This window comes from Pelodiscus sinensis, chromosome 20 (assembly GCF_049634645.1).
Source record: "Pelodiscus sinensis isolate JC-2024 chromosome 20, ASM4963464v1, whole genome shotgun sequence".
Lineage (NCBI taxonomy): Eukaryota > Metazoa > Chordata > Testudines > Trionychidae > Pelodiscus > Pelodiscus sinensis.
Genome location: NC_134730.1, coordinates 17,825,487 through 17,897,575, shown reverse-complemented (window position 1 = coordinate 17,897,575; position 72,089 = coordinate 17,825,487). Strand labels below are relative to the sequence as shown.

The 72,089-nt window shown below is 44.8% G+C and overlaps 1 protein-coding gene across 2 annotated transcripts; it reads right to left on the bottom strand.

Moving 5' to 3' along the window:
* Positions 1-24,581: 24,581 nt before the first annotated feature.
* On the bottom strand, positions 24,582-71,883 carry HLF (HLF transcription factor, PAR bZIP family member). 2 transcript variants are annotated; one of them, XM_006125142.4, is made up of 4 exons: positions 71,538-71,883; positions 69,656-69,991; positions 32,124-32,344; positions 24,582-28,712 (listed from the first exon to the last, which is right to left on the bottom strand). In XM_006125142.4, exons 1-4 carry the CDS (start codon positions 71,641-71,643, stop codon positions 28,494-28,496), a joined length of 882 nt encoding a protein of 293 aa, XP_006125204.1. In that variant the 5' UTR covers positions 71,644-71,883; the 3' UTR covers positions 24,582-28,493. The 2 variants fall into 2 exon arrangements, with proteins under 2 accessions (XP_006125204.1, XP_006125205.1); XM_006125143.4 differs by having other exon boundaries at positions 24,582-28,709; positions 71,538-71,882.
* Between the last annotated feature and the right edge of the window lie 206 nt (positions 71,884-72,089).

Here is a 72,089-nt window from a genome sequence, read left to right as displayed (position 1 = left end):
AAAATAGGCCCAGAGGACATGGCAACGAACACGCTGCTCTACTGCATGGGTCCAAATCACCTCTATCTGTGTGTCCCTTCGACCGTTTCAGAAAGAATCAGTGGACTCAGGTGGCTAAAAGTTACTGTCCAATCGGTTTAATAGAAATATAGTCAGAAAATTGTGGCTATTACTTTGTGTAGTATATGGTATGGTCTCCAGGGCAAAAATAGAAAGGATGCTGTTACCTAGTTCCTAGATGTGTTGCTTTTCCCTGGCAGCAACTTAAAGGACCTTTGAATTGCCAGTCCTGGGAATAACTGTCCTAGGCTGTGTCCAGACTCAGGGTTTTTTTCGGGAAAAGTAGCCTTTTCCCGAAAAAACTTCCCCTGCGTCCAGACTCAAGCCGCGTTCTTTCGAAATAATTTCGAAAGAACGCGGCTTTTCTTTCGATGGCGGTAAACCTCGTTTCACGAGGAAGAACGCCTTCTTTCGAAAGTTCCTCTTTCGAAAGAAGGCGTTCTTCAATGTAAATAGGGCTTCCTCGAAAGAGAGCATCCAGACTCACTGGGTGCTCTCTTTCGAAAAAGCGGATTGCTCTTTCAAAAGATCCGCCTGCAGTCTAGACGCGATCTTTCGAAAGAGGCTCTTTCTAAAGATGCTTTCGAAAGAGCCTCTTTCGAAAGAAGCCTGCAGTCTAGACATAGCCCTATTTACTTCCCTCCCTTTCTGCATGTCTATGGGGATGTAAATCTTACTGCAGCTCTAGGGTTGCCAGATGGTTGAACCAAAAACTTTCCCCTCTCCCCCAAAAGAAAACACCAGGGGACAAAATTCTGTGAGGGGAAATAAAAGTGGGGAGACCAAAGTTGTTGAGCAATAAATAAATAAATAATAAACCAGCATTAAAACAGCATGGTGCCTTTCAGAGTGAGTGCAGAGTTAGAACAGGGATAGGAACAGAGGAGATGTTGAGCACTAAGACCCAGGGAAGGCTTCCCCTTGGTCTTTAAGTTTTTTGCCGGCAGCCATTTTGTTTTCTTGTTCAAGCCACAACTTAGCTTCCCTGCGGAACCAGGTAAGCATGGAGTCCAGGGGCAGGGAGATGGAGGTGTTGGGGGCTGGGAAGTGGAGGCCAGGGACTGGGCCTGGGCACTAGGGTTGCCAGGTGTCCGGTATTTTCGCCTCCTGGCCAGGTAAAAATCAGAAAATACTGGATATTTTAGGTGTCTGGTATTTTCTGAATTTTTTTACCGGACAGGAGGCGAAAATACCAGACTGTCCAGGTCAATACCAGACACCTGGCAACCCTATGCACCTCTGTGAAGTATTGCTAATCTCATTTCATGAATGTGGGGCAGAGGCACAAAGCGTCTGGACCACGGTCCCACACGGAGCCTCATAATGCAGCAGGGAACTGAATACGTCTCCTGAGTTCTAAACTAGCACCTCAGTTCCTAGGCAATCTTTCCTGCCTCATCCTTGGCCTTCAGGAGAGTGATACGTCTTGAATAAATATTTTGTGGTCATAAAAAACAACAACCCTAGAATGGCTTGACTGAAGAAATGAAAACCCAAGATACTCCGGGAGTCCCAGAGACACTGTATGAATAATTAGGCCTGCCCCAGTTAAAATGGGATGTATGGTCACTGTAGGAGAACTGCCTCCCAGCTCATTAATCCTCCTTCCCTACCCTACCATACTCAAGGGGCACCCTACCCTGCCCTACCCGAGGGGTTGTGAGTGGACCCAACAGCCTGTTATGCTATAGGAGCAAGGCATAAAAGAAAAGTCAAGGGGAAATAGCCCCCAAAGATAACCTCGTGGAAATTTTCTTCACCTTTATTCCCTTCAGCTGCAAGCCCATTGATACATGTGATACACACTAAAACAGCAACAGAGCCACTATTTGCCACAAGAGGGCACCAACTACCAGGAATGTTAGAACACAAGCAAAGAAACATCTTTATTCAAGTATCTTCATCTAGGGCAGGGGAGTCCAAACTTTTTTCAAAGAGGGCCAGATTTGATGAAGTGAACATGTGTGAGGGCCGACCATTTTGCCTGACATTCTTTGAACCATTAAAATTAAATGCAAATTAACTATTTTATGCAAAGTTTATTGCAAACGGCATACTTTTCATTTCGTCACATGGATGACAAATCTAAACAGGTGTTAAATCACTCTGCCTTTCATATCTGAAGTCCAAATGAAAAAAAAAAATCCAGGAAGCTGAAATATATGTCAGGAACATTGTAAAGTACATTACATATTATTGGTAATAAAGGTTGTCTGTCAACTTTTAAGTTCAAAAAATATGAACAGGAACATAACACCAAGTATATATGTTGTGTCCAAATATATTTATAACTGATTTAGACCAACTGACATTAACTGAGATTTTACAATGTATTCATCTCAATACATATGGATTTGTTGGGGGCCTTAAAAGATAGATATGGCCAAATTACCTGTGGGGCCGTATTAAACCGGAACACGGGCCGCAATTGGCCCGCGGGCCGGACTTTGGACATGCCTGATCTAGGGCCAAGGCCTCGGGCACCTACACCCCCTTTCCTCCTTCCATACTGAGGTAAATGACTCCTGCCTGCAACAGAAGTGTGTGTATGGGCAGAGTTCGCTATTTGGCCCAGGGCCAGAAGGGAAGGGGTAGTGAGCCCTGTCTATTGTGGCCATGGAGCTTGGGAGTTCTGTGAGCAGTAGCCAGAGGGGATTTTCATAATGAGCATATGGCTGTTGCCAGGGATGCCCTTAGCATTTATGGGGCCCTATACAGTCCTATTAAGCAGGTGCCCCTCTGCCCAATGACAAACTGGAGTGGGGGAGCTGACAATTTTTGAGAGATGTGATTTTATAATCTTCAACAACACACTAATGAAATATTGTCAAAGCCAATTGAAACTCAGGTCCTGTCGACTAACACTGTAAGTTCAGAAACTGACAGTATAGACCTGGGGTTGGCAAATACGTGTTAAATGGCTTCATTGCCGCTTAAATGGCTCTTTCCCAGGTTCAGTGCTCAGCTGAAAGCTCTGGCAGGCTTAAATTAACCAGATCCTCTCTGGAAAAAGCGGAACCATAGAACAGGGATAGGAAGAGGCAGATGGGTGTGCATTAAGACCCTAAATTTTGGGGTGCCCTACACAGCTGCATATTCTACATATGGGTAAGGATAGCTCTGGCTATTGTGACATCATGACACTACACTGCACTCAGATTAGCTCTGGGCTATTAACTAGCTTGTCAAAGTGCAACTTACAGACTGTCCATGTGCAATTCCTGGAGCCTGAAGCTCTGGAGTGGGAAGTTCACTCGCTATTGACTCCTGTTGGTGAACAGAGAAAAAAGGGTCCCAGATTGGAGTAAGAACTTCAGATGGACAGGAGGGTCCAGAGAGGAGAGAGCCCTAAGGTGGCACCTATTGGCATGAGTGAATGGGCCAGGCCTCATTTGCATTTCTGTGATGTGGGAAGTTGGATCGTTTTTGGTTACAAGACAGGTAAGTTTTGAGTTTGTGGATAATAAAGTGCTGTTATGCCTGTTTGGAAATGACAGGATGCGAGATTAACACCTCATGTGACAAGGATGAGGGGTCTCCCCAACTGAGATGGCATCAGGCACAGTGGCATGGTGGATAAGGGGGCCTGGACAAGGTTAATGCAGGGAAAATTTTTATTCTTTGTGGCTGTGTGTGGGGAGTGTGTTTCTGGGGATAAGGACTCTAAGGCCTTGTCTATATTTACCCAGAGATCAATGCTCCAGAAATTGATCTTCTGGGATTCAATTTAGCAGGTCTACCAAGGACCCACTAAATCAAACACTGATCGTGCTCCATCAACCCTGGTACTTCATAGGGGCACAAGATGTTGACAGGAGAGTTTCTCCCATAGACCTCTGCTGCAGAACTTGGATTTAAGGTACGTTGACTCCAGCTACGCAATTCTTGTTGTGAATCATGAGTTGAATTTCTTCCCCAGTGTAGACCTGGCCTACAAAAGACCTGACTTCTAACAGACCCAGATCCTCAGTGGATCAGGTATGGAGGGGGCCTGGACCACACCCTCACTGCTGTGTTACATTGGTGAGACTGAAGTCTGTTAGCAGTGCCTCACCCACATTCCACTAGGAATCAAGCTGAACATATTGAGAGCCACCTGGTTAAAGTGCTCGTATATCAACCACGGTGTTGGTCCTATGCTCTTAGCAGTAGGGATCCCTGTCTTTCTCTGTGTCTCCATTCACCACACCTTTGTCCTTTTGTGGCCAGCTTGTGTGGCTGACTTGCATTGGCTTCAGAGGGCTGGCATAACGGATAACAGGAAAGGTGTGGTGGTAGGTGCAAGCTCTTTGAGTTCAAAGATGCTACTGGAGTCCAAAATATTACTATGACTAGGCGTAATTTGTGTCTCGGCGGAGTTGTGCTTTCTTCTCCTTTGGTATCACTGAAGGTGCATTTCAGTTTCTAAAATCTTATTAATCCAGCAAAGAATGAGCAAAGAAGCAGGTAAAGTTGTCACCGGCAGCATCTCCGGATTTAGAGTAGCCTAGATATTGCCAGTCTGCAGCCACGCCGCCCCTTCGTAAACTACAAGGATAACTCATTGGCTGAACCATGATCTGCTTCCTATGAAGTTCCCCAGGGACAAGTGTTTGGATCCTTTCATGACTGTTATCTGTGTAGTCACTGTGTAACATGACTGATTACGGAGGATTATGAATGTGCATATTACTCAGACACATGCCTGTCTCTTCTGTCTCTTTGCACATAATAAAAGCTTGATGGATTGTGAACAGATGGCTACACAGAGTGCCAAAGTTTGTAAGAATGGGCTCTCTCTATAGCAGTGGTGGAGAATCTATGGCCCATGGGCTGCACGTGGCTCACTGAGGTCCTACGTGTGGCCCACAAGACATTGTGTTTACCGTTGCCCACACACAGAGTCACCAGATTCCGCTGCTTTCCATACACGTGGGGGTTTTTTTGCTCCTGGTATTACTGAAGTGACACGTGGAGTGAGACGCGGGGAGACGCGGAGCAAAGCCACAGAGGACGCGGGCGGCGGGACCGCGGTGCCTCTCGGTGGTCCCGCCGCCCATGTCTCCCTAGTCTGCTGGGAGGGGGGGCGCAGCTAGTACGCCTCCCCCAGCAGACCAGGCTTTTCTCGCCGCGGAGGACGCAGGCAGTCCCGCCGCCCCTGTCCTCCGCGGCGAGAAAAGCCGCTCCGCATCTCCCTGGTCTGCTGTGGGGGGCCCAGCAGACCAGGGAGACGCAGAGCAAAGCCACGGAGGATGCAGGCGGTGGGGCCAGTCCCACTGCCCGTGTCCTCTGCGGCTTTGCTCTGCGTCTCCGGGGTCTGCTGGGGGGCCCCACCCAGCAGACCAGAGAGACGCGGAGCGGCTTTTCTCACCGCGGAGGACAGGGGCGGCGGGACCGCCCGCGTCCTCCGCGGCGAGAAAAGCGTGGTCTGCTGGGGGGGGCGTACTAGCTGCGCCCCCCCCTCCCAGCAGACTAGGGAGACATGGGCGGCGGCACCACCGAGAGGCGCCGCGGTCCTGCCGCCCGCGTCCTCTGTGGCTTTGCTCCGCGTCTCCCTGGTCTGCTGGAGGGGGGGGCGCAGCTAGTGCGCCCCCCCCCCCAGCAGACCAGGCTTTTCTCGCCTGGGGTAGAGCAGCTGGAGCGCTGCCGGGTTGGTCCTGCGCTCCTCGGCGCTACTGGACCAACCCGGCAGCACCCCAGCTGCTCTGCCTCGGGCTTCCTGTAGTCAGCCACTGGACAGTTTCAGCAGTGGCTGACTTGGGAACACGTGGGGTAGAGCAGCTGGGGTGCTGCCGGGTTGGTCCCCGCAGCGCCGAGGTGTGGCGCTGGGGGGACCTACCCGGCAGCGCCCCAGCTGCTCTGTCCCAGGCGTCCAGATTCAGCCGCTGTTGAAACTGATCAGCGGCTGATTCCAAGAAGCCTGGGGCAGAGTAGCTCTGCCTCGGGCTTCCTGTAGTCAGCTGCTGGTCAGTTTCAACAGAGGCTGAATCTAGACACCAGTTCCGACTTACATACAAATTCAACTTAAGAACAAACCTACAGTCCCTATCTTGTACGTAACCCGGGGACTGCCTGTAAACCATTGTTTAAATGACAGGAATGACAAGAAGGCCCAGTGTGCTGTAGGGTTGCCAGGTGTCCGGTTTTCTACCTGACAATTCGGTATTTGTGCCCTCTGTCTGGTAGAAAAATTCAGAAAATACCAGAAATGTTCAATATCTGGTATTTTCTGAATTTCAGGCTGGGCGCTGGATGGAAGCCTGGCGGGGATGGAGAAACGACTGGGAGGAGGGGCCGCGATTGGCACTGGGTGCGCTGTGGTCACGTGCAAAAGCCGGGTGGGACAGGGTGGGGGCTGGGATGCCCAGCCACTCCTCGTGCTTGGCTTTTGCATACAACCAGAGGCTCCCATTGCCAATCGTAGCCCCGTCTCCCAGCTGGCACCCTCTGGTTGTGTGCCTCTGGGAGCCTCCCAGCAGTCCCTCCCCCTCCTGCCCACAATCAAGTGTGTCCAGTATTTTGGGGGGGTCTACCTGGTAACCCTATCTGCATGTACATATAGTAAGAGACAAACCCTCCCCAATGAGCTTACAGCCATTAACAAGACAGGGAAAGGAAGGGTTCTTTTCCCATTGTACTGATATGGAACTGAAGAACAGAGAGCAGAGTGATTTGTCTGAACTCTCATAGGGTATGTCTACAGTACAGCACTAATTCAAACTAACTTAGTTTGAATTAGTTAATTCGAACTAAGCTAATTCGAACTAGTGCATCTAGACTTAAAAATTAGTTCGAATTAGCGTTTTGCTAATTCGAACTAGCATATCCACACTGAGTGGACCCTGAACTGAGGTTAAGGATGGCCAGAAGCAATGCTGGCACATCACAGCACTCGGCCATCAGCCCGGCTGCACTTGCTGCAGGCTGCCATCCGGAGGGGGGGGGGGGGGGTCAATCAAGGGGCTTCAGAAGAGCTTCCACCCCGAGAAGCCCACAGAGCCACCCCAGTCCTCCCCATCGGGGGCTCGTACCCCATTCCTCCCTCACCTCCTTCCACTTACCCCTCCCTAACCCCCCTTCCTGATGTACAAAATAAAGGACACATGTGTTCAAAAATAGAAACTCTCTTTATTGAACAAAACTCGGGGAGACTGGGAAAAGGAGGTGGGAGAGGGGAAGAGAGAGGGTGGGAGAGGGGAGGGCAACTAAAATGATCAGGGGTTTGGAACAGGTCCCATATGAAGAGAGGCTAAAGAGACTGTGACTTCTCAGCTTAGAAAAGAGGAGACTGAGGGGGGATATGATAGAGGTCTATAAAAGCATGAGTGGTGTGGAGAGGGTGCATAAAGAAAAGTTCTTCATTAGTTCCCATAATAGGAGGACTAGAGGACACCAATTGAAATGAATGGGTAGCAGGCTTCAAACTAATAACAGAAAGTTCTTCTTCACAAAGCAAATAGTCAACCTGTGGAACTCCTTGCTGCATGAGGCTGTGAAGGCTAGAAATAAAACAGAGTTTAAAGAGAAGTTAGAACAAGTCATGGAGGTTGGGTCCATGGAGTGGTATTAGCCAGAGGGTAGAAATGGTGTTCCTGGCCTCTGTTTGTGGAAGGCTGGAGATGGATGGCAAGAGACAAATGGCTCAGTCATTGTTTCAGTCCATCCCCTCCAGGGTCCCTAGTGTTGGCCGCTGTCGGCAGACAGGCTACTGGGCTAGATGGACCTTTGGTCTGATCCAGTACGGCCATTCTAACCTCAGGGCTCAGGGTCTGGAGTCTCAGTGGATCACCTTGATTTTCATGCCAACCTGCTCCTGGGTGGCCAGGCTGGCAGCTATCCTGCCCTAGACGGCCACTTTCCTGTGCCTAGTGCGGAGGTCGTGGATGAGGTCCACGATCTCCGCACTAGACCAGGCAGGCGCCCGCCTCTTGCGGACCCGGGCAGGCTCCCGGGAGCCGCTAGCCTGGTCCCGGGAAGAGGTCGAGGGCTGGGTGGCAGCGGGTGGCTGGCTCAAGCCGTGCCAGGTGCAGGGTCTGCTGGCTGGGTGCTGGCAGGCTTGCACCTGGCACGGGCACCGTAGCCAGCCTGTGCCCCTTTAAGGGCTCCGGGGCCGGGATGGGGGCAGACGAGATTCCCTGGTGGTGCCCAGAGTGGCCACCAGGGAAAGCTGGGGAGGGCTAGCCTCCCACTAGTTCAAATTAAGTGGCTACACGGCCCTTAATTCGAACTAGCTAATTCGAACTAGGCATTAGTCCTCGTAAAATGAGGTTTACCTAGTTCGAATTAAGCGCTCTCCTAGTTCGAATTAAGTTCGAACTAGCGGAGCGCTAGTGTAGCGCCTATCAAAGTTAATTTGAACTAATGTCTGTTAGAACTAGGGGACTTCTCGTGTTCGCTGTCTACATGCCTTGGAGGAGCATAAAGCAATTTGCAGCTATTTTCCTTTATAAACCAACCCCATTAAAAACTTTGGCTCAAATCTTCTCTTGAGTTCTCACTCAATCCTCAACCTACTCATGCCAGTGAAAGCAATAAAATATAATGGAAGAACTACCAATGTTCTAATAAAAACATATCCCATGAGGGCTTTGCCACAGAGGTGTTTCAAACACCAGTGGCAAAAACGCATCCAATAAAACAAAATCCACCTTTCCATCTCTCTTCCCCACCCTGAAACAGAAAAATAAAGCACGAGGCGGGAGATGTTAATAAAACTCACGATATTTTGGGACTGCAGCTGCTTTGCATAGTTAGGAAGCAACGTGCTGATTTTAAAGCTCTGGGTTTACAAACCAAGAAACTGAGTGTAAAGAACTATTGATCAACTTAAAAAATCAACACGGAAAGATTGGCTAGAAGCCAGCATTGACAGGACGCCTGAGCTGTGTTGACAGGCTGGGAACCTGCTGCTGATTTCCAGGAAAGCATCTGGCAAACATAATTGAAAATTATGTTCCTGCTCGCTGCATTACAGGGTGGCCTTGGTAACCAATTTAACTTGGAGCTGCTGCCTGAGGTGGATTAGTGGTGTTTAGATAGAAAATACGTTTTTGACTCGTTGATACAAGAGCAAAGGGAAAAAGTAAAAGCTGTCGGCAGGGTGCACAGGGCATGTCCAAATTACAACTAAGGGCTGGTACAAAACAGTGCAAATTAACCTCTCCCAAAGCCAGCAGGTCTTCTATGGTCACCCTCTGTGTAATATCTCAGGACACCAGTCCTTAACGGACCTGTCCTCTCAGCACCCTGAGGTAGGGCAGTGCTAATAGCCTCATTTTACAGATGGGGACAGAGGCACAGAGAGACTAAGAATTAGCTTCTCAAAAGTATTTAGGTGCCTAATTCCCATTTGGCTTAGGGATGTTAAATATCGGTTACTTGAATAGTCAAGTAACCTCATAAATTCTTATTGGTTAGTCGACTAATCTATAGTTCCCGGGGGCGGGGCTGCCAGCCAGTGTACTCCAGCCCCACTCCTGAGGAGCCCCCTGCCACTGTATCAGAGGCAGCAGCACGGGGTGCCAGGTGGGAGCTGGTCCGTGAGGGGAGCCAGTTTAAAAACCAGCTCCCCTTGCAGACCGGCTGCCTGTCACCCTGTGTTGCTGCCTCTGATACAGAGGCAGCAGTGTGGGGTGTCAGCAGCCCCTGTCCAGGTGGGATCTGAGATCCTGGACCTGGCACAATCTGGAACTGAGCCGAGCTGCCTGCCCACCTGGCTCCTAATATACTTTAAATGCAAAGCCACAGCGGGGGTAGGTCCCAGACCCGGCGTGAGCCAGGACTGAGCCAGGCTGCTGGCCACCCTGCTAAAAAATTAACTGGTAGGAGGAAGGAGAGAAATGTGTGTAGTCTGTAGCATTAACCCTATACGCTTTTGCTCATCGGTTAATCGACTATATTGTTACATCCCTAACTGGGCTGAAGTTCACCCACTTTCCAGACTGCTCCGTCCGGCATGGCAAAATGGAGAAATGCAGGACTTAAGCTGTATGCAGCCCTGAGCGCAGATGTGCTTTCCACTAGAGCAAGGTGATTGGCATGAGTCCAGCTTGCCTTGGTTGGGAACAAAGGGAAGCTACACTGGAGAAAGCCAGGTTACGCTTGTCTTAATTGTGCCTGAACTTGGGGGTTGAATTAGTGCACGTACAACGGTGACAGAAATACCAGTGCAGACCTAGATACGATCAGACAACGGTACTAAACACAGTTAAGATTCAACTAAGTAACAGCAGTTTCAACTAGGGTCTCTTATTGCACCATCAGAGTTCAAATAGTGCATAGATCTGCTGTGACCAATTTCCCCCTGAGCATGTAAATTATTTCCATCATGGGTATATACATGTGACACACCAGGGTACAATCCAGACTAATCAGTAACTGTGACACCTCTGCCGTCTAACCTGGGGGCCCCTTTGTAATACTTTGCTTTTTCGTTGCCTCCAGACTGGATTGCCCCCAAACAGCCCCCAGTGTGCAAGTCATTCCCATCTATGTCTTTGATTGGGCTGCAACCAGTCAGCAACACCGTGTTTCTCATCAGCCTTGGTTAGACTTCAGGGTGACACCAGCACACTCCCAGTCTTGCATTCCCCCTCCCCTCCGAAATGTATGTCCTGTACTGCCCAGCCCCTCCTGGACAATGCAAGCTTCCACAAAGTCCATTCTTTCTTTAATAGAAAAAGTATGCACTCAACTTGCCATCCCAAACCATCCATTTAAACACATTGGATTAGATAAAATAGTAAAACAAGTTTATTAATGCCGAAGAGAGAGACTTTAAGTGACTGAAAAGAACGAGGCATAAAAGTCAGAAATAATGACCAGAAAATAAAGTTAAACTACTAATAGGACCTAATTTAACAAGCTCAGTTTTTCATCATGTGCTTTCAGCAGTCAGGCCTCCTTCTCCCAGAGTTAAACAAATGCTTCCTGTGTTGTTTGTAGGGCTGTGATTGGGATGCATAGGTAGGGGGGTATCTGGTGTTTACCTCTCCCCCCCCTTTTCATAGTTTCAGTTCTCCTTTTGAAAAACATTTCCAGATGGGCACCAGAAGACCAAAGGCCTATAGGGAAAGATGTTTCCCGCAGCTTTTTTTCACCTGTTTGAGCTTCCTTTGTCTCCCTTTCCTGCTCAATGACGTTTCCTGCTTACATGCAAATTAAGCAGAGCACACATTCCTTGGATGGAGACAGACCTGTTTGCCAATCACAGTTTGGAACATGTGTTAATAACACCTTACCGCGGGTTTTTATAATTTCACATATAGTGTTGCCACCCATATGTTATAAAGACAACAGTGACCAGCAAATTATAAGTTTTCAGATGACACCTTGCAAGATATATTGGTACAAAGATTATTACAATAGTGGTACAGGTGTGGACATAGGGGTCCATTTTGTCACAAAAGAGCACTCAGCCTTTGATGCAAGCCAAAAGGGATACACTTCAATTAAAGATTATGTCATTTTTCTGCTTTTGGTCATAAGAATGCACCCTGCTTTTCCCGCAGCAAACTAATGACTTTAATTGCCCCCTAAGATACATCTACATTCCTGGATAAAAATAACCTCCTTTTCCAAAGGGAGACGCGCAGGATTACTGCTCATCTGCATCACAGGCCTCTTTGATTATTTCTTTGTCTCCCTTCTCTCTCTCTTTTGGTCTGGGATTCCTTACTGTGGCATCGGACATTTTGGCGTTCTCCGCAACCTCACAAAAGCTCTGTGAGACCGTGGGAAAATCACATCCTCTCTCCGGGCTCCTGATTCCCTTGGTACCCTTTGTCTGTCTTTGTTCAGACTGAGCGGCTGTGTCTACACTGGGCCACTTATTCCGGAAAATCATCCACTTTTCCGGAATAAGCTGCGAGCTGTCTACACTGGCCCTTGAATTTCCGGAAAAGCAACGATGCTCTACTGTACAAAATCAGCCGCTATTCCGGAAAAACTATTCTGCTCCCGCTCGGGCATAAGTCCTTATTCCAGAACACTGTTCCGGAAAAGGGCCAGTGTAGACAGCCCAGTAGTGTTTTCCGGAAAAAAGCCCCGATCGCGAAAATGACGATCGGGGCTCTTTTCCGGAAAAGCGCGTCTACATTGGCCACAGATGCTTTTCTGGAAAAAGGGCTTTTCCAGAAAAGCAGCCTGCCAATGTAGACGCTCCTTTTACGGAAATACTTATAACAAAAACTATTCTGTTGTAAGCATTTCCGGAAATTCATGCCAGTGTAGACACAGCCACTGTGAACTGTCTCTTTGGGATAAGGCTTGTTTACATGGGGAACAGCTGCAGAATATTCTGGACTAACTCTCCATGTGGACATTCTTATACTGGATTAACCCACTGCTGCTACTCTTGTACTTTAAATTCACTGCCTACCTTATTCAGGTATAACTTTTCTATGTAGACACAATTTTACTCTATACGGTATCTAGCAAAAGGAAATTTCTGATGTTGGTTGGCACTGGTATTCCAGGGATCCTGTAGCAGAGTATAATTTACAAGACAATTTGTTTGTTAGTTCTGTTTATGAAGGCTTTGGTCCAATTTTTTACCCATGGGCAGGTACATCAGGGACTGAGCACTGCATTTGGACACTTGGGTGCATCTACACAGCACCCTAAACTTGAAATAAGATACGCAGTTTGCTCTACGCAAATTGTGTATCTAAGGCTATGGCTACACTGCCGCTTTTTTGCAGAAGAGGATAAACCCCCTCTTTCACAAAATCCTGTAAATCCTGATTTTTGAGAAATAAGGGATCTAGTGAAAGAGGGTTTTTTCCCGACAAATCAACCCGTCTACACGGGGCTTTTTATCGGCAAAACCTCTTTTGCAAAAAGAATCAGAAGAAGATATGCAAATGCGAGCGCAAAAAAAGGGCAGTGTAGCCATAGCCTTATTTTGAAACTATTTCAAAATAGCTTATTTTGAAATTTGGCTCATCTACACAGCGCCAAATTTCAAAATAACACGCTGTTTCAAGCCGTTCCTTATCCCTTGTGCAACGAGGTTTACCAGGATGGTAAATCAGTGCGCCCGTTATTTTGAAAAATATTTTGAAATAACGGGCAGCTTGTGTAGTCACGGGGTAGCTATTTTGGGCTATCTCCGGAATTCCGAAATAGCCGTGCAATGTAGATGTACCCTTAGGCACCCAGCCACCCATTTTAGACTGTCAGTCTTGGCATCCAGATCTCAGTAATCAATTTGCAGTGGTCTGGTTGTCTCACTGTGATACTGAGCTGTAAGAAATAGAGAGTCTCACACTGGGTAAAATGGGACCAATAAAATGGTCAAGACTAAGACAGCTGAAAGTGAAGGTCTTCTGAAAATGTTCTTAACTAGGCAGCCAACAGATGACTGCCTCTGTAGGTCCTCAGTCAAAAAGACCCTTTTACAATCCTGGTCATGACTGAATGTTGGAGCTGATGGATAAATCCAGTGTCAGCTTAAGGCAGTGGTTCTCAACGTTTTTGGCCCATGACCCACCCCACTCAATGCAGACCTTTCTGTGGACCACCAGCCAACCACCCATAATGACAAAATGGGTGCAAGAGGGGGTGAGGTTGCAGGATCTGGGAGAGAGTGTATAGAAGCAGGGTGGGGCTGCAGGGCCTGGGCATGAGGGGGATGGGGCGCTTACCTGGCTCCATGCTCCCCACCACTCTCAGGCACCGCCCTCTGCTGCTCTATTGGCCATGATTCCAGCCAATGGGAGCAGTGGGGAAAGCCTCCATGTGAATGGTTTTCTGCACTGCTGTTCCCCCAGCTGGGGAAAAGAAGGAGCGGCAGTACAGGAAGCCTCTTCGGCTGTGTCTAGACTACATGCCTCTGTCGTCAGAGTCATGTAGATTAGACACATAGGCAAAGGCAAATGAAGCCGCGATTTAAATGATCGTGGCTTCATTTACATTTACATGGCTGCCGTGCTGAGCCGACAAACAGCTGATCAGCTGTTTGTCCGCTCAGCGCGCTAGTCTGGACACTCCCCTGCCGACATCAAAGCCCTTTGTCGGCAGCCCCGTTATTCCTCGTGGGATGAGGTTTACCGGGACTGCCGACAAAGGGCTTTGATGTTGGCAGGGGAGTGTCCAGACTAGTGCGCTGAGCGGACAAACAGCTGATCAGCGCGGCAGCCATGTAAATGTAAATGAAGCCACGATCATTTAAATCGCGGCTTCATTTGCCTTTGCCAAAACAACAAATCTACATGGCTCTGTCGACGGAGCCATGTAGTTTAGACGTACCCTTCCTGTCCTCCCCGCCCCCTTTTGTAAGGCAAGGTGGATGTAGGAGTCTTTGGAGGACACGGTCCCGAACTTGCAACTACAGCTAGTCACTGCATGGCTAAGTGGAGAGTTTTCCTCCCCCCTCCTTCTACCTTTACCCACCTCAGGCCACTCACTGGGCCTGTCTGATCATAAGAGCAGATTCACAGCGGCTGGTCATATTGTAGGTCCGTCACTTTCACGCTAACATGCTCTTTTTGCTGCTTCGCTTTGTGTGACAAGCTGTCGTACTTATAACATAACTTACATGAAGTGTAGCCCCAGCTCGGGCTGCCACTGCATCTGGCCGACAAGCGTGATCTCAAAATCATGTGATGGCCAGTTAGCATGGATTTCACATGAGTCCCGCTGGGATTCAGTGTCTCTCGTGGGCTCCTCAGCCAGCACAGCAGATTGTTGCTTTAGGCAATTTTGGAAGCTCCTTTGCCTTCCAGAAATGGGAGAGAATAACTAAGAGGAAACCGTGGCATGTCATGGGATATCTCCATAGCCAAGACTTACAATTAGGCATTGAACAACTTTTGAGGGATGAGTGGCTGCTGAGCAAACATGTGACTGGGGGGTACTGAAAATAAGTATCGCTTGCAGGCAAATCTGTGTCGATTCTTCTTCTTAGCACATGGGGCTACACAATGTTTTCTTGTACTCCGCGTGCACGTAATACGCCCTACGTTTGGGGAAGGGGATGTGGGTTGGTGGCTGATACTGCCAAAGATGCCACTCGCTGAGCGAGCTGCAGAAGACAGTCCAGAGCCTCTTGATCTGAAGCATAAATAACCCGTGAGTCACCATGTAGCCACTAGAAGGGGACAACGAGCTATACCATATTAATGTGGGTTGCATCCAGGATCTTGAGCGAATAGAAAAGCTCGGGAGCTTGCAAATCTGATTAGACATTGCCATGTAATATTTCAGCAATAGAAATGATAAGTCTGCAGTGTGATGTGGCAGCAAAAATTTAGGGAGAGGCTTCTGGCCAGGAGAGACAGGGAGCTGCAGGGGAAACACAGATGTGTCCCCCTCTTCTTCCTTCCACTTTGCCTGATTTGCCCTGATGGGCTGCAGCACCTCATTGCACAGTTGGGCCTCTCCATCACGGACCCTCCACAGGCCATGCTGCAAAAGCAGGGACATCACACACCAAGCTGCACAAAGGGTTACATCGGTTTCTAAGCTTCAGGGTGTAGCCAAGTTACAGAAAAAAACAGCCATCAAAGGGTCTGGTAGCACTTTATAGACCAGGGGTCTCCAACCTTTTTAAGCACAAGATCACTTTCTGAATTTAAGTGCAATTCAAGCTCTACCTCAAACCCAAATACCCTCACCCTGCCTCCTTTGGGCCCCTTCTCCGAGGCCCCGCCCCTGCTCACTCTGTCCTCCCTCCTTCCCCCATCCTCTCTCACTTTCGTGAGGCTGGGGCAGAGGGTTAAGAGACCTGGTGTGTGAGAGGGGCTTGAGGTAGGCAGTTGGGAAGTAGGAGAGGGTTCTAGGTGCAGGCTCTGTGAGGGTGTTTGAATGCAGGGGTACTCGGGGCTGGGGCAGGAGCTTGGGGTGCAGGAGGGGGTTCAAGACTGGAGTAAGAGTTTGGGATGTGGGCTCCAGCTGAACATAAGAACATAAGAACGGCCGTACTGGGTGAGACCAAAGGTCCTTCTAGCCCAGTATCCTGTCTGCCGACAGTAGCCAGCACCAGGTGCCCCAGAGAGGATGGACCAAAGACAATGATCAAGCGATTTGTCTCCTGCCATCCTTCTCCAGCCTCTGACAAACAGAGGCCAAGGACACCATTTTATCCCCTGGCTAATAGCCTGTTATGGACCTAACCTCCATGAAATTATCTAGCTTCCCTTTAAACTCTATTATAGTCCTAGCCTTCACAGCCTCCTGCAGCAAGGAGTTCCACAGGTTGACTACACGCTGTGTGAAGAAGAACTTTCTTTTATTCGTTTTAAACCTGCTACCCATTAATTTCATTTGGTGTCCTCTAGTTCTTCTATTTAGGGAACTAATAAATGACTTTTCTTTATCGGCCCTCTCCATACCACTCATGATTTTATAGACCTCTATCATATCCCCCCACAGCTTCCCTCAGGTGGCTTCTGGGTGGTGGTGCAGTGGGGTTAAAGCAGGCTCACCCCTGTCCTGGCCCTGCACCACTCCCAAAAAGCAGCCAGCAAACTCTGTCCCAAGTCCTGTTCTACCCCCTTTCTTCTCTGTAGAGATAGGATACAAATTGGGAGAGGGGGCACCTTGACATCTGCACCCCTTCTCTCTCTCCCTGCCTTGCAAAGAAAGCAGGAGGCCTGTGGTGGAAGTAGGGGGTCAGCTCCACGGCAAAGCGCAGCAGTGTGGGAAGGGGCAGGTGAAGTGCCGGCACTTGATAGCCTGTTGGCCAAACCAGTCAGGATCACCTGTCAGAGTCTCCAAGATCTACCAGTAGATCCCGATTGGTGACCACTACATAATCTCACAGATCTGAAGGTGGCGATCTTGTCACAGGCCAGCTCCTCAAGCCAAATACACAGGGAAAACTTGGAATTACAATACATATGCAAATTCAATTCAATTACTATTGGACTGAATCAAGATACGGGGTGATGGACCCTTTATCACTGAAGGTGCTAACAGCTTTCTGAATGGTATCCTTCCTGCCTTAGCAATCTATCCACTGGCTTGATCTTTATCTACTCAGGTTTAGCACCCTTTCTCCTGATACTTTATGCATAGAGCTAGGGGGGTGGGCAGCAGAGCATATTTCTCCCCCCTCCCTTCTATTTATTTCGAGTTTTCTTATCCCCTAGACATAACTCTGGTCATCTGGAGAAGTGGTCTGTGCCCACAAAAGCTCATGATTCCAGCTACATGTTTTGTTCGTCTATAACACTGGTCACCAACCAGTAGATCAGGATTCTCTGGTAGATCTTGGAGCCTCTGACAGGGGATCCCAACTAGTTTGGCTGGGAGGTTATCAAGTGCCAGCACTTCAGCTGCCCCTTCCCCCCACTGCCCGGCTGCTCCTGCCCAGAGCCTCAGAGCTGCCTCCTGTTTGTTGTATAGGGTGGGGGAGACAGAGGCAGGGGGGCACTTATGTCACTCTGACCCCCTCTCCTGTACCCATTCTACAAAGAGTGAAGAGGGCGGGGCAGGGGTATTTGGGTTTGAGGTAGATCCTGGACTGACGTAAAGTCAAAAAGTGATCTTGTGCTTAAAAAGGTTGGAGACCCCTGGTCTATAAAGTGCTACCAGACCATTTGCTGGCTGTTTTTATTGGTTTCGAAGAGAGCCCAACCTCTCCAATGTGTGAACTCGCAGTTCCTGCCTGAAGGGAATCACAGCCAGTGGGTGGAGGACCAGCATACGACATAGGCACACATGTCTGTATGTTCCCCTGTGCTTAAGGGGAACCCGCATCCTCAGCAAGCCATGAGAGCAGCAAAATAGGCAGCTCAGGTAAGTCAGCATCTGAACCACCCTCTGCCTACTACATCACTTGTACACCTTTGCACTCCCAGTCACTGCTCTCTTCCAGCAAGTCCCGTTCCATCTGTCATGGCCAGTGACACGACATACACTGCAGTCCTCAACCACTCGCCAATGCAAAACCTTAACTCTGGCCTCATGAAATAGGCATCCGCAGGCCGGGGACTGGTGTGATGTTAACAGCCAGGCTGTTGCTAGCGGTAGTGTTCGGGCTCAGCCCATCCTTCTCCACTCTCTGCCCGTCTCCTGTTCTGACCGCTCCTATTTTCCCATCCACGCCTGAATCATGGTCTAAATAGCTCATTCAGGGACACAAGAAATTGTTTATTTCCCTGATCTGGCTTGTTGTCCAAGTGACACTCTAGCTCAGTGGTTCCCAGACTTTTTGGCATTATGCCCCCCTTTTTGATTTTTGAAAAAATCCTCACGCCCCCCCAAAATAGCAGCAAAACTTGTTGAGCAAAAAAAAAGGAAAAAAGGAACTGAACAGGGCAGCAAAACTTGATGGGGCGGGAGGCTGGGTCACCTCGCGCCTCCCCCCTGGAATTTCTTCATGCCCCCCCAGTGGCACACCCCCCAGTTTGGAAACCTATGCTCTAGCTGTATGTCCCATTTAAAAAGTCTGTGCTTCCATGTGCATTTTTAATCCCCCTCCACTTCCATTTTAACTCAGCCACTCTGATTATATTTGCAGCTGCAATGGTTCAAGAATGATAGCTTTTCTCTTCCTTGAAGGTAGCCGCTTCTGTCATTAATGTGATATTGGATTATTGTTGTTTTGTTGTGTTTTTTTGTTTGTTTTTGTGTTTTGCATGCTGGAAAGCGACGTCTTAATGCCTATTGAAAGAAACCTGCAAAAACATGTGATGCAGCAAGACGCCAGCCCTACTGCTTATCTGGGATAATCAGCTGAGAGGCAGGCTGCGGAGAGATGATTTTCTCTAGCTTGCAGGCAGAAAAGGAATGGTAACAGTTATGGATGAGAAAAGAACACCCTCCCCCCCCCCTCCAAGTTGCAGACATGTTATGTGCTGTACATTCAGAATTAGTTGCACATCAAAAGAAAAGGGCTGTTTTAGGCATGGTGGAAACCTCTCTTGGCCTTAATTTAGGAAGAAGCGTTTACCCTTTCTGGCATGCTTATCTGCAAAGACAACATTTTGACAGCAAATTGATTTTCTATCACCCTTAAGGGGCGATTTGATACCCAATGTTAATGTCACCATCACCTCTGTTGAAACTAACTAGTCCAAACAGGATTCCAGCTTTCAGCCTGAATGCGAGACCTCCTGAAAATTCAATGGCACAGACTGTAACAATTAACCTCTTCTGGGCACACCAGCTGCAAAGTTCCCTCTTAAATTGCAAAGCTCAAATAAATTAAGATACATATTGACGTAAATTTGAAAACAGTAATGATATTGGCCCACGGTATGTTGTTAAGCTCGAGTATCTGATCAAGGACATTGTATGAGCGAGTAAGAGTGTGAACCGATAAATGGAAGTCAAGGACATGCTAGTTGTTTAGACAGCAAGCAAGTCTTTGAAAGGCAAAGAGTTTTGATTGATGGGAGAAAAGTAATCACTGAATGCCAATTGTGTTTCTCTCACCAACAGAGGTGGGTCCAATAACAACTTAGTCCCTTGCCCATCTTGTCTCATTAAGTTGCTGTCAATATTTGCAGCAGGTTAAAGTGTTTATTGAAAGAAAAGGCTCGTTTACAATACATGTGAAATTGAATGAGAGAGCCAGGCAGCCACTGCTGGTTTTCCCACCCTTTGCCAAGTCATATCTTCCCCTAAGTTCACAGCTGGAGGCCAGGTCATCTAGATTCAGCCCTCCCGCTGATTCAGTATTGCCCTGCTCTTGTGTTCAAGTGACTTCAATGGAAAAAGCTCCCTTTGACTTCATTAAGTGTTGGCTGAAAACTTGGATGTGTCATTTATGCCTCAGTTTTTCCATCTGTGAAATAGACACAATACTTGGCTCACTGCTGAGCTGCAATTTAATACATTTGCAGGCCCAACCCTTAGTCATAAGTGTAGTGCACATGTGAGGAATGCCACGGCCTTCTTTGGTCTACCCTATATTTGGCCCGTTTGCGTATCATTGCACTCGAGCCTTTGCTAGAGTTTGGCGCAGCCTTTGCGTTTCTGAGACTCCCACAGCGCCTATTATCATAGCAACTCAAGGGGATTAATACAAAGTGGGTCCAGAAACCGCAACACATGCAGTTTCCATCCGTGCTTCATCCCTGGGAAAAATATGTTCCGTATCATTGTCAAATCCCCTTAACCCATGGAGCTGGGGCTGTGACCCAGTCTCACCACAGCGAGGCAATTGGGTTCTGAGGCGCTGCAGACTAAGGCACTGCTCAATGGGGCTATGTCTACACTGGCGGGGTCTTGTGCGAGAATAGCTGTTCTTGCGCCAGAATCTGCAGGACGTCCACACTGCCCGCCTGCTCCTGTGCAAGAAGATTTACAGTACGGCGTGGTGAGAGAGGGCTTCTTGAGCAAGAGCTACGCTTTTTTTTAACAGGTGTAAGCCTCTTGCGCAGGAGCTCTTGCTCAAGAAGGCAGTGTGGACGCTCGGCAGGGATTTCTTGCGCAAGAAAGCCCTGTGGCTAAAATGGCCATTGGAACTTTGAGCGTCCACACTGCCACGGGCACGCGTGCAGGCACATGGCAGTGTGGACGTGTTCTTGCACGAGAACCCTTGCGCAAGAAGCCGCCAGTGTAGGCATAGCCTGGGAGTTTAGGATGCTGACGCTGCTCCAGGTAGCGCACGCCCTTGCGTTTCTCGAGCAGTTGGTCTAGGGTAGTGGGTTTCAGCCTGTGGGCCACAGTCAGCAGATGACCTCTCAGCTTTCCAAAGGCATCTATGCCTCCATTTGAAATTTTGTTGTGGGGGAGGGGGTAAGAAAAGGCAGTAGGACCCAAACAGTGGGGCGCACTGCCCCAGGGGGGTGTGGAGAACTGTGTGTGATGGGGCCTTGGACAGCCCTCCCTTGAGGAGGAAGATCCACCCACACCTCTACTTTGTCCTCAGGTCTGCTGCAGCCCAGCTCTCCCTCCCTGCTCTCCCTTCCCCACCAGCCACATCCTTGATCCTGGCTGTGGCTCAGCCTCTGGTCCCCCCACCCCCACTCCCAGCTATGCTCTTGGCCCCATCTGCACTGTTCCCAACCTGGGAAGGGCGGGTATTCTAGTACTGGTAAGGCAGTGGCAAAAGAGGAAAAGTTTGGGGACCACTGTTGTAGGCCAAGGTAAGCTTCCTAGGATCCAAAACTGAAGGGCTCCACCAAACCTATTTGCTGGAGGTGCCCCACCCTCCCCCGTTTTGGGAAGACAAATAGCACGGTTCAGAAAACAACGCCAAGCGTGAGGCTGTGCCTGTTTTAGTGACGACTCAGCAAAACAGAGGCAGTTTCTATTAACGTCTCTGTCAGCCATGGTATGTCGAGCCGTGAGCAGTAAATGATGTGAGCGAAAACAGATGACCTGGAATTTAGATTTATGTCATACGCCATGGCTGAGTCATAATAATACAAGATTGTTTCCACACCCTAAGTCAGTGTTTTTGTTTTGCCTTGTTATGTAACACAACATGCGGCAGAAGCAGCTCACATTGTAGCTCAGCAGGACTCAATCGTAATTTCTTGCTCTCTGGTACAGGTTGGACCTCCCTGGTCTGGAACCCTCGGCATCTGGCCGGTCCTGCACAAGAGATTTTTTTCTGGCCCTTCTGTCCCACCCCCAACTTGGCCTGCCTTGGCGCTGGGCAGCTGCACGCCGCAGGTCTGGGCCCCACTGGGCGGCCGTGTGCCAGGTCTCCCAGCCCTGCTGGCAGCATTGCTGCTGGGTGCTGGGCGGCCCTACCAGCAGCTCGCTATGGGCAGCCCACTGCCCTGCCAGCTCTGCAGGGCTCCCCTGTCTGCTGGCTCGTCACCAGGACTTTCTGGTCCTGCGATATTTGTGCTGGACCACAGCGGTTGCTGGACCACAGTGTCCCAGTGTAGAGCGTTTCAAGCGATACGAAACAACAAATGGTCTGGTAGCACTTTAAAGACCAACAAATCATGTAGCTGGTATCATGAGCTTTCATGGGCACTGCCCACTTTTTCAGCTGACGCTCATAATCACCATGTTTTGTTGGTCTTTAAAGTGTTACCAGACCATTTGTTGTTTTTAAAGTTTACCCTGTACAGACTAACTCGGCTACCCCCTGAAGCTTTTCAACCTATACTGTTACTTAGAGCATGGTAGGACCCAGAGGATTCATTCAGGGCTAAGATGCATGGTGCTAGGCACTGTACACAGGACCTGCCACTGCCTGCCCCGAAGTGGGCACTGATTTCGTAATATTATCAGTCTTTGGATTATCAGTCCCAATACGATTCCATGGCGGTGTCCTCTCCAACTCTAATTTAGCTATAACATGGGGGCAGAGGGAACCAAATTCTTTCCAGCTGTCCTACGTGAATTTCAGAACACATGCAAGCCAGCAGTGTAATGCATGGTCTAAGGCACAGGTTGGCCCTCGCTGGTTCGGCACCCGTAAGACCTGGCTGGGCCTGAGCAAGGGGATTTTCCGGAACAGGGAAGGTCCCTCCCCTCGTGGCCATGCTACCACTGGGCTAGGGCACCAGCCTGCCCTTGGGGCTCTCCCCAGCCCTACTACTGCTGGGGCCAGAGTGCCACAGCCAGAGCTGCGCACTCGCCTGGCTCTGCAGCTGGGGCAGAACTCTGTAGCCACTGGGCTCTGTGGCTAGGCAGAGAGCTAGGGTTGGAGCTCCCTGGCCCGGGACAGAGCTTCCTGGATGCCTCTGGGGCTGGAGTTTCCCAGCCACTGGAGCCAGAATGCAGCCGGAGCGCCGCAGCCAAGGATGAAGCCAGAGTTCCCTGGCTGACCCTGGGGTTAGAGCTCCTTGGCCAGGTTTGAGCTTTCCAGCCACTGGGGCCAAGGAACTTCGCAGAGGCCAGAGCACCTCGCCATGCCATCCATCCTCTTTTGCCCCCTCCCACACACACTCTGGGCTCCCGGCTGAGTTGCCGGTGCCCCTTACAGCGCTCCTGCCCTGCCACCAGACTTCCTTTTTCCTGGGCTCTGTGTTCCAGGAACATCCGTGGTCCAGGGAATCCCAGTTAAAGAGGTACAAGTGTATGGAAATGAATTCACTAGAAATTATGATTTCACAACTTGTTCTGCATGGGGCTGAAACTGAGGCCTTTGCTGGCAAACCCAGAGAGAGAGAGAGAAACATTGTGGCCCGAAGCTTCGTGATTAGATCATTCACTTGGAATGCAGGAGACCAGGATCAATTTTTTGCTCTGAGTCAACCAGGTCACAAGTGAATTGTCTAATCACCAAGGTATTAGCTAGGCCGCTTGCTCACCCTCCATCCCCCGAGATTCCATCCGAGACCTCAAAAACCTGCCCAAAGGAAAGGCTTGGTAAAATGATGGGATTCCATTTAAAAAAAAAAAAAAGTGGTTGCCACAAATTGGCATGTTTGGTTGAAAATTTACCCAGCCACTGTAGGAAAAGTTCAGGGAAATGTACATGTAGTGTGTTGTGCGCTAATGTTCTCATGTCACCACCAGGCAAAGGTGGCATCAAAAACTATGAAGAAAAGTCTTCCAGTCACCACTGTTCCCTCTAAGCTGGGTGGCAGAATGGCTCTACAGCTGCTTAACGAGCCCCGCCCAGGGACTCAGGGCTGCTATGCATGGGGCTGCCTGGCTAGGGGAGAGGCACGTCTCCCTCAGCTACAATCGCTCCCTACAATAGCTGAGGGAGAAGTTTGTTTACAGCCACCAGTCCTAGCTCTTAGTGTTCAGTACTGTTATTTAGCTCTAATTTACCTCTAAACGTCTTCTAAGGGTATGTCTATGCTGCAAGGCTACCGCCGAGATAAGCGATACAACGCGATACAACTTGAGCTATGTCAATTGTGTAGCTTAAGTAGAAATAGCTTCTTTTGGCGCTGTCTACGCAGCAGGGAGTCTGAGAACGAGCACTCTTCCCCCGACTTCCCATACTCCTCCTACAATGAGGGTCACAGGAGTCAGCGTAAGAAGTCCTCCAGCTCGACGTTATTTCAACATTATGTCAAAATAACTGTAGTGTAGACATGGACTTTGTTATTCTGAAATAATGCTGCTGTGTAGACATAGCCTAAGAGACCAGTAAGCAGTGGACCTGTTGGTAATGCTGCTAGACAATATTGATCTCCCGTGGGTCAACAAATCCTCTGTTTCGGCATTGGTCAGATCCCAACGGTGCTAGACTAGAGCGGTTCAACCTGTACTGTAACTGTGGAAAGCCTAGGGATTCTTAAATAGCCCGCAGTCTGCCCTGCTTGCTTGTTTTTCCTGAGGGCAGCCAGAAGAGCCCTACTGAGGAACACAAAAAGCTTAGGAGGTGTATCAATTATATCAGCACATCCAGGAACTGATGGCTTTATTTAGTAACTTTTAGTCCCTTGTAAAAATTGGGTCTTTTGGAAAGTAACTTCATGTTCGAAGGTCGTCTGGCACTATACAACTGCTTGGCAAGTGTTTTGCAAAGGGGATATTTTTACATGCAATTTAATTGGTATATGGACCTAAGACTGACTGAAAAGAAGGCCCTTGGAGATGTGCCATGTTATGGGTTGTTTCTTCAGGACCAATGATAGCTAATAATAGACCTTCAAGTGTATGGGCTGAAGAAGAGACCATCCCAGTATCGGACAGATTAAAGCAAATATACTGCTGAGAGAAGAAAAATTTAAAAGTTTTATTAAACATTAAGAATAACAGACAAAAAGAATTGGGCTGAGCAGCATACAGGATGCAATCCATTTCCTGACATACATTTAATTTGATCTTATATGTTAAACTTGTATTTAAACAGATGCTATCTTGTGGTGTTGCCCAAAATACAATGGTTGATCACTTGTAATGTTTAAATATTTTTTCCAAGTTTTAAAAAACAAAAATGACCCACACCCCTCACTCACTAATAAATCACACACAATCATTTTTAAAGTGACATCAGTGGCCGATAAACCCACAAAGGCAAGAAGTTCATCCCATTTTGCAGGGGCCTCAATCCAGTGTCTGTGTTGTTACATAGCATAGTAATGCTTCAATAGATAGGCACAGCAGAATGAGTTAAGTGAAAGTGTCAGCCCAGAATGTTTTCCTTAGTTCTGAATTCCTTGCTTTTGTGGATTGAAGTCAGCAATTTCATTCAATTATCCTGTTTATTTTAGTGCCAACAGCATCAGAAGACAACTCCTCCCCCTTTAATTCCTAAGGTAATAGAAACTATATGAATAGAGTTGAAATTAAAACAATACCACTGTTTAAAAAATAAATCATTTTCAAAGTTGCAATAATTGACTGAAGGGCTAGCATCAAGCAAACTTATAGCCAATGCTTATTGTCTATTTATTAGATTTTAGTGGATTATCATGTAAAGATATGGTTTGATCCTTTTGAAATGCCATATAATTTGATAGACCTTTAAGAACTATTTTAGAGTTAATAAGGCCCAACAGAATCTTGAGTATGCGCGACACAGTGCTCTTATCAGTTGAAAACCAAGGTTAAAAAACGTTTTAAAAATTGTTAAGTCTTCTGGGAATGTATTCTAGGCTGAGAATTTATATTTGAAGGTTTATCACAGTTTTAAAAAAATGCATTAGATACCCAAATCCCGCTGTAAAAGAGGAGCCCCTGTCTCCTTTAGGTGCTTCAGACAATCCTAGTCAAAATGACAACGCCAATGGTGGCTTTAAATGTAAAGATTGACATGACTCTAGTGTTAGCAGTGCTTCTGGGTGTTGCTTTAATATCATTAGCTCTTGGACTTCCACAGCCCTTCTGGATTATTCTGAGTCTCTCCAAGTCAGAAAACATGGTTTGGTTTTGTTGTGCAAAATGCATTGTCAAACCTTCATGCCTTGACAAGAGTATGCACAACCTGTAGATATGTAAGGCACCTGAACAGACTCAGAAGTGTTTGAGATGGTAGATGAGGTAGCTGCTAGAAACCTCTACTGGCACACAGTGGAAAGCCTACCTTGTTCCCCTGTTCTCCCTCCCCCGCCCCAAAAAAGTCTGAGACACTTGTTTTTGTAGGGTGGCTACACAATACACACACTCCTAAAAAAAGACAGAAGTGCTCATTTATAAATTTACTCAGCTGCCTTTTTGTGTGGATGAATGATCATGTCAACCGTGGAAACTACCAATACTTTGTTATTTATGTCTCATCTGATTTCACAACCACAACTTCTGCTATTTCAAACTTCAGCTGCAGTGTACTGTTGCAAATTGCCACTTTGCTACAGTGTGTCCATATTAACAGCATCTTGTAGAACCCTGCCCACACTAAATAACTTCTTTTAAAAAAACCTGAAACTCTCAGTTTGTTTTCTGGTCAGTAGATATATTGACTTGTATACAACACGGTCAGGGCAAATATTCCAAACATCCCATCTGGTTCATACTGGACAATAATTGACTTTCTACTCTGACCATTCCTGAAACTCCTGGACATGCAATCCACAGAATTAGTGGTCCACAGGATACTACCAAGTATTAATAGATCCTGTGACTTTTGAGGAAGAAAAATGGAAAAATCCCATTAAAGAATGGATATGTTTAATGTAGAACAAAATGCTTAGTCCTTTGTAACAATCTCTGTAAGCAATGGTTTACTGGAATGAATAACCTTTTTTATTTGAAAAAAAAAAAAAGTGAAAAAACCCTAGAAAACTGTGAGCCAAACATGTAGCACCATATTTTCCTCACATGTAAATAAATGTATGCAATACATGAACTGCATAAATGAACAAGACTATTAAGAATTTCAGATGGAAACAAATTTTAGCAGCAGCAGCAGAATTGAAGTAAGCATGAGATTTTTTTGTTGTGTACTTTATTTTTCTGCCTCTACAAAATATTGCATCGTCCAATATATATTTGACTAAACTCCATGTTGTGCTTTTCTGTGTCAGACAGATTCTTTATATGTTTCTAATGGAAAACTATAAAGCCTCTTAATATTTCAGTAATACGAAGCACTCTGTCAAGCCATATTACTTTCAAAAAATTTAATTTAAAGCACAAAACATGCTGATGTGTCAGTGGTACATTTAAAATATTAACGACCTCTAAAACCCCAAAGCACTTCCTCTCTGTACAATATTAGTGAATATATATCTTTCCTATATATTTTAAACATGGAATAGCTCTTTCCTTTTCTTTGCTATATATAATATGTCTTTCAAAATACACTGTCAGTATTGGTATTTGAAAAATACTGTACAAAACACCCCATACTATAATTATTCTGTATAAACTTTATACATTTTATAATATCTATTCTTTTGGTCTATAGTAAACATTTACATTGATTGGATTAACCACAGTATATGACAACACCATTGCCTTCTGAAATTCACCAGTGTCTTTTACATTCATTTTCAGAAGTCCACTTTGTAACAGAGCATATGTTCAAGAGCAGATAGAGAAAACAGAATAAAGTTCAGAACCATCAGTTCAAGACATGCTCAAAATAATGTCGCTTGGAAAAGTGGGGTTTGCAAAACAGTGACTCTTCTAACTAAATAAAAATGCATTTAAAACAGCAAGATATAATCCTCAGAAAATATATTACAAAAAGTGGAAAAATGAATAGTTAATCACAAAATGGGACTCTGAACAATGCAGAAATGAAAACTAAACCAAAACCTCCTTTAATTTCAACATCAAATCTGATTTGAGCCTTTTAAATTTTGTTCTTGTATCAACTAATTGTCCTCTCTCTTTTTTTACACACACCAGGGATGCTTTCAGCATGCTCATATCAATGGGTCTTTTATTTATAAGACATTAAAACTCTTACTAGGTAGGGGACTCATCCTACGTCCACTAGGAACATCCAGGCAGCATGCGCTAGTGCACAATAGGATTATTGCTTTAGGTACAGACAGTGCAAAATACACACTCTGTATACTGTTAGTAGTTCTCCTATCTGGTGTTTGTGGAAATAAAAGGAAACTTAGTAGATATAGATAAGTCATAATGGGCTCTATAATGAGCAGAGCTAACTCAGTCTAATAGCACTTTAAATCTTAAGACAGCTATCACCAGAACTTAAAATACAACAAAAGCAATTTATAAATTAATATTTCTGTAGTGTTGCACTGAATTATTGTTTGTGCACTTCATTAGCACATTACTTTTTCTGATTAGACACAATTTAACAATAACTTGTTACTTTTGAAAACTGAGATTTATCTTTTATTATTTTTGTTTTTCTGGGATCTTTGTAAGTAAGTTGTGAGGCTGGAACTGTTTGGAACAACATAACAATCCTAATCAGAAGCAGCACCGGAAAAAAACAACAACAACAAAAAAACCTTACTATGGCAGTTCTCAATAGTCCAGGTAAAAATGTGTCACCCTTTGAAGAGGGTTTCATAAAAACGGGAAGTGCTGAGATGTGCACACACACGCATACACAAATGAAAAATAATGTAAGTCCATTTTGTTTCTACTTCTGGTAAAGTGCTGATGACAGACAGGTTGGTTTGGGTGTGGTGCTATCAAACAGGAAACACATTGTCCATCTATTAAAATGCCAACCCACAACAAAAAAGAAAGGAGAGGGGAACCGCCATTTACATGGGCCCATGCCGAGCTTCATACTTCGCCAGCACGTTCTTGCATTTGCCCAGCTCTTTCCGTAAGTCAGCCACCTCTTGGCGAAGGGCTGAGTTCTCTTTCTCCAGGAAAGAGGCGCGGATGGCGATCTGGTTTTCCTTCAGCCTCCGAGCATCTCTCGATCGCTTGGCAGCCATATTGTTCTTTCTACGTCTTGCCCAGTATTTGTCATCCTGCTCATTAAGTACATAAGAAAAAGAGAGAAGATATTAGATTTCGGTAAACTAACAACTTCTTGAGGCACGAGTTTCCACTGTTAACCACACTGCAATCTCTAGGCTCCAAAGTGACTTTACCATTGATATTTCACTGGCCACTGCTGTTTTCACTCGAACATCCCACTGACTGGTGACAATATCAGTAATTCCTGAGGCAAATACTAAATCTATGTGCAAGAGTCTCACAAACAGGCATACTTTTAGGCCTGCTTATTTACCTAAAGCCTAGTTCACACTACACCACCACCACTAGCGATCACTAACTAATTAAACAGGATGTTACATTCCTAGTCCAGTGTATCGAATTCTCCATTCACTTGTTCTTAGATGGGACACCTCCCCCCCATCTCCCTTTTTAAAAAAAGAAAGCAAAAAAAACCCATGACCCTAAATCTTGGGTTACAATTTCCTCTCATTCCTCTCCACAAAAATCAGCTTTAAGCAATTCATTATTGTGCCATCTCAGCCTCACCCATCTTTATTTTAACAATCTGCAATGGTAAATCCCTTAATCCAGCCTGAGCAGGGGTAGGCTGGAATTTCAGAATCACGTGTAGTCCAGAGACAACTGACTGGCCTAATCTGTTTACCTCTCCCCAGAGCTCAAAAGCCAGTTCTCATGCCAGGACAGAAACAGTTACCCTGTTAACAGCCAAGGACAACCAAATATGATTGTTTTAGGAACCAGCACCTGGCTTCTCCAGTCATCACATGCCGAAAACACAAAAACCTCCTTGCACGGAGGACCCTACATTTTCAGTTGCTGACATGAAATACTCCAAGGGCGCCTCTGATTGCAATTTTCTTTTCTTTCTGCATAAATCGTAAATATAACCTGGTGTAGAATGATTCTCAATGATAATTGACACAAGGGGTCAAATTCCCACTTTCCTTACACCTGGTAACCTTTCTGACTTAAGTGCCTTTACATAGACAGACCCTTCACAGCCCAAACAGGCGTGATCTCGATGGAGTTGTAAAGGTGTCGCTACAAGCAGAATTTGTCACAGTAATCACATGGTATCAGGAAATAGGTACAAAGCAAGGCTGGGGATACTCTGGACAAAGACGGTAACAAATTGTTTGGTTACAACTTGACATGTGAATTTTTTTTGACACTTTAACTATGATGACACCTGCTCCTGACAGCGCTTTCCTGAGGGACAAAAATAGCAAATGGTAACAGACCTTTTCTCTAATGCCATCAGTCTACTGTAAACACGTACCCATTCTCTGTCTACGTGGGGCCTGATCAAAGCCCACTGCAGTCCTTGGAAAGTTTCCCATTCACGTCAGTTGGCTAAAGATCTGTCTGGTGGGAAACCACAGCAGTTCAAGGCCATGCACTATGCTACGTCCTCACGGAAGCTGCATAATGCCAACAGTGTTTTCCATGTAAAAATAAAGTGGCCCAAGTCTTCAGTAAAGCATGTCCTTGAATCATTCAGTTGGGGTCCCTACAATTTGGTAATGTATTTGTGCCTTAGAGCTGAAAGCCAAATGGTGGGTGCAGAGCAGACCATGTTTGTTTGTTTATGTGTTTTTACGTAGCAATAGAAAACATTTCAAATTCACTTTTGAAACCCTGACCGAGGGCTACTGTCAAGTCCTATTTAAAGTTAGTTTTTTAATTTGCTCTCCTATAGTCTTAGAAGCTTGAAACGTTCTCTTTGCCTGTGACTTTCGGCAACCTCCAGAAAAAGGAGATGAAATTGTCGTGAGTGCTGATGCAAGCATGCTTGGAGAACAGGATTCTTAAACACTGCTGCAGTCGGCACAATAAGTACAAACACTGTGACAGTGTAGGTCCTACCTAAACAGCCAATTCTTTAAAAAAAAATCCACACCCCTGAAGTGTATTATATATTTTAAACTATACATTTAAATACATATATGTATTTGTGTGTGGGCGTGTGTTTGTCCTTAGCTACATTACAGACAACTTCAAGGAGGTCAAATTATGACCCTGAACTTTTTGATTCGGAGTCACTGCACTGGCTACGTCTAGACTGGCATGATTTTCTGCAAATGCTTTTAACGGAAAAGTTTTTCCGTTAAAAGCATTTGCAGAAAAGAGCGTCTAGATTGGCACGGACGCTTTTCCGTAAAAGCACTTTTTGTGGAAAAGCGTCCGTGCCAATCTAGACGCGCTTTTGCACAAGAAAGCCCCAATCGCCATTTTCGCCATCAGGGCTTTTTTGTGCAAAACAGTACTGTGTTATCTACACTGGCCCTCTTGCGCAAAAGCTTTTGTGCAAAAGAACTTTTGCCTGAACGGGAGCAGCATAGTATTTCCGCAAGAACACTGACGATCTTACATGAGATCGTCAGTGTTCTTGCGGAAATTCAAGCGGCCAGTGTAGACAGCTGGCAAGTTTTTCCGCAAAAGCACCTGCTTTTGTGGAAAAACTTGCCAGTCTAGACACAGCCACTGTGTTTTACGAGACTTAATTTAGCCCCTTCCACGTCCACTTAGGGAAAGTGATGTTTCAGCCCATTGTTTGTCCTTAGTCATAAAGAGAATTAAGGTAGCCTCAAGATTGGGGCACAGCAGAGAGAGCTTCGCTCATTGTTCATTGGACACAACTGTTCAATATCCATTCATTCTGGGTGAATTTCATCCACTTTCATACCCTACTTAAGGCATTAGTGCGGCATATTGTAGAGCTTACTGTCTCTGCCCTAGTGAGGATAAAGAATAACAAAGATCCCAAATAAGATGAAGGACCTCACTGGACTAATCACTGTACAGACTTAGGCCAGCTCTACACTCATCCTGAGAAGAATACTCTGGAGATCAATCTTCTGGGGTTTGATTTAGCAGGTCTAGTAAGGACTCACTAAATTCGACCATTGATGCTGCTCCTGTTGACCCTGGTACTCCATGGGGTCATGAGGAATAAGGAAGCCGATAGGAGAGTTTTTCCCATCAACCTCCCACAGTGAGGATGCCATGGAAATTCAACTTAAGGTAAGTTCACTCCAGCTACTATGCTATTCACATAGCTGGAATTGTATATCTTAGGTCGACTTTCTCCTGTAGTGTAGACCTGACCAGGGGTAGTGAGGCTGAGAGAGCTTAAGTGACTAGTGCAAGGTCACATAGGAAGTTTCTGGCAGATCTGGGGAAAGGTATCTTGATCTGCTACATTTCAGCCTGTTACCTTCACCATAAAGGCATCCTTCCCCTCAGGCCTGCTCTGATCACAATCTCACATCAATTTTTCATGTGCACATTTCCACTGGCTTTAAGGGAGTCACTCCTGATTTACATCAGCATATGAAAAGAGACTCATGCTCCAAATATTCATGGGGAAAATAGCGTTCACATTTTGTTCTCTAGCAGCCTGATCACCAGTTCCAATTTACCTTCAGATCTTCTGGAATGAAGACTTTACGGGCTTTCTTAATCATTGGCTGTGGCTTGAGCTCTTCCTCAGAGAACTTGCGTTTACGAGGGTCAAACATCTCCTGGCCAGGAATGCTGGAGAGAGCAAGATCTGCCGGGTCAGGTTCATAGCCCACAGGAACTTGGATTGTCTCAGGGTCTATGGGACTTGGCGTGTTACGATTTGTTGGCAAGATCTGACCTAGAGAAACAGAAGAAGAGTTTAAGAGGGGTTTAAAATAAAAAAAAATAAATGCATCTTTGCGTTTGCACTTTAGAGAGTCTCAAAATATAATACAAGCAATAACTCATTAAGCCCCAAATACACTCATGGAAACTCTGTTTATTAAAGTATAAGACTATCCATTTTATATAGAATAGTATGGTAGCACTTTATAGACTAACTAAAACATGTAGATGGTATCATGAGCTTTCATGGGCACAGCATAGTTAGTCTATAAAGTGCAACCAGACTATTTGTTGTTTTTTAAGTTTATCCTGTACAGACTAACTCGGCTCCCCCTCTGAAGCATTTTATATAGGGTTAGATAGCCCCAGTGAGGCATGAGACAATATTTTTCAGACATACCCACTAACTGTGGCTGCTTCCCTTTCTAGGTGCCCGGCATGGGACTCCTTACTACTCCAACTGGAGGGGCAGGTGCCCATCACTGCTGAAGTTCAAATGTTCAGCATCTCAAGTTGGGGACACACCATTTAAGGTTCCTAAAATGTTTGACCATTGAATATGCATGGCCTCAATTACCTAGCCAAGGTCAACTGACTGGTCTACACAATGACTGGTGCAAAAGCTAGTAGGGCTGTTAACCAGTTAAATGTTAGGTTGACCTAACATTAACCAACTAAGTGGGATCCAGGCTGGGGACTGCGCCAGCCTGGCTGGAGCAGTCCCAATCCATGGGACTCCCACCCAAGCCCTGCACTCGGGCTCAGTCTGTCACTGGCTGCTGGCTCCCCACCCCACTGGAGCAGCCCCTGCCTGCAGGGCACCTGGGCTCTCAGTGAACGGGGGCTGTCAGACAAGAGCAGCCCCTGTCTGTGGCGGGACCCTGCGGGGCTGGACCAAGGCTGGCCCGAGCCATTCGCGTGCCCCGGGCCCTGGCGCTGCCCCCGGGAGCGTGACGCATGCGTGGCCCCGCCCCCGGGCACCCAGCACATGCGCGGCCCCGCTCCTGGGCGCGCGGAGCATGTGCAGTGCCGCCCCCGCCCGACCTGGCATCCCTGCGCGGTGCCCACTACAATGGGGCGCCACGGGCGGTAGCCCGGTTAGCTCGTACCTTGGGCCAGTGGACCAGCCCCTGGCCTGCAGCAGGGAGGGAGCTGCTGCAGCCCCCACTGGATGCCAGTTAACTGGAACCAGTGAGCATTACCCATTTAGAGTGTTGCTTATTGGTCAATCAGATAACCAATTAACCCTTCACATCCCTAAAAGCTACCTCATTCATGAACGTGAACTATGGCTGTACAAAGTCTAGGTCCATCGTGAAATTTGATTAGTGAAAGGCACTGGAAGTATCTGGAAACATTAGGAACTATGGTGATGGCTTAAAAATAACCTGCTAAGGGGAGAGAACATGGGGGTATAATGTATGAGAAGGGCCACAAAATGTTTTAACTTCTTGTTTTTAATGTTTGTAACATGGGGGAGGGATAGCTCAGTGGTTTGAGCCTTGGCCTGCTAAACCCAGGGTTGTAAGCTCAATCCATTTAGGGATCTGGGGTAAATCTGTCAGGGATGGTACTTGCTCCTGATGTGAAGGCAGGGGGCTGGACTTGATGACCTTTCAAGGTCCCGTCCAGCTCTATGACATATACCCCTTTTTTATTCTCATCTTTCTGGGTTTTGCTGGCTACTGTGAGAACTAGATAACTGCTTTTTTGCCGAGGTGGGGAGAATGCATGACTCTTTAACTGAAAGAGTTTTTCCTCCTAAATGTTTTTTTATGGAGTTTATGAGGTATAAAAAAAGTTTTAAACAATCTGACTAAAAAAGTCTTTTCCCATTTCCTCTGCTCAGATTTCAATCTCTTCAGTCCTATTTACGTTAGGGAAATTTACAGCAGAGTAGCCACACCAGTGGAACGATACAGGTGTAAACCGCTAATATGATGCATTTTTATAGAATCGGGGTCTTCGAGGGATTGTCTATCCAGTCCCCTGAACTAGGCAGGACTAAATTTTATGTAGACCATTCCTGACAGATGTTTATCTAACCTGCTCTTACACATCTCCAATGACGGAAATTCCACAACCTCCCTAAACAATTTATTCCACTGCTTAACTACTCTGACATTATGTCCAACCAAAGCTGCCCTTGCTGCTATTTAAGTCCATTGCTTCGTGTCCTATCCTCAGAAGTTGAGAACAATTTTTCTCCCTCCCTCCTTTTATGTACTTGCACATTGTTATGTCTCCTCTTAGTCTTCTGTTCTCCAGACCAAACAAACTTAATTTTTCAATCTTCCCTCACATGTTTCCTAGACCTTTAATCCTTTTTGTTGCTCTTCTCTGGACTTTCTCCAATTTGTCCACATCTTTTACTAATACGAAACCTATTGCACATACTAAAAAAATGTTATGGACTTCCGTTCATCCTGGGCCAATCTTGCAGTCATCATTTGGGCAGCATTCTGATTGGAAACTATTTTAGTAACATAAGACAATGTTACAAAAAAATACATAGGTGCCTAGGGCTAACATTTTTCAAAAGCATCTCAATGACTTAGGAGTGCAAATCTTATTGACTTCATAGTTAGCGGCCTAACTTAAGGGGCTTCTATTTTTGAAAATGTTAGTCATCATTCTTGACCTTACTGATATAGAAAGTATATTATGATGTTAGAGATATAATGGCTTTCATAATAACTTAACTAACATACTGTTACCGGTACTTTTCATAACATCTTCATATTTCTATACACCATTGTCATATTTACTTTGCAACTTAGTACCTAAAATCATCCTTCTTTAAATGTCATTTCTACCTGCAACTCAAGAATATGATCTGCTGCATCCTTTTTATTATTTGATATAAACACTAAAGCTATGTCTAGACTGCACATAATTAATGAGGCTCTGTTTTTGTGGGGAAAAAAATGCAAAGAACAGCTCTTGCGCAAGAGGAGGTTCTTATTCAAAAGGGAGCTGTCTACACAGCTCCTTTTTGAGCAAAAGCCTCTTGCACAAAAACAGACTCATTAATTTTGCAAATGAGGCATGGCGATATTCCACGCTTCCCCTCATTTGCATATTTCTTGTGCCAAATGGGCGCAGTCTAGACATAGCCTAATAATATTGTGGGGAAAATGCGTAAAACAAGAGTTTACTCTCAGAAAGCATGCATGGCTTCAGTAGTACCCATTTTAAAATAGCACCAATAACATCAGATTCTAGGAAAGGCTGGGATGGACTCGGGGGAAGAAAAAAAATTGGATCAAAGTAATTAAAACAAGAAAGAAATCTGAAACCATTCAGGAAGTAATGTTCTACCAACAGTGGAGTGTTTCCTTCTCCCTCTCTAAGGACATAACACACTGCTGCCATCCCATTGTTGAAAAGTAGATGGTTTCCTACTGTGGTTCATTAACAAGACCAGAAAAAAATTAGCCCAGCGCACAACCACATAGGTAACAGTAGGGATGCAGAATCCTGGTAAAAAAGTTAACCGTGCCTGCTGCACCGCAGGCTGCTCCAGCTAGGCCTGACCTGCGCTGTAGGCTGCTCCGGAATAGCCCCCCCTCCAACCAGTTACCCCAATAAGCGGTTAACCAGTTAACCATTTACATCCCTAGGTAACCACCACCTAGCACCCCTTCCTAACAAATCTACCACTAATAACTACAGTTCCAGCATAAAAATCATGAGAGGTTGCATATAGCATACATGCTGCTATAAAGTAGTGTTCTACTCGGTTTCAGAGATCCATGCTAGTTGATTTTTCACAGTGATGCATGATTAGAGGATCTCTTTATTCTTTACACAGCGATGAAAATTTCAAGTCCCATGTCTTTGAGCAAGTAAAGCAAAATGAAGTTAAAAGCTTAATGGAAAAAAAAACACACTGGATTTTTGGTCTGCTTGAAAAAAATGTCAAGAAGAAAGGTTCTTCAAGATACCCAGGACAGTCTGAAACAGCTTTAATTAAATCACTTTTGTCTAAGACATTATGGTTTAAAAAAAGCAGCTTAACTCCTCAAACCAAAGCCACTTGTTTATAGCTATATTTTAAATGGACAGCCAATTTCATATGGGAGGAGCAGAAATAGGCTTCTTTAATTGATTAAATACAGGCATATTCCTTTGATGTTAATACATCTGTCAGAACAGAGCAGAAAGATATTTTTAAACACTAACATCTAGATCTTGCAAATTTTATATTAAATTAACCCAAACCATAACTGTGAATACTTTTTCATACTTATTTTTGGTGAGGAAGAGGGATATTCAAAAACAGAGTGGGTTTTGAAAATGGCCACAGCTTTCTAATGAATCTGAATCAAAATTGTGGTTCTAAATAATTCTGAACTCTGAACTGTTCAATCCATGGATTAAACACTGGTATCTATTTGCAGTACTTATAAGCTATGGTAAAGCATCCATATAAGCACCTCACAGTCTTAAACTCACAGCACTCGAATGCTATTTGTCCCCATTTTACAGAAGGGGAATTAAGACACCGCCATTATATGACTTGACCAAGGTCACATATAAAACTGTGGCAGACCAGAGAATTGATCCTGAATATCCAGCATCCCAGGTTAGCAGCTGAATCACTGCACCTTCCTTAAACAAATCCCTGAGATACAAAATGTGTTTCTGTATGTTTATAATGCAGTATTTTAAAACAACAATACATAATTCTAGCAAAGATTTGGAAACACTGTGTGAATTAAAAAATAATAGAATTCCTTATGAGTTATTGTGACACACATGCACCTTTTTTCCCATAAAAACCGATTCTGGCAGAATATTGACTTCAGCAAAATGAAATATTTTGCAAAAGGTATCTGGGATTCACAGAAAATTGAGGTTTTTTCCATCAAAGATTGTGGCCAAAAAGTTTGGTTTTTATTCAGCATTTTCAGGTGAAAACTTTATGGGACAAAAAGCGTTTGGACCAGCTTAAGATACTTCCCCTCTGCCTACACAAATACAATCACTTGCATTGATTCAGAGGAGCCAAACACCAAGCCCTGATTCTACAACTCCACTTAGGCGGATGCATGAGCTGATGCAGACCTCATTCATAAAGCTGTCCACATGTCCTTAGATGTACCTAAAACATCTAGGCATCTACGGACCACTTCTTTGTGAGCTATTTACCACTACACAGGGCCGTGTTCTGCACTCCCTTCTCATTGGTGTAAATTAGCAACTCCACTGAAGTCAATGGAGTTAACAGGTACGTGCAAGAGGGAGGAAAATCTATTCTTCTCTGTCCAATATTAAGCAACTCCTGGCACTCTGCATCTTTGTATTTATTCAATCTGTGGTTGCCAATAACATTAGCCAGAAACCTGTCTTTGTTAGTTTACTGGCTAATGGCCATTGTATCTACGCAGTGCTGGAACTTGTTGTAACCTAATACGATCGCGTGGGCTGCTTTGGATCCAGTGCCTATTACTGTAAAATGTACAGTATGCGGGCTCGTATTTCCTCGTCACGCTACCTTCTTTTCTCTGTTTGCACGGCACTTTGGACTCAGATCCCTCTGCAGAGTTTGTGCAGGGACTTATTTTTATGCATCAAATTTCTCCCCATCGGGGGTACGTCAAGAGAGAGCAGCAATCGAAAGGTCACGTGCCTCGCTGCTGACTAATCCCCACACCAGCGAGTTCTGCAGCTGTCACAACATCCAGCGAAAGAGTTGGTCAATACACCAGAGAGGCTGCGGTGCAGGAACGGTCAGCCCAGGAGAATGCAACTGGTATCACAGGCGAAGGCCAGGCAAACAAAGCACCTCACTGCTGGACACGAGGAGCCAGAGTCCTTGACAACAGGGGCCACATTTCTTTAAACAAACAAACAAAAAAAACCCCCACACACACCAGCTTCCATTTAGGCATCTCAGTGAAGTGGCCAGATATTCAGACATGCTCAGTGCCCTTTGTTGCCAGTGGAAGTTGGGTGTTTTTAAAAATCAAGCCAATTCTTTGAGGTGTTGAAACGGGAACGGATGAGCACAGAATTCTTGGAAATCCAGCCCTAAAGGACCATGACGGAAGCAAGCTGGGGACAATGGAAAGGAAGCAGCAGAAGTTTCCCCTTATGCAGCCCAGTGGCTTCTCTCACCCTGACTTAGAAGGAAAAGAACCGTCAACACATCAGCTTTTTTGGGGGAAAGCTTTCCCCCTGGGACAGAGCCACACTGCACATGCTACTGTAGACACAGCTCCAGTGGCTCTTTGTATTTTAACGGTGGCATTTAAACCTGCTCCCGGCAAGTTCATGCCTGGCTCATACCGACAGCGGCCACCAACTCCTTGTCTTCATGAAGCCCTCCGATGTTGCCACGGCAGGCGTTAGCAATGGCAGGAAGTTTTTCAGGATGGTCGAATAGGCTTATGAGCAGGAAAACAGATCAGCATTCATACAGGGGGGAAGCCAAATGCGGTGGCAGCGTGGATGCTTGCACACTGGGAACTGGACTGAGGCCAGCAACTTCTGTCACTTAGGTCACCAAACAGGTGCTAGAAAGCCACAAGCTTTGCCACTGCCAACATTAACTATGCTTCCCCAACCTGTCAGACAGGAGAGTATTTTTATATCCCCAGAGCAGGGGTAGGCAGTAAGTGGTAAGCTGCCCAGACCCGGTTCACCAGGGTTAGCCCCTGGAGTTCCACTGGCACTTTATTTACTGCACGCCTGCAGGTACGGCGGCTCGCAGCTCCTGCTGGGCACGGGTCACTGTTCCCGGCTAATGGGAATGTTGGGAAGTGAGGTCCTGTTCCGTGCAGCTTCCCGCAGCTCTCATTGGCTGGAATCCGTACCCAAAGGGAGCTGCGAGTGGCTGCGCCTGCAGAGGCACAAGTAAATGATGCATCAGCCAGCCTACCAGTGACTATCCCTAGCAAACTGCATCCAACCTATGGGCTGCTTATTACCCACCCCCACCCAAGAGAGTGGGAAATTGAATTTCAAAGCGATAATGTACAATGGTCCTGGTCACAACGTGACTCGGGAACAAGGCCCCTTGCCTAACTACTAGGAAACACATCCAGCATTATACACAAGGGGTACAAGTGGAAAGAACCTTTTCAGAGGAGTCTCTTGGTGGTGGTTTCCTATTATTATTTGTATTGGAGGAGAGCCTGGGGGTCCCAAGTGGGACCAGGATGATTAATTATGTTGGTACAGCTGGTCAGATAACTTCAAGTCATTCAGATTTGCAAGCAATAATAAACCTATTCAATTTTCTGGAAATTCTCTCCCTCCCTCCCAAGCTAAAGCAGATTGGAAAATGTATATGAAAAAGGGAGAGAAGGACATTGTCTTGAAACAAGTATTTTTGTAGTTTATCTAGTAGGGGTTTTTTTTTGTTTTTTTTTTTTTGTTTTTTTTTTTTTTAAACACATTTGTGCAGGAGGTATCAATGCAACTGTTAGGAGCCCAGCAGAAACAGATTATGTACTTTCAGTTAACGGAATTTATTTTGCAACCTAAAACATACATCAGGTTTATCAATTATAAAACAGTCTGTCAGTTAAACTGTCATACAATCTCCTCCCAGAGCTGTTCTAGAGAACAACACTGCAGTGTAAATATGTTTTCCAAGCCTTCTTTTCCTTTGGCAGCAGTCTAGCCATTGGGGGGTAGTTCTCTAACAGCAAATCACAGAGTCTCCCAGCTGAATCGGTGGGCTACTTCTACATTAACTCTTTCATCCCATAGATAAGATCAGCACACAGCTCCATAAAGTAGCAATCTGGACAGAGCTCAGAAACTAGCTGAATGTAGGAAGAAAACTGAAAGGAACGTTTAGGAACCTTTAGGGCAATCTCCCACTAACATAGCTGCTAGCTAAAAACAGGATATTAACAGAAACTAAACTTTATCCTCACATTTATATTAGCACTAATAGTGCTTTCTTGAAAAAGAGAAAGTTATATGGAGCAACCCTTGCGTGTATTACTGTATATAATTATTATAGGGGTTTTATAGCTTCCTCAGGTGCATCTGATGATAGGACAAGAAGCAATGGGCTTAAATTGTAGCAAGGGATATTTAGGTTGGACATTAGGAAAAATTCCCTGTCAGAGTGGCTAAACACTGGAATAAATTGCCTAGGGAGGTTGTGGAATCTCCATCACTGGAGACATTTAAGAGCAGGTTGGATAGACATCTATTAGGGATGGTCTAGATTGTGCTTGGTCCTGCTGTGAGGGCAGGGGACTGGACCCGACCTCTCGAGGTCCCTTCCAGTTCTAGTATTCTATTCTATGATGGCAACTCTCAGCAACAGGAGACCAGTGTATCTAAACCAGCGGTTCCCAAACTTTAGTCTGCGACAGTACTGCAGGGGGTCCGTGGGAAGTTTAAAAAAAGGATCGTGCCCCACTTTTCTTTTTCTTTTATTTTCCCCCCCTCCCATAAGGAGAGAGGGCCGTGAAATGTTAATAGATTGAAAAAGGGTCCATATGCTTGAAAAAGTTGGGAACCTCTGATCTAGATCATTGATCTGATACAGTGTGGCCATTCCTACATCCCAATCCTATATAATATGTATTTGTGAGCTGATCAGTAAAATTTTCCAAAGGAAGAATATTCTTGAATGACCAATGCAGCCACTTTGGCAGACTCCTAAAACATTAGTATAGTCTAAGAAAAGACCGACGAGTAAACAAACACAAAAAATGTCAGACAATAAAGTGGTGTTTGTGAGTTGCATTTGAGTTCTTAAAGAATCACTATAGAATATACTTCATCTCTAGGCACTATATGACAATACTGTACAATAATGCACACGCATAAGTTTAGGGGATGGAGATGAAATGAAGCTACACAATGTAACCTTGATTTGTGTCTAATTCATAGTGTAAGTATAAGGAACAGACCCAAATCGAACTCTCTAAGGTTTGAGCATCCAGAGCAGTTACAGATCATTTAACTGAGTGGCGGACTGTGAATGGCATATGCATAAGAGAATTAAAGACCCTTTAAAATAAAATAATGAGTTTAAATAAGCAGACACTATACCGCACACTGCATTTATACACACGTTCTAAGATGAAATGGAGCATTCAGGGGTGATCAGTCCCTGGATGAGAAAAATGGGTATATAATCCTCTCTCTAATGATACTTTGATGGTGATTAGTTGAAGACTACATCAAGGTTCAAAAAAGAGCTAGATAAATTCATGGAGGATAGGCCAATGAAAGGCTGTTAGACAGTATGGGCAGGAAGGGTTTCCCTAACTTCTGTTTGTCAGAAGCTGGGAATGGACGACAAGGAATTGGATCACTTGATGATTAGCGGTTTCGTTCATTATTTCTGGAACACCTGGCACTGGCCAGTGTCAGAATACAGTATGCTGGGCTAGATGAACATTTGGTATGAACCAGTATGGCTGTTCTTAAGTTCTTTTGTGAATGGCACACTAATTGTAAAAGGGGCATACTTCCCTTTTTATAACCACTTATAACAATACCCCTTAATTACTTACATTTACCTTTTTCCATATCTATTCATGCTATCATATTTAATCTCCTGGATTCCAAAACCCAAATATTTTTATTGGCTATTCATGACAAATACAATTTTAATTTTCAGTTGCATCAATGTAAATTCTGTGATTACCAATATTATTTCCATTACTTAGCTATATTTTAATATAAAAGGGCTATGGTCAATTTGGTTTCCAATAACATTTTCTTCTAGTTTTCAAACCTTAAACATGTATTTAGTTGTGCCAAAGCAGAGCACTTCTCCAGATTTCTCCCTTTTCTGTAAGGTTTATTGAGAACCTGTTCCAGGTTCATCTGGTTTTTCAGGCTCACTTTGGTTCAATCTCTTTCAACATTCATTCAGTTATGTCAATTTTGAGGATTGTACTTCATTTAGTCTCTTCTGTTTGCTTTTATGAGAAGCAATTCCATTCCAGGCACATCCCATTTTCCTGGCACAACCAAACCTTTACCTTGCTATACGTTCTGATAAGAGGAAGCTGCATACTGGATTTGGTGATCCTAGCTCTTTGATCAAGAACTCTTCCTAAATGCTAACAGACAAATTCTCTAAAATATATAGTGACAAAAGGCAATTTAACTTTTGAACACTTGACTTTGTAACTTTAGTAGTGTTCTTTTAGCAGTGTTTGTGTGTGAGGTGTATGCAAATAACATATACACTATGCCTATATTAGACTACATTACCTTGCAAAATAAAATCCCACGCCTATGCACAGGGCACGATTTTATATAGACTAAAGGTTTCTGGGATCAAGACTAGCTAAAGTTCTCAACATAGGCTATGTGACTTAGACTTGGATGCCTAAATCTCTTTTGAAAAAGGGAATTAGGCACTTTTGAAAACCTTACCCACTGTCTTTTTATTATGTGCACGTACAGTACTTGACTCAATAGGGCCTCAGACTGCAAAGGAAAACCTGCCATGCAGACTCTCCAGGTACATCTAACCTGCAACTGGACCTCTGTGGCTGGCCTGTGCCGGTTGATTTGTGCTCTCAGGGCTGTTTCATTGCCTTGCAGATATTCTGGTTTGGGGCTACAGCCTTCCCACGGGTTTTTAACTGCAGTGTAATCGCAGCCTCAGAGCCTGGGTCAAGGGACATGGGCTCAGAGACGTGGTGCCATTGTTTTTTCTTTGCAGTACAGATGTACCTTAGTGATAAACAACAATACATTCTAACGACCCAATCAGAAAATTAGCCCAACTCTTCCCTTTTCCAAAATAAGTGGTTGGGAGCCACAAGCAGGAAGATTCCATCTCCTAGGAGACAAACATTCAAACTCCAAGGTCTTCTTTCCCTGCTGTGTTTTTTTTTTTTTTTTTTTTTTTTTGGCAGTAAAATGACTTCTCCACAGGTATCTGGGAAGCAGACAGATCCTCCATGAAGCATCTGAACAGTGTTGGTGTACTTAGGCCTCCTTGTGACAATGGCGATGCCCACTTTCTAACTGCTTCCTTCAATTCACCCTGTCACAAGCCTGCCTGACTACAAGTAGCACAAGCAAATCTCCCACCATCCCACCACAGTGAAAAAACCTACCTGTGGTCTGCCTGCACAAGTTACTCCCTCTAGCGGTACTGTACTGGGGGAGATGCCACAGAAAAGCCCAGTGCAGACACAGATTGAGGGGGATCACACCTGATTTACTATTCAGAAGGCCATGTTACAAACACTGCATGGAGGGGGTTGCTAGACTATTTAGCTACATGCCCGATTAGCCAACAGTGGCATTGAGTGGCAGGACAGGGGAGCAATGAGGAGAGGACATATGGATGATTTTGCATACTTCTGAGGAGCCCCCTGCTACCTAATGCTGCTCTATATACCTCTATATCAGAAGCAGCAGCACAGGGTGCCTGTGGACCAGCTGCCTGTCGCCCTGCACTGCTGCCTCTACTACAGAAACAGCAGTGCAGGGTGTCAGCATCCCCTGTCCCGGGGCGGGGGGCAGGGAAGGCTGAGCTCCCAACACGGCATGAGTCAGAACTGAGCCGGGCTGCTGGCCAGCCTGCTAAAAATTTACTGGAAGAGGGGAAATGCGTATCGTCTATAGCATTAACCTATAAAGCTTTTGCTTATCAGCTTATTGACTATACTATTACATCCCTACTTTACATTAGACCTGGGTGTGTTTCCCTTTGAGTCGCTGGATGTTCTCTGGCCACACAAACATGTACAGTTTGGGGGGAGGGGGAGGGCTCGTTGTTGCAAATACCGGGATGATATGCAAGTTTTCAAGTCCAAAAGGCACAATTGTTCCTTCCTTCCCTAAGGAAAAGGCTGGGGCAGCATATTTAGTTTTACTTTGGGGCAACAGAAAGGGTTAGGCCCGAATGTCTGCTTTCCGTCCCTTCAGAAGCTCTCTCCCCAACTTTAACAAACAAAACCCATAAAACAAGGGACTTGCCCTGAGCACTTCTCCTATGATAACAACCAGAGGCATAACGAAGGTGTTGTGTCCCCCTTCTACTGCCACTGCGCGGTGGGGCTCCAAACCTGGCACGCGGCTGAGCCCAGCCCTGGGAGGAGGGAGCGAGCTTGTACTGCGTGTTCCCCCGCCCCCTCCAGTTTGGGGCCAGGCCCCCACACGCACTAACCCACTGGCAGAGATGGGCTGGGGGCTGAGGAGTAGGGAGGAGGCTCCAGCCGCTGGTGGCAAGCAGAGGAGGAACAGGCGAACTGAGGAAAGACACAAAGAGTGGAGGGGGACTAAATTGGCTCACAGCCCCAACTGCCTCACCCAGCCCCCTCGCTACGCCACTGATAAAAATACCACATGAAGTTAAGAACCCCTAACAGGCACTACAAAATTGAAATCAAGCATACCACCAGGGCTCAGGTAGAGTTCATGTTACTGACAAAAATGTCCTGGGCTTAGAGCCCAGAGTTCTCTTTGGCCTTGTCTATACTTACTCGGAGACTGATGCTCCAGAGATTGATCTTCCGGGGTTTGATTTAGTGGGTCTAGTAAGGACCTGATAAATCAAACGTAGAGGGTGCCCCCATCGACCCCAGTACTCCATGGAGTAGCAAGGTAAAGGAAGTCAAAGGGATAGTTTCTCCTGTCAAACTCCTGCCATGGGGCCACCCCAGAAATTCAGCTTAAAGTACATCGACTCCAGCTACACAATTCTTGTAGGTGGAGTTTCATATCTTAAGGCAAATTTCTCCCATGGGGTGTGTCTGGACTACATGGCTCTGTCGACGGAGCCATGCAGATGAGTTTACTCGGCAAAGGGAAATGAAATGGCGATTTAAATAATTGCCGCTTCATTTACATCCAAATGGCCGCCGCGCTGTGTCAATCAGCTGTTTGTCGGCAGAGCGCGGCAGTCTAGACGGGGATTTGCCGACCCCAGAACCCTTTATATGGGATCTGCCAACGAAGGGTTCTGGAGTCGGCAGATCCCCGTCTAGACTGCCGCGCTCTGCTGACAAACAGCTGATTGGCACAGCACGGCGGCCATTTTGATTTAAATAATCGCCGCTTCATTTACATCGCCATTTCATTTCCCTTTGCCAAGTAAACTCATCTACATGGCTCCATCGACAGTCATGTAGTCCAGACACACCCATAATGTAGACCTGACCTCAGACTCCAACCTCTGCTCATATTCCCCTTGCATTGTTCCTTTCATTTATTGTCCTCGTGATCATGAGTGACTAGCTAATGGACATCCAGGACAGGCATCTTGCACTGAGCAAGACATCTCAGGCAGCCTCATGTAGCTAGTCACTAATTGTGGTACCTACGGGCATCTGGTCACCTCACTGGCTGTGTGTTCTCCAAAGTCTGCAGAGGGAGGTTTCCAGTGGCATGGAAAAACCCTGCCCTGTCACGAATGCAAAGCCACACAAAATGAATTAGGGATGTACAATAACGTTTAAAAAGTTAACCAGTTAAGCATTACATTTAACCAGGATCCCACAGGAAGGGGGCCACTCCCATCCATGGCACGGTGGGCCCAGCTGGGCGGGAGGCTGCTCCAGCCTGGTCGGACCTGCCACATCACTGGCTGCTTGGGCCAGGCCTGCCATACCATGCTGCAGATGGGGTAGAGAGAGGGGGGGTTGCTCCAGCTGGGCTGGGCCCACCCCACCATACCACAGGCAGTGAACTGATTTAACAAACACAGTTCCCTGTGGCCCAGCCGGGCCCGCTGTACCACACTACTGGTATGTGGGGCTGCTCCAGCGAGGCCGGGCCGTCGGTTAACCCAGTAAGTGTGCTGGTATGCGTGATGCTTACCAGGTAACCAGGTAACCCTTTACATCCCTAAAAAGAATGTATTGTCCATCCCCTTCCCACAGCCAGTAGTTAATGGTAATTCTTAAAATCACTAACAGGTGTTAAGACCTTGTCTACACTACATGGTGGATTGACGCTGCAGTGATCAATCCACCAGTCGTCAATTTATCACGTCTGTTTAGACGCAATAAATCAATCTCTGAGCATGTTCCTATCAATGCTGATACTTCGCCAAAATCAGAAGAGTAGCCAGCATCAATGGGAGAGCAGCCCCTGCTGACTTTACTGCATTTGCGTAGCTGAAGTAAATTAACTGTATCGGTCTGGCGTGGCCTTTAAGCATGGGGAGGAGGGCGGGAACCACTGGATAGAAGGTTATAGATCCCCACAGATCTTTCCTTTCCTCATCTGCACTCTTAGTAACTGTGCTGGCTTTAGTTTAAGGATTGTTACTCATGAAAACTGTGTTTGTTACATTGCCAAAAATACAGACACTTTACCTAGGCTTATTTGTAAGAAATGATTATCAAATTACAAAAGAAATAAATAGAGGTGTTCACGTCTAGTTTTGCCAGATGGTTTAATCAGAAATATTGGACACACTTGATATTACATCACAAACTACATTACATCTTATTAAGAAAATACCGGACATTTCTATTTTCTAATTTATATTTTCTCAATTTGTTTCCCGAACAGAAAGCTCAAGTACTGGACTGTCCAGTTCAAAACCGGACACCTTGCAACTCTAGTCACATCTCTTCCAAACAATGAATAATTAGTGACTCGGTAAATTTACTTTCCTTCAATTTCAGTTAAGGACACTCTTGCATGGAAAATACTGTACCTGTAATGACCCAAATTCTGCCACCAATTACATCCTACGGGAGATATGGAGAAGCAGAATTTGTCTTGTATTCTTATTTTATATTTTGCAGCTAAAGAATATACATATGAGAGAGAGAGAGAGAGAGACAGAGAGAGAATGTGTCTAGTGTCTAGTCTTTGCTTACAATTTGCATAAGTGTATTAATAGCACAGTAGGCTAAGAGGGTTTTGAGATTAGATGGAACATACTAGAATGATATTTAGGGTAAATTCCAAAAAGAACAGACTGTCCCCAAAAGAAATTACTCTCCACATGGCTCACCAATTACCCATTTGATGAGGCTGCTTAATGTGGATTTTGATGGTACATCTAATGCAGAAGGAAATGAGCAGCCTTATACAAGAAATGTTAAGAAAAAGGAACTACTATGTCATTGAATATTGGGCAAGACAATCCCTCTTCCTTCTACTGGGAAAGCCATCTAGCAGCAACACAATGAAGTATCATCGTGTTTGGATTGAAGGCTTTCAAGAAATTCTAACAAGAGCAAATGGTTTCTACTGCACTTAAAATTATGTGTAGCAGGGCAACAAACAATTCTCATTCAAATTAATAATGAAAATAAAGGCGTTCATGTTGAAATCTTGAGTTCTCATTTTGAGGCATGAGCTAAAGAAAGAACAAAAGACAGAACGAACGAAAGATCCACAGGCCTATGGAGTTATTTCTTGAGCAAGTCCAGCCATTCATTTTCAAACTTTTCTACATTGTGATCTCATACTATGCCAGAAGATAGTTGTGGGACCTCCTTTGGGTCTAACTGAAGAAATGAAAGATTGTTACCAATCTTTTGAAACTTATTCATGACCTTAGGTTGAGAATTCATGGTACATAATGCACCATTTCTGAATATTTTGTACACTGAGTGCTGAGATTAAAGAGTGCTTGGAAAATCATGTGGGTTTTACCTTTTACACTCCTATGAACTCCAGTTCTCATGAAGTAGGTGGTGTTGCCACAGCAACTGTCATATCAGATCACTTCTGCTGTCTGACATTTAGATTTTTTTTTCGTTTTTTTGTAAATGCAGGCATATGGATTAAACGTCCTCTATGTTTTGAATATAAGAAAATTCGTGGGTAAGCAAGAGGCTTAATTTAAAACAGTGTTTATTTTTTAATGGAGACATATGCCACTTTTTTTCTTAAACTTCATTTTATTAATGCAGAAGGAAACACAAAAACTGCACTAAATGGAATTAAAGAGTAACAGGGTACGAGAACTATAGGAGTCTGTCTCACAATGAGAAAGGTGCTCTGTGCCACTATATATTTGGTCTTTCCAGAAACACAATTCAATGTTCTGGTACATCTTAATCTAGTTAGTGGTGGGAAAAAAAAAAGAAAAAAAAAAAAAGAGTATGCTTCCTCATACTTAGATCTATTTATGTGCATACACTGCACCTAGACAAGATTACACACTCACGGAACACTTTGTTTGTCTGGCATATCTCCTTGATATAACTTCTAAAAAAAAATCTATTGAAAGATCTTCACACCTGTTTCAAATGTGTTTAACGGCTAGGACTGTGGCCAGCTAATCTTGGTTTTGCTGCTTATTGGCTGTGTTACCCTGGCAAGTTGGTGTAATTCTCCATGCTTCTGCTTTCTGATCTGTAACATGGGCATAATACTTCCTGCTAAGGTCTAATTAAAATGCTGTTTGTAAAATAAGGTGATGCCTACGAAAGATAGAAAGAAAGGGTGGTTGTTGTTAACATACACCATCATACCGAATAGGAAAGGAGAACCACGCTGACTATCCTGCCATCTGGTTCTTGCACTTAGACTTTCCCTTGTTATTTATTTATTTTTGCATTCTCTCACTCTCTAGGTCAGAAATAATCAATAGGTTACTCAGGAAACTGGAAAAAGACCTGTCTACCAACAAAGGTGTTCTTGCAAATCAGTCAGCTGCAGCCAAAGCTTGAATTTACTGCCAGGTCAAGTTAGCACTGCCGCAGCTCAAGCCAAACGTATAGCTGTAACTTTTGAAGGATTTCCAGTCATTTCCCAAAACAAGCAACCCTGACTCCAGATTGCCCTTACTGTACAGCTACAAGCCACTGGGCAGGCTCCCATGCAGCAGCAAGGCCTGTACGCTACAGCCTTATAGACCATAGTAATAACCGAGCTTCGCTTCAGCTGTAATGTTTTGCTCGGCCTTCAAGGGCCTGCAATGCATTTAAGTAACTACATATTGGTTTCTCCCTTTCCAGACACTGCATCAGTACTGCAGAATGATCTGTTCGCACTGGCAGCACTGAAACGTATCTTGGATTTTGAAAAAAAAAAATTCTTTAAAAGGAAAAACTTTGAACAGTCCAAAAAAATGTTGGCTGAGGAACAGGGCAAAAGTTGTCAGCAAGCCTGGGAAGAGAGAAGGGAAGCTGCCTAGTGTGATCCTCCATGCCCGGGGTGGCTCTGGAGCTGCATGTGGCTTTTCCAAAGTTAATATGTGGCTCCTTGCACAGGCGTTGACTCTGGAGCTACAGGCACCAACATTCCAATGTTCACTGCTCAGCCCCAGCTTGCCTCAGGCACTGCCCCCTCTCCATCCCTTCCCCCCTCCCTCACGCCTCTATCCCATCTCACTGGCTCCCCGGATCCTGCCACACCCTTGCTCCTCACCCTCCCAGGCTCACTTGCATGCTGCAAGGCAGCTGATTGTGGTGGGCAGGGAAAGAGGGAGAGGTGCTGGGAGTGGGGAAGGGAAGCTGGTGGGGGGGGGGGGCTGCTGATCATCACTGAGACTCTCTGGTAAATTCTGGTTCCTTCTCAGGCTCAGGTTGGTCGCCCCTGCTCCACACCTTTACTCATTGCTGTGGTGCCATGATTTTCAAACTAAGGGTCGCACCCCAGTACTGGGTTATAGAATGTAAGGGACTGGGTCTTGTTGCTGCAGGGCAATCAGGTGACGAGAGGGGATGCTAAGGCAGCTACCTGCCTGTCCTGGCACTGCAGACTGCACCCTGCCCAAGAAGCAGCCAGCAACAGGAGAGGAGGGAAAGCGCACAGGGCTTCAAGCACTGCCCCTGCCCTGAACACGAACTTTGCACTCCCATTGGCTGGGAACCTGCGGCTGGCTGCATGATCTGCGGTGCTGCACCCTCTTTGCACCACTGACCGGGAGCCATTCAAGGGAAGCCCCTCCTGCCTCCCCCAAAGCCGGAGCCCCCTCCTACAGCCCAAACTCTCACCTTCAGCACCACTCTGGAGCCTACACTCTAGTCAAATTATGCTGGGTCACGGGCACCAACAATTTCCCTTAAACTGGGTCATGAGAAAAAAAATTGAAAACCACTGGACTAGTCTGGGTACACACACAAGTGATTCCATGGTGCCAATTAATATTTTCTTAAGAGCATCACCTTTCTTAATCACCCTCCTGTCCCACTGCTGTTTTGTCAGTGCGGGAAAATGCATACAATTCCGGAAGCCTAGAAAGGAAGGAGTTAAATTTTGCAAAGGAAAAATTAATCTCAAGAGACACATCATTCCTCTTTCTGCTTAACTGGATAACTGCTTACCAAGAACCTGCCTGATGAGTTTCACCAGTGCCAGGAGATCATCTGAGGGGCACTTTTGAGAAGGGTTGAAGCTGCTAACTCTGCCACTGTACCCACAGCTCTGTTTACACCTGAGATATTTTCAAAGGGCAGCTAAAGAAGTAAGGTGCCTAGAGCCTCTTAAAATTCAGAAATCTCAATCTGAATGTTTAAAGTCCTTAAGTATATGTGTGTATGTGTCTGGGCGCGCGCATTAGAGATGTAAAATCCTGTTTAATTGGCTAATGGGTTAAGCATATTGTTTAACCGGTTAAACAATTAAAGGGGGGGGGGGGCATTCCAATCCTTTGCAAGTAGGGGCTGCTCCAGCTTGGCTACAGCAGCCCTGGTCTGTGCCTCTCCTGAGACATGAGGAGTAACCATCCCTTATGAAATACTACAGAGGTACCTGGCATTGCTCGGGTCCTTAACTCATTATTTTTTTAAAATAAAAGTGGAAAAAAATAAAGATTTATTTTTATGGTGTTAATTTTAGTAAAAAATTTAAAATGGGAATTCCATCACCTGTATTTTTTCCATCATTCTTATAAATTCTTATCATTCACTATGTTTTAACAAAGGCTGTAGTTATTGGACACCAAATTGACATGGTCTTCTAGTTTTCAAACCTGAACCATCGGCTGTGCCAAAACAGCGCACTACTCCAAATTTCTCCATTTCATCTCTTTTTTGCAAAGTTTATTGAGAAGCCATCCTATTTCAGGTTTATTCTTTCTTTCTGGCTCACCTTGGTTCAGTCTCTTTCAACATTTGCTCAGCTGTATCAATTTTGAGGCTGCACTTGATTTGGTGAGTCTGTCTCTTCTCTGTTTGGTTTTAGGAGAAGCAACCCCATTCCAGACACATCTTGTTTTCCTGGCACAACCAAGCCCTTACCTTGCTCTAGTTACGGTAACAGAGAATTGCATAATGAATTTGTTGGTCCTAACTCTTACCATTTAGGAGGAGTTCTTGATCTAACAGATACATTCTCTAAAATATACAGCAGACTATAGTGTTCTCATGTCCACCTCAATACTGGAGTAATACAACTAACCCGTATTTTGGACCACTGTGGTATTTTTTTAATACATGTACAGTAGAGTCCCGATTATCCAACCTAAATGGGACCGACAGGTGGTCAGATTAATGAAAATGTCAGATAATACGGATTACCTGTAGTTGATTCGGGTGGCCTGGCCCCTTCCCTCCCTGCAGCTCCCAGGCGTGGGCCAGGATAATGGCCCCGCTTGCTGCCATGTCGCTCCAGGGGCTGCAGGGAGGGAAGGGGCCAGGCAGGAATGGGGACTGAGTGGCAGAGCAGCAGCAGCAGGGACGTCAGCAGCTGGGGAAGGAGAAACGGGCCAGGTCACATGGCAGGCGACAAGGGGCAGCACGGGGTTTTAGTTTTGCTTTCAGGGGCCAGCTATGTCAGATAAAGTGGAATGTCGGATTAGCAAAGGTCGGATAATCCGGACTCTACTGTATAACATGTATTACATGAGAAGTTTGGTTTTCAAGCTGTAGAACTGTAGCCTCCTCCTAAATGTGTCTTTTGCCATGGTTGTACATTGAAAATGTCGGGGTTTCGACCATGGTGCCAACTTTCCAAAACGCACACTGCATTTTGAAAAGTCAATTTCTGATTCACTGAGAAATTAGTTTGCATCCTAAAGCCTTTATTCTCCAACAACCCAAAAGCCTCCTCGACTGCTAAAATCAAATCCAGCTTTACTTTCACGGGTGAGTCAGATTGCATGCAAACATCTTCTGAGGAAGGCAAGCTGAGGAAGGAGAGAACCCTTCAGAGGAACAGGCATCCATCTCCAGAATTTTATCTGCACTCTCCTAGTTTCCCAAAACAAAATACAGGACTATGTAGCACTTTAAAGACTAATAAGATGGTTTATTAGATGATGAGCTTTATCTTGTTAGTCTTTAAAGTGCAACATAGTCCTGTATTTTGTTTCAGCTACACCAGACTAACACGGCTTCATTTCTATCACTAGTTTCCCAAGACATTTACTAATATTTTCACTGACAATCTGTAGTTGGGGACAAAAACAATACACTTTAAAAAATGTTTAAAAGATTAGAGAGAAAGACAAGGACAGATTTGGTTAGTTTAACAATTCTTGCTATTTTCAGAGGGCCAGCAAAGTTACTTCCTTCCCTATTTGGCCTTCAGTCATTCCTGGAAAAGCTTTTGATCTCTGAAAGAGTAACAGCCTGGTTGTGTCATCGGCTCCCTGGCGGTAAGAAGGGCAGGAGCGTAATTAAGAAGTTTGCTTTTCAAGCTGTAGAATTGTAGCCTCCTCCTAAATGTGTCTCTTGCCATGGTTATACATGTTTTGAACATGCACACCAAGCATGTACGCTGAACTGGGAGTCTTGTGTTGACTGGCCAAACACAAGGGGTGGTATTCTATTGCGTGCGTGCGTGCATAGGAAGAAAAGAGAAGAAAGGAAAGATTACTATCCAAATATACCCCAGCGTGGATGTCCTGCCAAGCAGCATATGTGTGACTGTGTGCTCCAAAGTGAAATAAAAGCTTGGCCAAGAGCCCAGCACTTTGCTGTATTTTGCTCAGCCAGCCACAATCTGGCAGAACAGAGTGAACACATTCTAATCCACGTGATGGTGAAGCCGATTTCCGTGTGTTGGCTAAATGTGATCTGCAGACTGTACACAGCAGCAGCTCTGGGAAAACTTGAGAAAGTGGGAAAGAACGAGCCAGAGGCGATGAACGGGCGTGCAAGAGAAAAAAGGAGAGGCAACTTCAGAAATGATGTCGGGGTTTGTTTAAATGTTGGCGTTAGCAACGCTGCTGATTGCGACGTGTGCTGAACACCTTTTGCTCTTGTTGATCGAAAGGGGAGTTACGGATGCTCAGTACCCTCTCAGGTTTTGGACTTTTGCCCTAGCACCCGGGCAACAATCCTGAAAAGGACTGAAAACTGCCAATGGCCAAGGATTCTGACCCCCAAACAGAAGTGGACCGAAAATGAACTCCATCTTGCAAAATGCTGAGTGCCCTCAAATCGCAAAGTGATGCGATTTAAAGGCACCCATCACCTCTCAGGATCTGGCCCAGTACAAGAATGAGACAAGTACACAGCTGATGGAGAACCCTATGGCTCTGATTCCAATACCCTTAAAGTAGCCCCACTGAAATATAAGAGACCACTCACAAAGTAAGTGTGGTACAATACAACTCAAAGTAACATTTTAAGTTCCCTTGGAATAAACGATGCTACAAATGTAAGGTATGATGATATTAATGGCAGGAATGCATTTAGCTAATTGAATTAAGCCAAGAAAAGAGGCAGCTGTGGCCAGTATCAGTCTCAGCACGTGACTGATTCACATGCTTACACCAGAAAACATGACGGGTATAACATAAAAGAAAGCCTCCAACACTGGAGTACAGAAATACATCCCTGCTGCAGACGGGAATGATGAAGGATGGAACAGAAGCGAGGGCACAGAATTAAAATGTATCTGTTTACATACTACTGAAATGAGATGATAATCAAGACACGTGCAGAAGCTCCTGAAATCAGAGCGACACAGACAAGTTCTCTCCTTTTATTTAACCAAGTATTCCTTTTAATATGCTTGCTTTTCTCTCACTAGTTAATAGAGTGCACTTACTCTTTTGGTTTTATCATCTCCTTGCATGCAGTACAAGAAACTACGCCAAGATAAGCGGACTCCATTGGCTTTTACTAACTCATAAAACTTTACTATGAAAGATCTTTACATTGAGACAGCTGATGTTTAGTTTGGAAAACAACATGCATTGGGCAACCATGGAACCACTGCCAGCTTCAGCCACATGCGACTCATCTAATACAAAACCCAATGTGTTTAAACAAGTAGGCATATTACTATCCATTAGAAGGTTAAAAACAACACAGAAGGGCTACAAGATGGGACTTTTTTTTTTGGAAAAAGGAGGAATCTTTCCAGAGTAGTGATCCATTTGCATAGGTCTTTTATTATTTCACACATTAAACTACATAGATGACTTAATTTTCCAAACCTTACTCAAGCAAACTTCCACTGTGATTCGACACAGTAAGAAGTACGTATTTCATCAATGTTATTTTGTGTAGACTACTCATTTTTAAATGTCCTTCTAGGAATCAAATTAAATATTCTGGAACTGAAAGTCCATAAGTCCATAACATGTATTATTAAAGCCCCATCTAAACCAGCTATTTTCCCCTCTAGAAAACCTTTTTAAACATGGTTTCTGCTGATATTTTTCCTCTAACAAGTGTTATCTACTAATTATTTTAGAGAATTTGTCTGTTTGATCAACAATGCCTCCTAAACAGTACAAGGTAGGACTACCAAAGAGGAAGCTGTATACTGAATTATCATAACTTAAAGCAATGGAAGGGTTAGATGTGCTAGAAAAACGGGATGTGCCTGGAATGGGATTGTTTCTCATAAAACTAAACGGAAAACAGACAGAATCACCAAAGCAAGTACAGTCCTCAAAATTGACATAACTGAATGGAACAAACCATGAGACTGAACCAAGATGAGCCAAAAAAATAAATTAAAAAAATAGGATGGATCTGGAACAGAACTGCTTCTCAATAAACTTTACAGAAAAGAGACAAAAATGACAAATTTGGAATAGTGCTGTTTTTGTGCAGCTAAATCAATGCTTAAGTTTTGAAAACTTCAAGACAATGCTATTGGAAATCAAATTGACTATAGCACTTTTTTGTTAACACATTGAGAATAATAAGAGTTTAAAGGGATGGAGAAAAAAATACTCGTAATATAATTCCCATTTTAAAAAATGTACTATAATTAACTTCATAAAAACAACACTTTTTAAAAAAATACAGTAATTTCAATTAGGTAGATGGTTTTTATCCACTAGTTAACTGGTTAAATAATTTGTTTAACTGGTTAACCACCCATCCCTGGGGCTGCTCCTGCCCCAGATGCAACAGGGTCCAGTCGGCAGGGCTGGTTAACCCGTTACCTTGTAAGTAGGCCAATAATGGGTAACCAGTTAGCCTCTTACACGCCTAATGTCAATAAAGCATGTACACTTTCCTTTTCTTTGGGGGAAAAAAAAAAAGAGCTAAGGATCCGAGCAATGTCAAGTAAATTTGCTAATAGGTCAGAAGTTCAGAAACAAACAAAAAATTTGTGGAGACTAGATACTCCCTACAGTCTATCCTGGAAAACTAGTATAGCTTTCTGCAATGGGTATTGAAAATGTTTAACTCAGTCTGCTTTAGCAAGCAAACCATTTACAAACCTGATTGATAAGTAGATGCAGTCAGGACCCATGGATGACAACTTCCAGAGACAATGAGTCTTGAGAATGGTTTATACCAATGGTTTTTAACAACCTTGTGCCAGACACAGTGACACCATAGTTTTCCAAAAGTTTCCTAACACAGCAAAAACTGCAGAAGGGGCCCAATGCAGCAGAAAGGTCAGTTCTTTCAAAAGTAACCACAGATTTCTAGATGCCCCAATTTTGGGGTCCCTGGCTTGTGACACTTGTGATCTGGTTTTCAGGTGAGCTGAGAACCCAACCAATTGTAATGAGAACCAAGGCCGGAAGCTTTTCAAGCTGGCACCCAAAATATAGGCCCCCCACATCGGGGCCACTTTTGAAATTTTTCACCTAAAGATGCTTATTTTTAAATGGACTTAACTCTGAATTTTCTCATTTTAACCTAGAAGTGATATAGGTACATAGTGGTAGAAATGTAGCCGTGATAGTCTGGTGCAGTTGAAACAAAAAACACAGTCCTGTTTTTTGTTTCATATAGGTACATACAATGCCAATCAGAATTACCATTTACCGAGTCTGCATTGTCCTCAATAAGACAACAAATTAATGAACAAAAAAAGAAAAAGTTTTATCCTAGCACCTCTTCAGAAAATTCAACCAATCCAAAGAGCTAGTTCCATATTTCATTGCATGGGTGATTAGAGCCAGGAACTATAGCAACATAGAGCTAAGAAACATAACCTTTTCCTTACAGCTGACCTAAACCAGAATTAATTATTCCACTTGAATAGGTCTCTCACTCCTCCCTCTTCCCTCTCCATAATGGAGAGCTGCTCTTCCTTCAAGAATCAGAATAATATGAAACATGATCACGGGCAAGGATATTTAGTTAACCCTTTATTCAGTTTTGTTGTTGCTACACATAAAAATGTGAATTCCACTAAATGCAAATTCTTCTAACACAGAAACTGGAGGACAATCTCCAAAGGTCTTGCAAGTCCTAGAGTAGGAGCTTCAGAGGGGTAGCCAAGTTAGTCTGTACAGAATACTTAAAAAAACAACAAATAGTCTGGTAGCACGTTAAAGACTAACAAAACACGTAGATAGTATCATGAGCTTTCTTCATGATGGTATCATGAGTTTCCTTCGTCATTTGAAGAAGTGGTCTGTGTCCACGAAAGCTCATGATCCCATCTACATGTTTTGTTAGTTTTTAAAGTGCTACCAGACTATTTGTTGTTCTAGAGTAGGAGGTGTGACTTGGAAGAGAGGAAGCCTATTGGGGCTAGGAAAAAGCCTAAACTGCTGCAAAGACTTTGAGGAACCAAAGTCTGAATAGCCCTCTGAATTGTTCAGTCTTTATGGCAACTTTCAATTCTGAGCTACTGTAGAGTCATCTCAGCCCCATTTACTTGGGCATGCAAACTCTGTGCTGCACCTCTTAGACTTGGGCTTTGTCTACACTTGAAAGTTTAAAGCGGTCCCCCCCAGCACTCCAGATAAGCCACTTCCACAAGGAGAGTAGCAAACTGCACTGGGAGCGTGGCTCCCAGCACTGTAGCCCAGTTTACACTGGTGCTTTACAATGCTGCAACTTGCTGCGCTTGAGGATTTTTCACACCCCCGAGCCAGAAAGTTTCAGTGCAGTAAAGTGGCAGTGGAGACTCAGCCTTTGTGTTCGCACAGGGGCAGTTCCACTGGTACCGCTCAGCCAAGACTGAAATCACGTTGAGGTAAGTGTAGACAGAGACTTGCTACTCTCAGACACATGCACACTGCCCACTTGGACTTCAATGATAGCTGCGGGAATACATGGCCAATACAGAAACTATTTCACCATGTTAAGTCATTTCACTACATGTGAGACGGGGAAAACTTTGGGCAACTTTTTTTTTTTTTTTTTTAAAGATCTGAAAGTGAAATTTTCTCACTATGTATGCATCTTTCAAAGAGTGAGCCCCGCACCTAAAATCATTTCACATCTGGACCTAACTTCTATTTTTCCCTTAAGGCAATGTCTTATGACATAATTATATAAACAAAAACATTGACATTTCCCATTGAACTGCATCTGTGTATCCTCAGAACAGTCCGGCTCTTTTTTCAAAGCTGACTTTTTATGTACCAGTCTTCCACCCTTCATGTGCCCTTTTATGATGCCATTTTTTATGTCAAAGGGGTGGGAGGGTCTTCAAGTGACTTGACTGTATGTTGGAAACATAATACAGAGTAAAAACGAGTCGTCCAGTGGCATCTTAAAGACTAAGGCCTGGTCTATGCTACAGCAGAAGGCTAAATTAAGATACACAACTTAGCTATAACTTAAATCGTGTTTCTGTGCCCTCCACAGAGCGCAAGGCAGACGGGAACAAATGCTCCCATTGGCTTCCCTTACTCCTTGCGAGGAACCTCAGAAGATTGACCACGGCAGAATCTACCTTCCGTGTAGTTAAGACATGGCCTAACATTTATTTGGGCATAAACTTTCGTGGGCAAAAACCCACTTCATCAGCTGCATAATATTAGTATGCGTCAGTGAGTTTAATGAAAGCTGAGCAGAACTGGCCCAGGCAGATAACCAGATGTAACAATACCAGGGTTTTGCCCACAAAAGGTTAAGCCCAAATAAATCTGTCAGCCTTTAAGTCGCCACAGGACTCCTCGTTGTTTTTGCAGACACAGAACAACATGGCTACCCCTCTGAGAACACACAGAAGATTAAAAAGCAAGCGGATAAAAAGAAAATCTGCCCAGTACTATATTGATGTACCACATTATGCTGCAAGGCGGTTGTGTCATTAAAACTTTGTACAGACACACCCATATTTACAGCACACAATGTACTGAATCATGCAGCATGCCAAGAAACTCAACATATCTAATCTGGCAGAAAAACAAAGTCACATCAGGTTAATCCAATTCTTATATTACACAGTTTTTTAAAACCCAGATGAAAAGAAATCTCTCACGTCTCTCTCCTTTATTGCCCCTAAGAATCTAGCTTTCCACAGTCCCTGTCCCCAGCCCACTTTTGCCATGTTTCTGACTGATTCCTATCCCACCCCCTCAATGCCTAAGCCTACGAGTGGAAATTTACATTGATTAAAACGTGCTGTATAAGGTAGATTTTAGTGGAATGGGCTGGTCGACGTATATTGCAGAGGCTGGATGGTCAGACATATACACGAGGTCAGTCGGACACCTCCCTGCCGACATTTTCCCCACCACTGATCTTGCAACAGTGGCAATAAGAGGAGGTGTTCAAAGCACCCAACTGAAATGGGACATAACTGAGAACAGGGCCATTTCAGCAAGTTGCCCTGGACTGCAGAGCCGGGGTGATTCTGCCTCATAAAGGGGGAAGAGGGTGCAAAGAGACAGTCCAAAGCTATCCTCTGTATGGGCTCCCGCTGCCTAAGTACAGACGGGGGAGGACAGGACGAGCTGAATTTTACAATTCATGGACAGTATTACCACACCAAAGCACGTATAGACCATGAGTCAGGCCTCAAGAAGTTATGCTTAAAAAAAAAAGAGACACTTAAATATTAGTATGGGGATCTTTTTAGCTTGTAGAGACTAATGTTTTGAAGATTTTCTCCATAGGCACAAGGTCTAGAAACTGACATTTAGAAAAGGAAGCCAACATTGACATATAACCACGAGACTCCAGTCGGAAAAAGCCCATATACACCGTGAAACTTGCAATAAGATTGCAAGAGCGAGCAACCCTTCTTATACACCAAATGCCCCATTTGCATGGAGGTACAGCAGCAGCAGCAGCCATGTGGCCCCTTGAGAGCTCAGCAGCAGCTGCACTTCAACTCTATGTTAGGAGGGGAGTGAGAAGGTTCCATTTGTCTGATCCCTGAAGAGTCCCCGGAACTAAGCCAGTGACCACCCCAGCTTTGGCAAGAAACGGGATTTAGCTGTGTGACGTAGTGGGGGTACCTGGCTGGTTTCTATGCTGCTGGCTCTCGGGTAACCCCCACTGGCTGCCGCGGGTACCACGACCCAGCAAAACAGGATGAGTCACTATGCAAACCAGTATGGCCAGACACCCCCCATGGAGAAGAACAAAGGAAGGTGGAATGCTGCCCTGGCTGGGGGGCAGGGCTGGAAGAGAGTGAGTTAGTTGCTGGCTGGAAGCATGGAGGAGACAGCCTAGGGAAAGGGGCTGGAGTTTAGGGGCCCAGTCTCCCCCATCTCAAGGGGCCCTGAGGCAGCCTAGCCCAGCTCTGTGACCAGACTACATCTGTGCTGTGCTGTAACCTGGAGAGGCAATAAACTTCCTCTATTCCACCGGCTGGTGCAGTCTGTTTGTGCCATTTCGGGGTGCAGGAGTCGGGGGACCCCCAACGCGCCGTCACAAGCTGTTCAGAAGCATTTAGCTCATATGGGGCAAGGGTTACAAATTAAATTGCTTGCTATTATCATTGCACTTCTCTGTGATGCAGCACTCAGTTCAGCCCCAAACATCCCTCAATCCTACTGAAACCTGGTGTTACTCCTTTCCACATTATTGGACGTAAGATCTTGAAATTGCACGTTGTACAATCTGACACCAAACCATTTCAAGATTGCTCCTCTTTTTTGGGGGAGGAGGCTGTCTTTGTTTTACATGTTTTTAAGGCCAGCATGACATTTCATTCCAATTCATCTGAGGAAGTAGGTTTTGCCCACAAAAAAAAAAAAAAAAACCTCATGATTCTAAATGTGTTGATTAATTGCTAAGGTGCCACAGGACCACGTAGTGCTCACTCCTCCAAGAGCAACATGATTACTGTAACTTCTAGGGACATGAAGGACTAGTCAACTATCCAATAAGCACATGCTTGTCAGAGAGTTGATTACTTGCTTTCCTCCCCCCCACTCCCACCTCTATCAGAAAGAGGTAGCAAGGGGGGCGGTGGGAAGAGGAGGGGATACTTCAAAGTGGCAGTGCCACTTGGAGCATGGGGCCAGACCCTGGGCTCCATGCGGCCCTGCCACTTTGAAATGCCGCATGCAGCCTGGGGCCAGCTGGAGTGCCTCCAGGCTGCACGCAGCATTTCAAAGAGATAGCACCACAGAGAGCCTGGGGTCAGTGAGGGAGTCCCCAGCTGATCCCGGGCTCCTGACGCCGGGCTCCCCACGGCATTTCAAAGCATCAGCACTGCATGGAGCCCGGATCTGACCCCTTGGGGTGTTGCTACACTTCAAAGACAGAAGCACCCAATCAGCTAATCGAAGAGCCGATGCAAAATGCATCAACTATTTGATGAGTCAATTACTCACAATTTAACATCCCTAGTAACTTCATTGGTTATTCCTTCAGATGAGTGACGCAGGAGTGTTGGGTTTTGGAGTCTGTTTCACAGCATATTTGTGTCCTCCATTTGGAAAAAAAGAGTTACAATCACTTTTTCCCCTTAGAAAATAAACCCATGAAAGCGATCACTACTGGGGTTCTGTTTAGATAGCACTTATGGTTTGGTTTTAATGTTTTCATCAGTAGTGCAATTACAGAGAGACCAGGATACTTAAAACAGCCATTTTCATGCACAGCTACTGAACCAGTAGGAGAGCCTCTGAGGACATTAGAAAGCATGTGGTCCAATTCTTGCCATGCAACATAATGGATTTGCTATGAACTAAGAAACAGGCTCATCCATTTGCTTATTAAATTCAGAAGCACCAACCAGTTTTGCAGCAAACTACTTGATCTCTGACCTACTGTCCACCACCATGCTGCAGAATAAGAATTTATAACAGACAGATCCCTAAGGCTAATTGGAGAATTAGTCATTATTGCCATTCCCTGCCACCAACCCTGAGCCAAATACATGTGTGCCTGTCCATTTAGGCTTTTATACTTTTTTGGGGAGGACATTTTGTCACAGATGATTTACTGCTGTGGCTCATTCTGGCATCTGTTTGTGACAAATGTATACTAATTGAAGGAACATGCTGATTTGTAGGCACCTGGTACATTTTGTTTCAGTAATTATCTGTGTTTCATCTCCAATTAAGCACTGAGATCCAAGAGAGTTTTCCCAGGCTCTAATAAGATTGGGGATTTACCATCCTAAACGGGAACGAGGGGGGGGGGGGGGGGAGAGAAAGAAAGAAAAAAAAAAAAGACAAACAGTAGCATATGAGCAAATGCAACAGCAGAAGACTATTACCAACTTTAAAAGTTAGGAGTTAGCTATGAATGGGAGACAATGGGAGAGGGTTCCGTGGCAGCATGGCCTAAGAATGGGTTCCCTATGTGATGTAAATCCACGCAGAATTTGGCCCTTCCAAGCTGTGGCTCAAACACAGCCCAGTGTAACAGGTGCAACTCCTGTGACAGCGCTGGGCCACTAACGGGGGGTGATATAAACCAGGGGGTACATTTGGCAGAACGTAAGAGTCAGTGGCAAAATGTGTAATTTGCACCAGTGTGGAATTCCATGGGTGGACTGGGCATTTCATGCCCAGGAGGGGGCTACAGTAGAAAAAAAGCACTATGTGAGGCCCCACTTCCCTCGGCTGGCACCATGCCGAGCCCAACGCTGTCAGCACCACATCCCGACGTGTGTTAGGTAGACCATTCCTATTGGGGGATGTAAACATTTTAAAAAGTCACCATGTACCCGCTAAAAATCTGACTGGTTGCAGGCTGCAGTCTCTGCAGCATAAAGCTTAAAGAAACTTTATACTGGAGAGACCGCCTCAAAACCTCCCTGGAGGCTCTGCTCCTGGAGGCTTCACTGTGGGTTCTGCAGCCAGCTCCCTGGGAGCAGGGCCAACAGCCCCAGCTGGCTCCACTCCCAGGGAGCCAGTGTGTAACCTGCAGTTGGGAGGGCAGGGGGAGAGAGAACAGGCCCACCACAGAAAGAGGCTGCAGTAGGTTCCACAGGGCTGGAACACCCCCCTGCCGGGGCAGGTGGGGAGCTGGTCCAGCCCCTACCAGCTAACAGGAACCATTTAAGATGATGTTTTCCAGTTAACCTTTCACATCCCTAGTCCCTATTGACGTCACCGGCTTCATCTCTGGCTCCTCAACACAAAATCAGTGTCCGGTGGGCTCAACTTGGGGCCATTTACACTTATTTTCTCAACTGAAAACACGACTGAATCTGATCCACCGACTCCGTGTTCAATTTGTGGTTTTCCAGCTCTTGCCCCATCTAGAGCACCTCACGTGCTCAGGATCATAGCACGTGTATCTCTGGAGACTGGTTGGCTGAGATACTGCTTTTCTATCCATCCCTGGCTTTTCTGGAACTTGTCTGGAATTCATATCATTTTAGCCACGGCTGACAGTGAGACTGTTAACAAAATGTTCATTTTTAGTTAGCAACATGTAACTAAAGGTATCCCTGACAATGAGCCCTCAGCCAGTGATAGCTTCGGATTTTACTGACCACGAGCGTCTTTTCATGCTGCTCTTAGAACATACAGCACCACCGCTGGCTACCACCTCACACAGAAAATCCAGAAAGACAAGAGAACCCTTCCATTCTCCCATGCCCTTAGGAGTTGATGAGGATGGAGAGGGAGGGACAAAATGCTGGATTGTGCAGCTCCTTTCTCCAGCTGAGCAGCATCTCAAGCCAGGTCTGCTCTTAAAATTTCGAGTCAATAACTATGGCACGCAGGTGTATGAAAAAATCCATACCCCTAAGTCCCATAGCAGTGCTGTACTCACCCCCAGTGTAGGCACAGCTATGTCAATGGAAGAATGTTTCTGTCATCCTCGCTACTCAGTGAGATGTTCCTACAGTGATGGAAAATACCTCTTCTGTCAGTACAGGCTGCACCGGCCCTATGGGATGATGCTGACACAGCTATGGTGCCATAGCTATGCCACTAGAATCCGCTTGGTATAGACACGGCCTTTCTCTGTGAGCAGCCCCATCCAACTCAACAGGATTATCTGAGGAGTAAACAACTCAGCGTGATTAACTAGGCAAAATCTGGCCACAACTATCTCTTGCTTTGCCAGTCTACAGCCAAACACACAGTTTAACATTTTCTAAGAGTTACATTTAATCAATGTCTTCTTCGATGTCCCCTCTGCCAAACTTATTGTGAAAATGCATGAAGACTCCAGAAGACGCTTGCTTCTTCAAAAGTCCAGTAACGGAACGAGTCAAACGCATTTTGCACCACCTTTCGAGACGTGAAATAAGGCTCTTTGAAATGCACCACAGCTCCTGACCCACATGATCGTGACACGTACAGGTGGCTCTTGGACATCCCCGAAATGTCTCACTAGGAACAAGTCGCGCCTGTTACCCATTGTGCAATCCTTACTTTCCTTGAGTAGCACTTAACTCACACACGTAGCCTCATTTATTTGGTCAAAGCAACTTCACGTGAGGTTTGCAGAATGAGGCCTTGTATATTTCTAAATTATCATACAAAAAGGAGAACATCTTTCTTTTGCTTGTTTAACCCCTAAAGGGTTTTAAATTGCTTGATCACATAAAAAAGAATCTGGAAATCAGTAATTGCCATTTAAACAGCAAATTGAATCTACCAAGTAAGGAGGGGACACAATGTGCTTGCTTCCAGCACTAGCCAGGTGGTGCATTCAGAATTTTTTTTTTCTTGTCATGTATGTATGTGCCAAAACATACTCTGTATATTTCGTTGACCCCAAATGCAGCTTGGAGATCTTCTGCATATTACATCTCCCTGGCACATGAAGCCCATATAGTTCAACCTTCCCATTTCGCTGTTATTTCACTAGAGGCTGCTCATGGCAGAAACACACAGTCCAGTGTGTGCTTGCTGCTGTTCTAGCAAAAGTCATGCTGAGCAGACTGCACAGGGCAGGGCCACGTGTCACAACACATGGTCCTGCAGGCAACAGCCCTTCCCAGCCTTCATGGGAGACAATGTGAAAAAGCAGCACTCAAGCCGGGCCTGCTGCCACGTGGCAGTCCCAGGTTCAAAAAAATGCAGGGGGAGGTGGGCACTGGAGGTGGTGTCCTCAGCCTCTCAGCAAGGGGGTTCATCATGATATGGACCACGCGCCTCGTAATTGCTTCTAAGCAAGCATTACAGCTAAAGAGGAGCTTGTGTTTTTATCTGGCTGCTGGGAATATGCAAGTCCGTGGATTGGAAAAGCTGTTCTGGAAGACAGGGTGAATATTAAGATATATGGGAGGTAAAGGGCAAACCAGATTTAAAGGGTGTTTTAACACATCCCTTCTTGAACTAGGCCACTGCTTAAGTCACTCCATATATGGTGTCAAGAGACTAGATGCATCAAGCGAAAGACTGTATCTATTTGCCTGGTGTCCTTAGGACTGGAACCAGACAGATAAGAGACAGAACTTTCAATTTCCCCATAGTAACCCATTTCTATCATTACAATTCAGTATCTATTTGGCAAGTAAAGAGGCAGAGTTATGACATGCATTGTACATGACAGCACTCAATTCCTGCTCTATACAAACACTCAGTGAGCAAAAATGTAAGGAAATTCTTCCTACCTCAGCTTCCACTTGGGCCCCATATGGCCCTACCCACTTTCTGTAGACCCCTCATGACAGCTGTCCTATCTATTTAAATTATAAATATGAAATACAAAAAGCCAGATTTTAAACTGATGCTAGTGATCACCAACCAGGTATCCTCTGATGACAGCAAAGTACTGCCTTCAACATTCTCCCCCCAAACACAGCAAAGTGCAGTTAAACATTCTTTAAAGAACTCCACAGCCAAATCCAAGTCTGCGTTCCTACTGCAGAACAAAGACAACACAAGTTGGAAACACACATAATATGAAGCATCAACAAAATGTGTTGATAGATTTTTTTTTTTAAGTAACCTGTTCGCTAACATGGCAGCAACAGTATTCCTTAAGATAATTATTGATTTAAACCAACTAATCAGAGGTTAAGTGCCCCTTACAGCAAAGTGAAAATATTTCCAAGTCCATCTACACGTTGTGTTGGTGAATTGAACACTCTCAATGCCTCATCATTAAACAAAATCACAACCAGAATCTAATCTTGCAGCGCTCACTATTCTGGATAGCTCTTGATCCAAATACAAATGGTAAACCCTATATGTAGAGTCTCCACATACATTCCTGGATGGTATTATTTCATTCATTCTTCACCCAGAGAACAAATGACAAATGGAATCACTGTCTTTCTGTCAACCACAAGGTAAAGACATACAATACAAAAAAAAAAAAAAAAAGGGAACATTTTTTTCTTAAGGAAAGCCAATCTGTTACAATTTTGTAATGTTGTATTTATAGTGAAGGTCAGATTAGCTCTGCTGAGCTCAACTAAGTTTGCTGGCGAATGTCAATGCAAGTTTCTGGATCATTTCCAGTAGTTGTAAATATGTTAGAATTTAGGATCTAATTGTCTCATTCAAACAATGGTTACATTTTCAGTACACATGTGATATTTACTATTATAATGTCAACAATGCATTTTATGTTGCTAGTATATGAATCTTATAAACATACGTGTCTCAGTCTCTGTCCCACTTACACAAACATATATATATGGCCTCCCCACAGTACTGACATGTATGCATACACATATTTTAGCACTGACGCATCACATACTATGGGGCCAAATTCTGCTAGTCTTACTCATGAGAGCAGACCCATTCAAACCATCTGACAGGAGGTGAGCAAGATTTGGTCCTATAGATATATTAAATGCCACACTGCAAGATAGGCGGCACTAACAACATTAAGCAAGATGACATTCAGAACACAAAGCACTACAAACCTTTATTATACGTGCGATAGATAGACTGATCACCCTGGCATCTTCGTTTTACCAGCATTAATAAGACCATCTGAACTGCATTTGATTGGTACTGTAATACTTTTTTTGTCATTCTAATTACTCCTGTATCTTAGCATAAGAAAATAAATCATGACAACAAGCAGAAGTCCTTTTAATAACGAAAAGACAAGGGAGTCCACAACTATCAAACCAAAACTTTTCTCAAGGTACAATTTTAAAACCAGACAATAAAGTCCACATGTAATGTGTAAATGTCATGCCTTCATTCTAATGCTGTTTTTACATTATCAGCTGCAGCTCACTATCTTCTAAACGAATGTCATGTTTTGAGAGAAATCTTCACATAGTAGGTTTAACTGCTATTTTTTAAATACAAAGAGTTTTATATTTTTGAAATATATTTGTAATCTGATTTTAAAAGTAGATCAAACACTGAAATCCATGTTGGATTGTGGATGTTCCCTCAAAACAAAGCATGCGAGACTAGAGATGTTTATAAAACGATGTAGGTTAGAATGTATTTGCATTGTCTCTCAGAAAATTAATGCTTACAAATGTATTTGGTTTTTCTCTGCATCCAGGTTATAGAACAGAAAAAAAATATTGTGACTAACAGACAAACTCTGCTCCTCATCTAGAGAAAAATAAACTACATTATTGTTAGGCAATAGAAGGAATTGTGAAAACTCTGATCACAGCTAGTTCCTCTTCTTCCTCGCCGTCTTTTCCCTAAGGCTATATCTCGACTGCAAGCTTCTTTCGAAAGATACTTTTGAAAAAGAGCATCTAGACTACAACCAATACTTTCGAAAAAAGCAAGCCGCTTTTTCAAAAGACAGCACTCAGGCAGCCTGGATGCTCTCTTTCGAAAAAGCACACTTTGCATTACATAGCGCCTTTTTTCGAAAGAGCACTTTTGAAAAAAGGCGTTATTCCTTGTAAAACGAGGTTTTCTGTGGTCAAAAAACTGCTGCGTTCTTTCGATTTACTTTCGAAAGAACGCATCAGCAGTCTAGATGCAGATCTAGAAAAAAGGCCACTTTTTTCGAAAAATCCCTGTAGTCTAGACACACCCTAAGAGACCTGGATTTATTTTACAACAGTAAAAAAATATGTATATGTATCAATAACTGCATTTATGAGCAGTCCTGTGGCACCTTAGAGATTAACAAATGTAATAGGTCAGGAGCTTTTGTGAGTAAAACCCACTTCATCAGCTCAGGAAAAACACTCAAACTCAACGGCCTGCAAAAAAACATGCAAACAGCTGACCCATAACATAGATTACAAATAAATTCTGACAGGTGATCATTAAAAGGCTGGCTCTCTTTCAGGGGCTCCTGAAAAAAGAATCGCAAAGGATAATCACTTCTTAATTGTGTGTATGTGCTTGGGGGGGGGGGGGGGGAGAAGAGAGAGAACGAACACATGTTGTATGCACAATGGCTTATTAAAATATATCAAGAAAAGTAGGGGTGTTTTTCCTCTTGCCAATTCTAAACGTTATTTAATGTTGGAGAATGGTAAAAATTACTGTTAATTCTGAACTCCGAGATCCCTTAAAACTGAGGTGGGAGTAAGTGTAAACAGTCTCACAAGGACTAGCCAGTGAGAAAGCAAGTAAATGAAAGTCTCAGAACACCATATTGTGCTCTTTCCAACTTGGGCCCCAAACACCGTTCACAGCCTTATTTAAAAAAAAAATAAGAAATTAATTTGGCAATTCATGTGGTTTTGGCACATTATTTTTCCTCCCTAACTACTATCATTCTGTGTATTTATTTTGACTCTCAGATGGCTCTGACAATAGCACATACATGCTGTGCATGGCAAGTGATCAAGCAGGGAGGAGAGGAGAGATTTCCTGTTCTCTGCAGCTTACTTTGCTCTCTCAAATGGTGTGAGTGTAGGGTCACAATCCAAGTTTAGCAAGACTATGTCACTTTATTTGAATCAGAAGGCTTCTTATTGCTCCATTTCCTCCAAACTGTTGGTATCATGCATCAGGTTCCCACCTCTGACTTGACACATTGGGGTAACTCCATTATTAATACTAAGGGTCTGATTTAAGCCCCCTGAACTCAGTGAAAAATTCCCCTTTGACATACAATGGTTTTAAATTAGGCTCTACTGTCAAAATCCAGTTTAAGGTGTTTATTTCTCTGCCCTTTGCTTAGGGCAGAATTAGATAAATTCATGGAGGGCCAATCCATCAATGTCTATTAGCCAGGATAGGCAGGCATGCAACCCTATGCTCTTGAGTGTCCCTAGCCTCTTTTTGCCAGAAGCTGGGAGTGGATGAGATGGGGTGAATCACTCAATGATTGCCTGTTCTGTTCATTCCATCTGAAGCATCTGGCATTGGAAGACAGGATACTGGGCTAGATGGACAATTGGTCTGACCCAGTATGGCTGTTCCTATGTAGGTCTGAGTCTCGTATAACTCAGCTGAAGTCAGTAATTACGCTCTGGGTCTACACTAGAGTGACAGATCAGAATCTGCCGCAAATGTTTGTGTTTTATTTCTTTAACTATTATTTGTCCATTTTTTATTGTGTGCACTTTTTGACTGGATTATCACAGGAGGATACAGGACATACAATGATATGGGCAATGTTACAGACAAGGACCCTCTTCCCTACCATTTCCACTGAAATGCCAGCTGGGACCTGAATTCTCTTCTGTCTCAGTGGTCCTGTTGACTGTATAAATTCTCTTTCGCGGTCTCTCTCCTTTTTCCTTTCCCTGTTCATTTCACACTGTGGCATCTGTGCATTACTATTTTTACTTCTGTTTGTATTTTTAGCCTGATAAATAGCTAGGTTACCAGCAGGGAAAAGACAACAGGCAATTTTCCATGGAATTTCCACAAGTTATTGACACAATATAAGCAAAAATCCCTGCGGAGCTGGTTAGCATTTTTCCAGATTATCAATTATTATTACTACTGACCCTACCAAAGACGCGCTTCATGTTGGAAACTTCGCTATGCTGCCTGTGTCAATCACGTAGTGAGAAATAATTTACTTTCTTTGTTTGTGTGGTTATTTAAGAACCTCTAGGGCAGATCTTGCAAGTGAGTTACCTGGTCTGACTGGGCTCTGCATGCAGTTTTGAGACACCATGCCTGGATGCACTGATGTAGAGGCCCTGTTGCTGAGGTCCATGACAGAGGGTGCTGCTGAGGTAGCTTGCTGGAGATTTGGCTGGTGTGGACTGTGGTCATGCTGGGCCGGGCTGGGCGGAATTCCATTTTCTGAGAGGAATTCTTCCAGGTCCATGTATTCCAACTGGAAAGTATCTCCATCATATGGCAGCGTCTTGTCCCATAGCGTTGGCCCCAAAAAAGCAGATTGTGGGACTGAGGCGCTGGTGCTGTCATCGTCTAGCTTCTTTTCTTTGTCTTTTTCTTTACCAAATGCTTATAAAAAAAAGCATAGTAAAGTTATAAGGGTTGAGTAGTTCATAATTATTATTTTCAAGAAAATATTTTTCCACTTTTTTAAATATCTCACCACAGATATAAGTCCTTGGATTCCTTTCACATGGCACAGAATTAAAGGGTTGACTTTTAAATGACTGTGTATGTATGCACATTTTCATCAGTTCTATTTTTAATTGACAATTCAGCAGCATTCAATGTGCACTTTGATAAAGGCTTACAGATTTCTTGAGAGAGTCCGTGCTAATCGACAAAGCAAGTTACGGAGAAGATGCTGCCAGATATTTTATTGTATTGGAAAGGATCACTTTTATTTTAACATTATTAAACAAAATACTTTAACATTATTAAATAAAAGGGCCCAACCCTGCAGACTTTAAACAGCTCAGCCATTGAACTTAAGTTGTTTTGCTTGCTTTGAGGTTGCAGAATTGGGCCCATAAGAAGTGATAAACATCACAGTATTTTTATCATCATTAAAAATAATGTTTAGCTATTTCATTTTCTGCTGCATATTTTGACCATTATTGTAAACATGTTAGGATAAATATACTCAAGAGATGTAAAAAACAGGCAAATAAATTACAAAAAATGCCACTAAAATTAAGAACCTAAACTGCCTATTAATGGTAAAACAAAGTGCTTTTATTCACCGTTAATTTGGAAAATGCTCTTAAACACCTAATAAAGTGAACAAGACACCGTGAGGTCACTTTTTTTTTAAAATGTAGCCCCTTGATTTGCTAGTCTAAATTATTACAGTGTTTCCCCCAGATATATTCCCTTTAAGAACAAGATCAGTAGATATTGCAGGATGTATGTTTTTGAAATAACACATGCTTTTGTAATAAAGCCACACTTGATAAAAATTATGATTGCATTGTCTTATCCTCCCCAGAACTGTACATTGCAACGTTTCAGCTTTAAAATTCTTATTCGTTACCATTCACCCAAATAAGTTTTAAACATATTTTTTTTTTAAAGGGGAGCAAAGTCAGGAAGCAAAATCCCCACCAAACGAAAAAGATGCTCCAACTTCAGTCACCCAGAACATACACTCATTTCTGGAAGGACATTTGGAACACTGTGCTGTCTGCTTCTTCCTAATAAGTCTGTCTTAAGTACAGATGGAACTGTGTTCATTTTCAGAAGATCTCCAGTATATTGCCCACCGCTTAGCTGAGCTATCAATTGTTCTGCACTGATTCAAGAGAGAGCTGTTTTTCAACAGCGCATTGATCATGTGTAGCCATGCCATGATCATTCATATTCTACTGACTTGCTCTCAAAAACTAGAAGTGACAATCTCCTGGGAAAAGAAGCTGCAGAGGTTCACAGCTGACCGCTAAGCAGGTTCCTCTGCTTTTCCTACTTGGCTCTGCTCTTCCAACGATGCAGAACTCTCAAGCGGCAATTTATGGGGCAGCTTCAGCAAGGCAACTCGGCACTGGAGACCCAGCCTGCCATGCAGGCGCTGGCTAGGGACGAGTTACCCCCGCTAGCAAAGCAACTTTCTGCGTCTCACCGTCTTCGTGGGTCAGCGGCAGCTTGAGCGGGTTTTCCAGCAGGGACTTCAGCACCCCGTAAGTCGGAGGTAGGAACGGCGGGTTCAGAGGGAGAGGGCGAGACATTTTTCCCTCCCGCTTCCAACCAAAACACACAAAACCCCCCAAATCTGCAGCCAGCCCAGCCGGAGCAGGGGGAGCAGTTGCAGCGGGCTCGCTCGGTTCTGGCAAGCGACGCCCCGGGCTCGTCTGCGCCTGCCCCCAGCAAACCAGCGCCCAGCTCCCACCCCCCGCTGCCTCCTGCGCCCGGACGCGCGGCGCGGCTCAGAGCACTCGCCCAGCCATGTGCCGCCCCGGCCGCGATTGACGTCAGCGCCCCGCCCCGCTGCCGGAGAGGCCGGCGGGGGAGGAGCTCCCCGCGGATCCAAGTGCGCCGGCAGCCGCCCCCGCCGGGCTGCGTGTTCCACGTGGCTGCGCGGCGCCCCTTGGAGACGCGGCTCTATCGCGGTTCACGTGCGGGCTCCCAGGCTGCTCGCTGCTGCTGCTGCCCCCTGCCAGCGCTTTGGGGTTGG

Coding starts and splice junctions, on each gene's coding strand:
- HLF (XM_006125142.4), bottom strand. CDS start 71,643: ATGTCTCGCCCTCTCCCTCTGAACCCGCCGTTCCTACCTCCGACTTAC. Junction 69,992..71,537: donor GCCGCTGACCCACGAAGACG/GTGAGACGCAGA, acceptor TTTTTTTATAAG/CATTTGGTAAAGAAAAAGAC. Junction 28,713..32,123: donor TCATTCCAGAAGATCTGAAG/GTAAATTGGAAC, acceptor GTACTTAATGAG/CAGGATGACAAATACTGGGC.